Here is a 72,089-nt window from a genome sequence, read left to right as displayed (position 1 = left end):
ACATCCACGACATTGCACCACCTGCAAAGGTGAACACATAACCGGAAGTGGATCTCCTACTATCCACATGCCCTGCATAGTCCGAATCTATGTACCCAAGTACATGCATGTCTCCTCTACCAAAGCAAATGCACATCTCCTTGGTACCCTTCATGTACCTCATGATGCACTTAACTGCCTCCCAATGCCTCTTTCCTGGATTAGCCATATACCGGCTAACAACTCCCACTACAAATGCAATGTCTGGTCTAGTAGCTATCATAGCATACATAAGACTCCCAACTGCTGATGCATAAGGAACCTTAGCCATCATGGCCCTTTCCTCATCTGATTTGGGACTATCTGTATGACTCAGTTTCACATATGGAGGCAATGGAGTACTCACTGCCTTCCCCCCCTCCATATTGAAATGCTGCAATACTTTTGTAACATACTCTTTTTGTGAAAGCCAAAGGAGTTTCCTACTCCGATCACGCGTGATGCGCATACCAAGAATATGACCTGCAAATCCCAAATCCTTCATATCAAAGGCCTCATGCAACTTGGCCTTTAACGCATCTAGCTCATAAGTATTCTTGCTAGCCAATAGCATATCATCCACATATAGTGCCAGGATTATCAGGCTATTATCCTTAGCCCTTTTAGTGTAGAGGCAGTGATCAATTTCACTCCTTCTAAAACCCTGGGACCGAATGAAAGCATCAAACTTCTGATACCATTCTCTAGGTGCTTGCTTAAGACCATAGAGACTCTTCTTCAGCTTGCAAACTAAATGCTCTTTTCCCTTTTCTTCAAAGCCTTCCGGCTGCACCATGAAAATTTCCTCATGCAAATCCCCATGCAAGAAAGTTGTCTTGACATCCATTTGCATAAGCTCCATATCCTCTACTGCCACTAGTCCAAGCATGCACGGAGAGAATATCTCATCAAATTCCACACCCTTCTCTTGCTTGAACCCTTTACAACCAATCGGGCCTTGTACCTAGGCACATCATCACCTGTGACCTTCATTTTGTAGACCCATTTACATGGCAATGCTTTCTTTCCATGTGGCAAAGAAACCAAGTCCCAAGTCTTATTCTTCATAAGTGAACTCATCTCTGATTGCATAGCATACTCCCACTTGCGTTGATCCTCACACATCATAGCCTCTTTGTAGCAAGAAGGCTCCCCGCAATCAGTAAGCATCACATAGTCTACCCCTGGAACAAACCTATCAGGTGGTCTAGACACTCTAGATGATCTTATTAATGGCATTTCAGCTTGCTGTCTCACCTGCATATCAGCCACATTTGGCTCATCATTTCCACCAATAGATGATCCATCATCTACCCTTGATTGTATATTTGTGGGAGTACTTGGTGGTACCATTTCTTGCACATTTGGTGCATGGACAGCTTGCAATCTATCAACATATGCAGGTGGATTCACATCCTGGAAAGTGATTCTCCTCATTTCCACATCCCTCATGGGTGCCTTATGCATCTTCTTCTCATTGAAGACCACATCATGGCTGCATATGATCTTCTTTGCTTCTGGATCCCAGAGACGATAGCAAAGGTTTTTTACCAGAAAAGGCCTACAGTGGAGTCATCCCATTCATAGCCTTCGTGTAGCTACGATTCAGAATGTAAACTGCAGTCTTACATGCTGCAGTCCAGAAAGTCTTTGGCAAATCTTTCCCTTTCATCATACTCCTACCCATTTCGCAGATGACGTGCATCTTGTGCTCTGCTACTCCATTTTGCTGTGATGTATGTGGTGGGGGTTTCTACCTCTTGATCCCGTGACTTTTCTAGTAACTCTCGAATTCAGTTGATGTGAACTCTCCACCTCTATTTGATCTCAACATCTTCATCTTCTTCCCCGTTTCTTTTCGACCATTACATGCCATTCCTTGAGCTTACTAAAAGCCTTGTCTTTAGTCTTCAAGAAATATATCCATATCCTTCTACTGTAGTCGTCGATCAGCGTCATGAAGTAGTAGGAACCACCCAAAGCTTTTGTCTCCATCTTTCTGCAGAGGTCCGTGTGAATGAGAGCTCTAGAGGAGCCTTTGCCCAACTGGCCACTTTAGGGAAGGGATGCCAATGCTGCTTGCCCATCATGCAAGCTTCACATACATCAGGCAGATCTACAATTTCTGGTAGGTCTACAATCATTCCACTTTTACGCATCTCCTTCAAAGAACTAAGGTTTAGATGACCAAACCTCTAATGCCATAGCTTAGTGTTCTTCACATCAGCTCGAGCACTGAAAGTTGAGAGTTTGTAGATCTTGTTGCACCGTGTACCTTTACCAACGACCTTCCCTTGAAGATCCAAAATTTGTGCACCATTCTTATCAAAGTGAACTTTGAGGTCTCGATCCATGATCGCAGAAATGGACAACAAGTTCCTCTTGATATCTAGCACATAAAGAACATCGGACAACTGTTTTACAACACCATCTGACTTGAGAGCAATCGTACCTTTTCCTTTTGCTAGACATTTTGCATCATTGCCAACTGCTACCAGGATGTCATTCCCTACCGGCTGTAGAGAGGTATACCAATCGTTGCGACTGGTCATGTGGTGCAATGCACCACTGTTAATGATCCAAGGTTCATCTGCAGGTACCTGAACTGCCTCCGTGCAAATCTCCTCAATTGCTACGAATAGCTCTACTGGTACTGCCTGCATGCTATTGCTGGACTCTTTCTTCACTCCATTCTTCTCATCTGCAATCTTCTTTCGGCACTCATTCTGGTTGTGCCCTGCCTTGTTGCAATAGAAGCACTTGATCTTCTTCTTTCTCTTTTTATCATCAAAAGAAGATGGGTTACGAGAGTCCTTACCCTTACCTTTCTTTGATCCAGCGTAGAAAGCCGAATCTTCTCCAGTCCTCATCTTTTGACGCATCTCCTCCTCCAGAAGCATTATGCTAAAATCCTCAAAGTTGAGGGGTAGAATTCTGTTCTGCATATTCAGCACCGTAACAAGACCGTCATACTTTGGTAGAAGAATCCGTATGCACCTTCATGCTAGATTCTCGCTGGTGATGGTGATGTCAATTGCAGTCATGTAATCGCGCAGATTCTTCACCTTGGTGATGAACTTCTCTGCCATTTCAGACTTAGACGGTTTCTTATTCGTGAGTTGAGTCTCCAGATTTTGAATCTGCATCTAATTCGTGGTCTCGTACTGATTTTTCAAGACCTTCCATGCCTCCTCCATTGTGGTGACATGTTGAATTAATGCCATGATAGAGTCACTTACACTGCAGACAATAGAACACAGTGCATCTGCATTTCTTCTTATCCATGCGAGAATTTCATCTACAATTGGTACTATTTGTTGTGTTGCATTGGTCCGAGTCGGTCTCGGAACTGGTTTCAGGTCCACCGCAGTGGCAGTATCCCAAAGCTCATATGCGCTTAGGATGGTCTTCATCTTGAACTTCCAGAGTGGATAGTTAGTGTCGTCCAACTTTCCGCTTTCGCTGAATGGTGGGATTTGCAGTCTTGCAGGCTAGGCCATCTCTCACAATCTGCTCGCAAATAGAAACACACTACTAAATCTTCTTACTAGAGTCCAGGCTCTAATACCATGTAAGACAACAATACAACGTCTATGCTTAACAGATAACAGGATCTCGTACACAAGAGAGAAAACTAGATAGTATGGAGAATCAAAAATTTGATTACTGTAGAACTGATACAATAGATGGCGCTGCCTCCCAACCATGTGCTCCTGTGAAAGAAGTTTCAATGGTGAGCTGGAAATAGTAGAAGACGGAGGCTGGATGTTAAGGAATTAGGGTTGCTGTAGCCAGTGATGAAATGGGCTTCACGGGCTTACTCTTATATAGCCACCATAAGTAGTCGGTTAGAGCCAATTAGGTGACCCACCCAATCCACCCAAAATGGTCGAACAGTCTCGAAATAGGCCACCGACCACATGATAAGAACCGGTGCAAGTTTGGTGGCCCAGAGCCATGTGGAATTCATCTGAGGCTCCAAACGGGCCCCGCAACCTAAGAGTGGGCTACCTCAAGAAATCCTCCATCTACCCTTAGTGCGGTTAGTCATGGGATGCCTTCCCACACTTGCATGTAGCCTAATTGGCAGTGTGCCAACTCTATATGAAGCCATCCAACCATTAGGCCACACATGGCCCCCATCTGGTGTCCAAACTAGGACCTACTGGATAACCGAGCTACTTAAATGCCTTCTCCTCATATGGGGGGCTTACAAGTAGAGTTAGCTAGTTCCCGCGTAGTTACACGAGAGTGGAGCATTGATATCTAACACTTATATATTAATATTAAATTTTTGTGAAAGTTTAAGAAGCTCATTTTTTTAGTTTCACAATATTGATAGGATGTCAAAGAGGGACAAGAGGAGTTGCAAAATTGGAGGAGAGGGGAGTAGGAGGCAAGGTTGGAAAATGCTTTTGGACATCAAGTGCAAGGGAGCATGGACACTTGGAGACAATTGCAAGGAATGCCAAAGTAGAAGTCAACATAAATACCCAAAGAGTGTGGGCTTCATTCCATTATGGGGTATTTCTACAATTTGGAGAGCTTCTCTCTCTGCATGTAGGAATTGTCAGAATTTCTCTCTCTACATGTAGAATTTGTATCTAGGATGCGCATATAGAAGTTGCATGTAGGAATTGCATGTAGGAACTGCATGCAGTTATCGTATGTAGAACTTGCATGTTGCATGTTGGAATCGTATGTAGAACTTGCATGTAGAACATGTATGTTGGATTCCTAAGAGAGATTATTCCTAGTACAAGTAGAATTTACCGCTAGTCTACACACACATTCTATGCTACTTAAGTCCATGTTGACACATAGTCTTGACAGATGCACATGCGAATCAGGGAATTTCACCTTCGTGGTAGTACACCTAGCATCCTATGTAGTTGAGACTCTGCAAGGACATCAAAACCACTCAGTTTAAGACTCATGCAAAGTAATTTAGTGCTGATCAAATGGTGCTTGACAAGAACAACTTCCAAGCATGGAAGTTTAGAATGATGAATTTCCTTAAGGGAAAAGGCTATTGGGAGTTTATTACTAGAGTTGAACAAGAACCAATTATTCCTAATGTTCCCAATCAACAAGACTTGCAGGCATTTAAAAGCTGCCATGAGAGAGCCAAAAAAGTTATGTATTGGCTGTCTATCAGTATTTTAGATTCTATGATTGTGCATATTTAGGATGCAAGCATGCCGAAGGAGGCATGGGATACTTTGACAAAAATGTATAGCACAAATACGCATGTCAACAAAATGTAGCTCAAGCAGTAGTTGCATAATGTGCAGAGAGAAAATATGAGCATCAATGACTACCACATGAAGGTGAAGAAGATTGCAGATGCACTTGCTTCTATTGGGTCGCCAGTGGAAGATGATGATTTAGTTATGACCTTGAATGGTCTAGGAAAGGATTATGCACAATTCCAGACATCCATTGCTATCCGTGATAATTTTCTTGATTTTGAGGAGTTGATTGCTCTTCTAATTTCTGAAGAGCTGAGAAATGTTGGTGCATCTTCTTCAGGAGGAACTTCACAAGAAGTTGTCTTCTACTCAAATGCAGGAAGAGGTAGAGGCAGAGGTAGAGCAAGCCGATTTGGAGGCCATGGCAAAGATCAAAATATGCAACAAATTCAAGAAAACTAATCCTATGGAAGAAGACGTGGTAACTTTAGAGGCAAGGGAAGCCAAAGAGGCTATGGTGGATGGCAGAGAGGTCAAAATGCAAACAACAATGTTGAATGCTATTACTATGGTAGAATGGGTCATATGGTTAAAGACTGCTATAAAAACCAGAATGACATCATGACTGGAAAATTAAAGCAAGGCAATTCTGCATCCTCTAGTAGACAAGGTGATGAGAGAAATGAGCATATGTTTATGGTGCAGTACATGACCAATTTTGTGACAAGTGCAGAAGAAAGCAATGATGTGTGGTATGTTGACTCAAGTGCGTCAAACCACATGACAGGTCATGCAAAATGGATGCAAGATGCAAGGAAAATGGAAAGACCAGGATTTGTGGAGACTGGTGATGATACTGGACATCCTATTGTGCAGATTGGTAAAATTCCTTTGTCTATGCAGGATGGAAAAAAGAAATACGTATCTGATGTATTTCATGTCCCGAATATTACCAAGAACCTCGTTTCTATTAGTTAAATGGTTGAGCAGGGCTTGCAGGTTAGATTTAATCCTCATGGATGCTTTGTTGAGGATATGAAAAATAAAGGTCGCTTGATAGCAAAAGGGAAGAAGAAGGGCAGGATGTTTACGTTGGATGCGGACATGCCTGAATTGAGTGCAGCAATGTTTGCACATGGGACCGGTGTAGTTGAAAATATTGATATCTGGCATAAATGCATTGGTCATGTTAATGTACAGCGACTTAAATTAATGCAGGCCCAAAATATTATTGCAAGATTACCTAAGTTTAAGATTGCAAAAATGCATAAGGTATGTGAAGCGTGTCAATTTGGAAAACAGGCAAGGAAACCATTTCCTAGACATGTTCAAGAGAGTAAGAAGCCATTGGAATTAATCCACTCTGATGTGTGGACTACTAAAGCTGCATCTATTGGAGGCTGTCATTATTTTGTCACTTTTATTGATGACTAGCAAAAAAAGTGTGGGTGTATTTTATGTGTGGACTACTAAAGCTGCATCTATTGGAGGCTGTCATTATTTTGTCACTTTTATTGATGACTAGCAAAAAAAGTGAAGTGTTTGGGCATTTCAAAGCTTTTAAAGCTATGGTTGAAAAACATACTTCGCCATGGATAGGGAGATTGAGATCAAGAGGATCTCCTCAAAGCAATGCATATAGTGGTATGCAAGTATCACGAAAAGGAAAAGAGAAAGTAGATCGGCCCATGGTTGATGTGAATGTAGGTCACTCTTATGTGGATGGTGAATCCAGTGGTTCAGAACAGAGTCTTGATGATGAGTTGGGTATTCCTTCTGTTGTTACACCTAGAGTAAGGAAGACAAGGGATGTTTTGAGAGCACCTGGTAGTGAGCCTATTTTGCACAAGTCTACTAGAGCTAGGTATCTTGTGGATAGGCTGAAATATGATGGATTTACAGCCATTCACTATGCCCATATGGTCAAAGTGATACATGAACTAGAGCCCACTTCTTTTGAGCAAGCCATGGGAAAAGAAAAATGGGAGAAAGCCATGGATGAAGAAATGGATGCCTTGGAAGCAAATGCTACATGGGAATTGGTGCCTTTGCCTAAAGACAAGAATGAATTGGCTACAAGTGGGTTTATAAGGTGAAGCACAATGCAGATGGTTATGTGAATAGATACAAGGCAAGATTAGTTGTCAAGGGGTATGCACAAACACATGGCATTGATTATGAAAAAGCATTCAGTCTAGTTGCAAGGATGGCAACCATAAGAGCAGTCATTGCTATGGCTGCATCAAAGGGATGGTCTTTACATAAGATGGATGTAAAGAATGCCTTCTTGCATGGTGATTTTCAAGAAGAGGTCTATATGGAGCAGCCACTAGGTTATGTTCATGCTGTTCATCCTGGGTTTGTAGGTTAAATAAATCCTTGTATGGCTTGAAGCAAGCACCCAGAGCATGGTCTCACAAGATAGGACAGTATCTTGTCACTATTGGCTTTTCGATTTCCAAGGCAGATTTCTCACTTTATGTGAGAAAAACAGAGAAAGGCATTATGCTGCTTGTCATTTATGTTGATGATTTGATCATCACAGGTGATAGTGATGAAGATATCCTTCATGTGACAATGTTATTGAACCAGAAGTTTGAGATGAAGGATTGGGGAGAGCTGCATTACTTCTTGGGCATTGAGGTGATTAGATCCACAAGTGGGATATGGCTCTTGCAGAGGCACTATGGATTGGACATGCTGTCTAAATATGGGATGATAGGCTGTAAGCCTATTTCAGTTCCTTTGGAGTAGAATGGGAAGCTAAGCAGACATGTAGGTGAGCTTTTAAAAGACCCTATTATGTACAAACGCATAGTAGGAAGTTTGATTTATATGACTATTACCATGCCAAATTTGAGCTATGTTGTTGGGTTGGTAAGTCAGTTTATGCAGGCTCCAAGGAAACTGCATTTGGATGCAGCTAGACACATAGTGAGGTATGTGAAGTCCACATTGCAGTATGGACTATTTTATGAGACTAGGGTTCAGATACAATTGCATGGATACATTGATGCTGATTGGGCTGGTAGTATTTCTAATAGACAATCTAGCAGTGGATATGTGTTCTCTTTTTGGGAGCACTGCAGTCACTTGGAGCAGCAAGAAATGGCCTACAGTTGCCTTGTCGAGCACAGAGGCTGAGTACAGGGGTGCAGTAATGGCTGCATGTAGGCAGCTTGGTTGCATAAGCTACTTTATGATATGCATCAGTCTACAGATGGGCCAGTTGTCATTTATTGTGACAACATGAGCAGTATACACTTGGCAAATAACCCAGTCTATCATGCTAGAATAAAGCACATTGAGGTGCATTATCACTATGTGCAAGAGAAGGTTCTAGTAGGTTTTATTGATCTAGTTTATGTTAGCATAGAGAATTAGGTAGTTGACATATTCACGAAGGCATTGGGTGCAAAGAAGCTGCGGAAGTTCAGAGACCTACTTGGTGTGCAGGAATTGGGATTGAGCTCGAGGGGGAGTGTTGAGATATCAAACTCCACTCATGATATGCCAAGATGACCGTTGTGCATTTATGTCACCGTCTTGTTAATTGCAGATGCAGTTGGTACACCGCCCATGAATAATAACTAGATGACAGCTATCTTTATGTACTCTAGTTAGTGGCTCAGTTAGTATGCCACCTTAGTTAGCTGAGTTTGGTTTGAAACTCACATATAGGGTTCACCTATTCTTTTGTACTTAGAGTTCTTTTGGCTTTCACAACTAAGAAGAGGACAACTGTTTTCATCCTCCACCTTTGTGTTTATTCCCCCATTGTGTATGTGAGAAAGTCGCAAGTGAGACTCCTTCCTTCTCTCCCACTCTCTTCACAAGCCCATGCATGCATGCATCACAAAAGCATGAAATTTTTTTGGTTACAATGCCTAATGGATCTTGTGGGTTGTGACCATGAAAAACATGTAAAGAATGTGAATTGCGAGTAGCTCATAGTTCCACTTATTTTCCATGTTCACATCTCCTACCTTTATCCCCCAAAATACACGAGCACACTCCCTTTGTTTGATTGCGTAAGGCTATAATGCCCTTAGCTAAGTTTCGTCTTTCTTTAGTTGTTCATGCGTTAAAGTTCTGATAATAATAGCCCCTACTCCATCAGGCTCTCCTTAGCCATGCCCACTTGCAAAGAAGTTCCAAGCCATTTCCATGCCTGTCATTCCACCATACCTAGCAACAAATAGAAGGGCCTACAAGCCTTGAATTGGGAGGCAGCCCCATCAGACCAAACCCAATGCTATTTCAATGCAACTCCTTGTTCTTTCGACCACATCTCGTGTAACATGAAACAATGTTGTACAAATAATGTGTCATGTTGCCTATCATCTGAAATGAAGAAGTGAACTGTTTTAATAAATTTTCATGCCTTACAATAGTAAGTTATATGAACAAAAATTAAGGCATGTACTGAATGCCAGTGCATTGACTGAATCTCATTCTGTTCTTTGAAAGCATAATTTTCTGCGAAGTCTACAACTGAGACAAGCACATCATCAGGGAATTCGAGAATACATTCCTTGAATTGAAGCACCTACCATCGGGCTATGTAGTTGTGTTTGATAAAGTGCTTCATTTTACTTTTCAAGAACTACAAAAAGTTCCCAACATTGCATGTCTTTGTTCACAAGATCTTTCCTCTTCTTCTTATTTCCATGCTTGTCTATAGTATCCACATAAATACTTTTGTAGTGATGGTTTTCCCTTCCTTCATTGTCTCTTAGGGGCAGCAGGCCAACTTCTTCATGCCACAATCCTTGCATATACCCATTAAACACTTCCTACGATGGAAGGTTGCATCATTCTGTGTTGGACAAATCAATGACTCCCACAAGTGAGTGACACCTTTGTAAGTGTGCAGAGTAGATGAACATATGTTGCTTGTGTCATCACTAAACAATGCATTTGCATTTTGGTATTTCAAATGATTGCCAAACTTTTTATTGAGCATCTTTCAAAAAGGACATCTACACACGGTATTCACAGCAACAGGTGTAGCAGTCCTTTAACTTGCACACAAATAGAGGCTTTAAATATTCAAATGACCACAATTAAATCTTGCACTCTGGATTTTTTTGTTTAAATTGGTGAAAGAGCTCAACTTGCCATCAAAATAAAGTTGTGTGTAAGTAATTTTAGGTGTTGATAACCAATCGTAAGTGCTAATAAGTAGTGCAAGTGCTAACAGGTAGTGCAAGTGCTAATTAAGATAGCTAGTAGTTGCAACAACAAGCATTGTAGATGCTAACTGGAATTTCAGGTGCTAACAAGCATAGCAAGTGCTAATTAGCACAATTATTAGGTGGAATAATAGCCATTGCATGTGCTAACTAGCATCTGGCAGTGGTAGATGAAAGTGCTAACATTCATTGCAAGTGTATGTGGTAAACCCAAACAAGAAGCATCTGTTGCCAACACATGCAATTGTTATTAGCATGTCACATGCATGTTATTATATGTGCTAACAAGTACATGCAATTACAAGCATTGCATGTGCTAACTAGCATCTAGCATTGGTAGATAAAAGTGCTAATGAGGTGCTAATAAGCATTACACTTGTGCTAACAAGGATCGAAGGTGCTAACAAGCATTGTAGGTGCTAGCAACCACAAGTGGCACTGGTAGAAAGTATAGGTGCTAACCAGTATATGGAAGTGGTAGATGAGAGTGCCAATAAGCATTGCAAGTGCTGTCAAGGATTACAGAGCCTAACAAGCATGGTGCTAGCAACTACAGGTGGCACTAGCAAGAATGGCATGTGCTATAGCACATGCATAAACATTTCTTGCCAACACATGCTAACAAGCACATAAAATTCTTATTAGCACATGCCTGCTCTTGCATGTGCTAACAAGCACCTGAAAATTACAAGCATTGTATGTGCTAACTAGAATCTGGCAATGGTAGATGAAAGTGCTAATATTCAATGTGAGTGTATGTGCTAAAACCCAAACTAGAAGCGTTTGTTGCCATCACACTGGGGGGGTTCACCTAAAACAAATTTAGTGTACCACGTCCATTCAAAATGAGGGGTATTTTAATCCAAATTTTTGAAAAAATTTAGCATAATTACAATAGTAGGAGGGGTTTTTTAATTGAAGTTTTGAAAAAAATCACTTAGTTCGTAAGTAAAGAGGGGTGTTTTTATTATGGAATGAATTTTAGTTGAGGGTTTTTATTAAAATCCTCTGAACACACATGATACATACGGTTCTTAGTAGTACAACCCCCGAGACAGTACATGCTATCAAGGACATGCAATTCTTATTATAGCACATGCATGTTATTGCATGTGCTAACAAGTACATGCAATTACAAGCATTGCATGTGCTAACTAGCATTTGGCAATGGTAGATGAAAGTGCTAATAAGTGTTGCACTTGTGCTAACAAGGTATAAGATGAAGCACAATGCAGGTGGTTTTGTGAAGAGATACAAGGCAACATTAGTTGTCAAGGGGTATGCACAGACATATGGCATTGATTATGAAGAAACATTCAGTCCGATTGCAAGGATGGCAACCGTAAGAGCAGTCATTGCTATGGCTACATCAAAGGGATGGTCTTTACATTAGATGGATGTAAAGAATGCCTTCTTGCATGGTGATTTCCAAGAAGAGGTCTTTATGGAGCAACCACCAGGTTATGTTCATGCTATTCATCCTGAGTTTGTTTGCAGGTTGAAGAAAGCCTTGTATGGCTTGAAGCAAGCACCTAGAGCATGGTCTGACAAGATAGGACAGTATCTTGTCACTATTGGCTTTCAGATTTCCAAGGTAGATTCCTCACTTTATGTGAGAAAAAAAGAGAAAGGTATTATGCTACTTGTCATTTATGTTGATGATTTAATCATCACAGGTAATAGTGATCAAGATATCCTTCATGTGAAAATGCTATTGAAGCAGAAGTTTGAGATGAAGGATTTGGGAGAGCTATGTTATTTCTTGGGCATTGAGGTGATTAGATCACCAAGTGGGATACGGCTCTTGCAGAGGCAGTATGGATTGGACATGCTATCCAAATATGGGATGACAGGCTGTAAGCCTATTTCAGTTCCTTTGGAGCAGAATGTGAAGCTGAGCGCAGATGCTGGTGAGCTTCTGGAAGACCCTACTATGTACAGTTGCATGGTAGGAAGTTTGATTTATATGACTATTACCAGGCCAGATTTGAGCTGCTATGCTATTGGATTGGTTAGTCAGTTTATGCAGGCTCCAAGGAAACCGCATTTGGATGCGGCTAGACGCATACTCAGGTATGTGAAGTCCACATTGCAGTATGGACTATTTTATGAGATTGGGGTTCAGATATAGTTGCATGGATACACTGATGCTGATTGGGCTGGTAGTATTTTTGATAGACGATCTACCAGTGGATATGTGTTCTCTTTTGGGAGTGCTGCAGTCACTTGGAGCAGTAAGAAACAGCCTACAGTTGCCTTGTCGAGCACAGAGGCTGAGTACATGGGTGCAGCAATGGCTGCATGTGTGGTAGCTTGGTTGCATAAGCTACTTTATGATATGCATCAGTCTACAGATGGGCCAGTTGTCATTTATTGTGACAACATGAGCAGTATACACTTGGCAAATAACCCAGTCTATCATGCTAGAACAAAGCACATTGAGGTGCATTATCACTATGTGCAGGAGAAGGTTTTACTAGGTCTTATTGTTCTAGTTTATGTCAGCACAGAGGTTCAGGTAGCTGACATATTCACAAAGGCATTAGGCGCAGAGAAGCTGCACAAGTTCAGAGACCTGCTTGGTGTGCAAGAATTGGGATTGAGCTCGAGGGGGAGTGTTGAGATATCAAGCTCCACTCGTGATATGCCAGGGTGACTTTTGTGCATTTATGTCACCGAGCTGCAGATGCGGTTGGCACATCGCCCATGAATAATAGCTGGATGACAGTTATCCTTATGTACTCTAGTTCGTGGCTCAGTTAGTATGCCACCTTAGTTGAGTTTGGTTTGAGACCCACATATAGGGTTCTTCTATTTCTTTGTACTAGAGTTCCTTTGGTTTTCACAACTAAGAAGAGGAAAACTATTTTCAGCCTCCACCTTTGTGTGTATTCCCCCATTGTGTATGTGAGAAAGCTGCAAGTGAGACTCCTTCCTTCTCTCCCACTATCTTCACAAGTACATGGTGGAGAACTCGTCTCCCTTCTAGTTCATGGAGGCTTAGGGTTGAGGAACTAAGGGTTTAGGGGGAGTTTAGCAGTGGGAGAGGAAGAAGATGTAAGAGCCTGGGGGGAAAGGAGAGAGAGAAGAGGGAGGAAGAGGAGGGAGGAGGAGGGAGGAGGGAAGAGGAGGAGGAAGGGGGAGGAGGAGGGAGGAGGAGAAGGAGGAGGGAAGAAGAGGAGGAGGAAGAGAGGGGAGGAGGAGTTGCAAGGTTAGGAAATGCTTTTGAACATGGAGTGCGAGGAAGCATGGAAACTTGAGACAATTGCTTGGAATACCAACGTAGAACTCAACACAATGCCCCAAAGAGTGTGGGCTTCATTCCATTATGGGGTACTTATACAAGTTGGAGAGCTTCTCTCTCTACATGTAGAACTTGCATCTAGAAGCTGCATGTAGGAGTTGCAAGCTACATGTAGGAGTTGTCACTTGCATGTAGGAGTTGCATGTTGCATGTAGGAGTTGCATGTTGAACTCGCATGTAGAACATGCATGTAGGAATCATATGTAGGACTTGCATGTAGGAATCGCATGTAGGACTTGCATGTAGGAGTTGCTAGTAGAACTTGCATGTTGAGGATTCCTAAGAGAGATTACTCCTAGCCTTATGCAAGTAAAAGTGGAGCTTTGCCGCTACTCTACACATAGATTCTATACTACCTAAGTCCATGTTGGAATAGAGACAACATTCGACCATCGGGTGTATGTGTCTGATGGGAATGATACATTGTAAAGGCCTTACTATGAGTAAGATCCATGCACTTGCAAATATTTATTTGATTCATATATTATTTAGGTAGTAAGAAATGCGTATTTTTGTGTTTTTTAATCCTAAACCATGCAATTAAGTGTCAAGAAAAATATCCATCAAGTGTATGTGTCCAATGGGTATGAATCTTTACCAAGTTTGTGATTCATCTTTCATTTACATGGCAAGACATGTGTATCTCCATGTTTTTTAATCATGCACCATGTGTAAGTGTCAATAAACTATGCATCGGTGTACTTTTACTACACATGATGTACTTCTACTATCAGGCGTATGTGTTCAATGGGTATGATACTTTGCATGTACTTCTACCATCAAGCATATGTGTTCAATGGGTATGATACTTTTCATATGCCTTAATTTGAGTAATACCCATGCACTCTCAAATTTTTTTGTGATTTATATTTCATTTTCATGGAGAGACATGTGTATTTTCATGTTCTCTTCTCATCACCTTGTGTAAGTGTTAAGAAATATGCATCGGTGTGCTTCTACCATCAAGCGTATGTGTAAGTAGATAAAATATCTCGATCAAGGTACTCCATATGGTAGCCACCTAGGACACCTAGATACCTCAATCTTAGGTATTCATCATATATGGAAGCTTATGTGGCATTTGATGTGGCCCAAAAGGATATGATGATGTGGTAATTCAATACCTCAATTGAGGTATACCTTTAACATGTGTCCAATTGGCATCCTAGATGGCAATCAAGGTGGATATTAAAATTTAGGTGGCATGCACACGTGGAGCCCAATACCTAGAACGAGGTAACTAGGTTGTGATGTGGCATGCACACGTGGAGACCAAGATTGAGGTATCTAGGTGGCATGCATATTTCTTGACACTTACACATGGTGCATAATAGAAAAACATCAATATACATACATCTTGCCACACAAATGAAATGAAAATCACACCAAACTTTGTGAGTGTATGGTATTGCTCATATAAAGGCCTATGCAAAGTCTCATACCCACAGACACATGCTCTTGATGGTAAAAGCACACCAATGCATATTTCTCGACACTTACACATGGTGCATGATAACAAAACACCAAAATATGCATGCCTTGCCATGAAAATGAAAATGAAAATCACACCAAACTTTGCAAGTGCACGGATCTCACTCATATTAAGGCCTATTCAAAGTATCATACCCATCTGACACATATGCTTGATGGTACCAAACTTTGCAAGTGCATGGATCTCACTCATATCAAGGCCTACTCAAAGAATCATACCCATCTGCCACATACGCTTGATGGTAGAAGCACACCGATGCATATTTCTTAACACTTACACAAGGTGATGAGAAGAGAACATGAAAATACACATGTCTCTCCATGAAAATGAAATATAAATCACAAAAAAATTTGAGAGTGCATGGGTATAACTCAAATTAAGGCATATGAAAAGTATCATACCCATTGAACACATATGCTTGATGGTAGAAGTACATGCAAAGTATCATACCCATTGAACACATACGCCTGATAGTAGAAGTACATCATGTGATAGTAAAAGTACACCGATGCATAGTTTATTGACACTCACACATGGTGCATGATTAAAAAACATGGAGATACACATGTCTTGCCATGTAAATGAAAGATGAATCACAAACTTGGTAAAGATTCATACCCATTGGACACATACACTTGATGGATATTTTTCTTGACACTTAATTGCATGGTTTAGGATTAAAAAACACAAAAATACGCATTTCTTACTACCTAAATAATATATGAATCAAATAAATATTTGCAAGTGCATGGATCTTACTCATAGTAAGGCCTTTACAATGTATCATTCCCATCAGACACATACACCCGATGGTCGAATGTTGTCTCTATTCCAACATGGACTTAGGTAGTATAGAATCTATGTGTAGAGTAGCGGCAAAGCTCCACTTTTACTTGCATAAGGCTAGGAGTAATCTCTCTTAGGAATCCTCAACATGCAAGTTCTACTAGCAACTCCTACATGCAAGTCCTACATGCGATTCCTACATGCAAGTCCTACATGCGATTCCTACATGCATGTTCTACATGCGAGTTCAACATGCAACTCCTACATGCAAGTGACAACTCCTACATGTAGCTTGCAACTCCTACATGCAACTTCTAGATGCAAGTTCTACATGTAGAGAGAGAAGCTCTCCAACTTGTATAAATACCCCATAATGGAATGAAGCCCACACTCTTTGGGGCATTGTGTTGAGTTTTACGTTGGTATTCCAAGCAATTGTCTCAAGTGTCCATGCTTCCTTGCACTCCATGTTCAAAAGCATTTCCTAACCTTGCAACTCCTCCTCCCCTCTCTTCCTCCTCCTCTTCTTCCCTCCTCCTACTCCTCCTCCTTCTCCTCCTCCCTCCTCCTCCCCCTTCCTCCTCCTCTTCCCTCCTCCCTCCTCCTCCCTCCTCTTCCTCCCTCTTCTCTCTCTCCTTTCCCCCCAGGCTCTTACATCTTCTTCCTCTCCCACTGCTAAACTCCCCCTAAACCCTTAGTTCCTCAACCCTAAGCCTCCATGAACTACAAGGGAGACGAGTTCTCCACCATGTACTTGTGAAGATAGTGGGAGAGAAGGAAGGAGTCTCACTTGCGGCTTTCTCACATACACAATGGGGGAATACACACAAAGGTGGAGGCTGAAAATAGTTTTCCTCTTCTTAGTTGTAAAAACCAAAGGAACTCTAGTACAAAAAAATAGAAGAACCCTATATGTGGGTCTCAAACCAAACTCAACTAACTAAGGTGGCATACTAACTGAGCCACGAACTAGAGTACATAAGGATAGCTGTCATCCAGCTATTATTCATGGGCGGTGTACCCGAGCCTACAAAGAGAGACATCCAAGCCTAGAAAGAGCAACACATGTCACACCAGGATTCATTGATCCTCGCTACCGATTCTTTAGATTCCTTTGTATTTTAGTGTGCCTTTGCCCAAGACTAATGCACAAAGTGGATACCCTTAGCGTGCTACCACCCTTTCAAAAATACTCCAAGATATAAAGTTGGTACATTGTATCAAAAGGATAAGTAAATATCAAACCCATACACCATTAATCTACCTCATAATTCTAAAGAAAAACATCATGAAGCGTAAGCGTGGGATGAGGATCAAGAGAAAACGAGTATAAGTAGGAATTCATATCAACTAAACTTCAAAGGGGGTGAGATCTTATAAACTTTATTGCAAGCAGCATGATGATAAGTCTTTCAAAATTCTTGCTATTTCTCACTCTAGTCATATGGAAGCTGAGGTAATGGATGTGAGTTTAGCTCCGTAAGGTCATAAAAGTACTGCCAATTTGAGTACCAAACAAGCAAAGTTATTGTCAAAAAGGGTCCCACTCTACAAAGAACATCAACGGAAAGAGTTAAATGTTAAATTATTTCCTTATGGTTATATTGATTGGATGAAGGTGGAATTTGACGAGGTTGAGAAGAATAGACTTACAAAGACTATATCACCTCCAAAGCTTAGTCCCCCCTAAAAAAAGATTTGAAGCTTCTAGCATAAGAAACACAAAGATCGTCCTTGAGGTGGAGAGATCAAAGGTGATCAATCCCCCTACAATAAGAGTAAAAGTGCAAACAAGGTCGTGTTGAAGCTAAAATTAATGAGGACTCTACCATGTAGAGCCATGTGTATTGTATGAGCAACTTCTGGAAATCCTATAAGCCAAATTGAATACAAGCAGTGTTGGAAACCCAAATTGAATACAAGCCGTGTTGTCTCCTATCATCCATGAATTTTTCAATGCTTTTTAGCATCGATAGCAAGAAGGGATTCGTGGGGAGTAGAGAAAAGGCTCCAGGAGTCATGTTGAGGGAAGCTCTTCTTTGTTAGCAATGCTCCTTTAAAGCCACTTGCATACATGGGTATTCTACCTAACTAATTAGCAATCAATACTTATTCTCAATAAAATGAGGGTATGTGTGGGATGTTGATGCAAGGGAATGCCTGTGTTGCTAGCTTTTAGGCCACGACTTTCAACTACTTTATAAAAGATAGTCTAGTTTCCACCTTCAACCTGTGAGAGTGCATAGTGCAAAAGTGAATGGTGGAGTGAGGAACAAGAGCAACAACCACTCAAATTATGGAGGAACCTCTAATTGACATGGGTGCGATTAAAGTGAAAAACGAAAAGGCTTCGATGGACTACAGAGGCAAGTATGCCCGTTACAAGAGTAAAATGCTAAGCAAGTATATACTAACTACAAAAAACCCAGGTCTATGTCATGACAACTAACCAAAGAAAATTCAATGATAGGCATATTATAGAAGTGCACATCAAACTTTGACATGAAGGCCATCTATGTTCTTGGCATAGAAATATGGAGAGACACACAAGCTAAGTACACTTAAAAGTCTAAAATAGTTTTACATGCATGATTATTGCATCCTTGTTCACTTCCATGGAATCAAACATACAACATTCAACTCATGATAGGTCACTAGATGCTAATTCTTAATAGTAGAAACTTCTTCGTAAAACTAGAATTATTTGATGAATAGTAGGTCAACACCTCCATGCTTTATAAGAGATATTTCTAGACTTTTTGAAAATACACATTAATGGAAGCAAAATATTATAGAGAAAAGAAATGAAAAGATATGCAAGAAGTGTAAAAGGTGCAAAGAGTATAGTAATGAAAGTATATACAACTTGACTAGCACTTCCACCCCTTCAATTGTAGTTGGTTCTTGAGAATACTAAGCTATTATCAAAACTATCCTCAGGGGATGAATTGAGTGTGTAGTTCAATGTGCCTCGCTCTTCTTGGTTCTTTGCCAATTAAATACTACTCAAGTAATTGGAGTAGAATGTAGTAGGTCCACTCATAAAATCTTTTTAGAGTAACCTTTTAAACCATATCACTTCACAAGCACGATGTGATAGGTCATCTGTACCTTGACTTAGTAGATGATAAAGCAACTGTTGGATACATTGCCACGATAACTCTGCTTAGCCAAGCCTACTTGTACACCTTTATCCATCCAAACTATCAACCTAATCTTTATCAATAAAACCATAAATTTTTAAGTCTATGGATCTGTCATACTTGAATCCATAATCCCATGTACCATGAAGATAACCAAGAACTCTCTAACAAAGGGATTCCGCATATGACTTAGAACACCAAGTAACTAGAATGGTGTAAATTACACGTATTTACAGAAGATGATAGGATTCATTAAAAAAACCTTAATCCTAAGGAGTGAACATGTGTACATCCTCTTATTAGTAATCTCTTGTGATTTCCATCTTAAATAGTAGTGAATGAGCCACAAAGGACTTAATATAATGAACAAAACCTGTTAATGCTGTCCTCTATTACTCTGTAGACCAACTTTCTATTTGTTATTTATGTATGTAGACTTCTCCATCAAGAAATCAATTCATACCAAATTTTGACATCCAATTGATACATGTTCCATATGCAACTGATACCTCTCATTTGATTAAATCTAATTTTGCTATTAGGCATATCTTTCTTGATGAGCTTCTTGATATTTTTGTGAAATTCCTTTTGCAAAAAGTCTTTGTTTGTACCTTTTAGTACTACCACCTATATAATATTATACCTTGTATGCTCATTTATTTTCCATGACTTTCTTGATTGATGCTAAAATTATACATTCCCATGTATTGTTCTTATATAATGCATTCATTCTTCATCCATTATTGCTTGTCATTTTGGATTTTGTAATGTATCCTCAAAATGTAATGGTTCTTTCATTCTTCAGTAAATTGCTTAGCTTATACCATTTTTTGTCATTTGCTTCATCTCCTCCATTGTCCAGCAAGCCAGTGTCCATATTGAATACTGTTGGAGCCATGAATCTGGTTTGATCATTGATATCACATCACATTAACTTGGAAATGCAATGTCATGTTCCATTATACTTTTACATATGCAATGATGTCTCTTTGATAAACTAATGACCAGCTGGCATGTTCATCCTTGGACATGTTTGATTCCCCAACTATTTGGTTGTCAGATCGTCAAGCAGGAAGACATTTCCTCTGTAGTCAATATTTTATTTAGTAGACAGATAGTAGCTGTGTCATTCTAGGAAGATGTCAATTGTCTCCCATTGTACAAAATACATACACCCAATACTACTAACGTAGGACAATCCGACTCCACATTATTACTGCATAACAACATGACTACACACTAACATTGGGACAAAAAAGCACATATAGAGTGCTCAAAATTTGTTCAAAGCCATCCGATGTTAGGGCTATTTTTTGTTCTGAGCGCAACCCTCAATGTCTCCTATAGTAGGAATCTAGGTTCAGAATCTTCCAAGTAGTGATAAAGGCCAGAACATTTTGACAAAAAAAATCATGATAGATGCATCTTGAGATGACAAATTGGGAACTTTTAAGATGGTTAAAATCCCCCTATCAGACAGCTAAGTCTGTCAAAATGATTGATTTTTTTACAATCTCCTCACCAGACAACCGAGCATTGTTCTAATTTGAAGGCATTTTTGCCTTCGGAGATGCGCCTTTAAAGTCCATGTATCTTTAAATCAGCCTAATTTTCCAGTAAGTATTCCAACATCTTTGACTAAAAGCTCACTAGAAGCTGATGAGTTATGTTCAAATTCAATAGGACAAACTTGTCAGCAAGACATCCTAGATATATCAACCCTGAAACTGTATTCTGCAGGGTCAAACCATAAGGTAGAATATTGTTCCAATATTCCAATCCCCACTTGAAATCTTTTATGGATATTCAAGATAAATCATCCTTGATGGATTTTGAAATTGAACTGCAAAAATAATGAGTTCAATCGAAATGCCACCATTCATAGAAAGGCCTCAACTTTATTGGAATATGTAAAGAATATACTTACAATCATTTCTTTGATTATCCTAGAAAGAATCTATAAGTACCTTCGTCGCTTTTTACCATTAGGGGTTCCATGTACTTGGGCCTTGATTCCATAAGTTTTCAACTGAAAATTCTCAAACGCTTGAGATACTGCTTCAACCTGTAGAAGCATCAGAGAGGGAAGTCATTTTTTTATACAGTGAATTTTAGAAGTTTTAAAACGACTCTAAGGAACTTAAGTGGGATACCAGCTCCGGATTCTTTGAATAAACGCGAACAATTCTGTCCTCGAAGCAGTCAGGCAACAGTTGACTGACACGTTCCTTTGGTATACTAAATTTCTCGTTGCTTTCATAATCCTATAGAGTGCAGACAACAAACCTGATAAATTTAATACAATAAGCACAAAGTCTTCTAAAGTGAAGTGTAACAAGTTAATCACTCAAAAGATCTCTTTACAAGTTCAAGCCATTCGTAAGCATTCTATATACAAAGCTATTCAAGCATGTGCAGATACTAACCTGGAAGAAGTGGACCCTTCCAAACACGTCGATTATGAACACATCATCATACAAAATTTGATTAGAAGCTCCACCACAGCAATTTGTTTTAAAAAAAGGGTTACATTAATCCATCTTTCAACAATATACTTCACAACATACAGTATTTTCCCAGGGTCTAGATTTAGCTCCAGAGAGAAAAGACACCATTTCATTCTCTATATTTACAATACTACTCATAGCAGGACATCCAGTTACAACACTAACTCAAATGGATACCTGTTAACGGGATTTTCCTTTCCACGAGTCAAATCAATCTTAACATTACTGACCACAATATCATCCACACCGAGATTTAGCCCTGTTTTGACCTGCAACCACCCAACCATTCGATGCTTAACGTTGACAATACTGATCACACTTAAATAAAGTCAAAGATTGAAACTCTGTAATTTTCTTGAGTAGGTGCAGTTGTATCCACTTGTGAGCACGCAATGTCTTGAGCTGTCACATCCTTGAAGTGCTCCAGCTGATCTTTGGGAACAGCATATTCATTACAGTACTGTTCCAAAACAAAGGCAAACATGTGAGATCACAGTTTAAGTGGCCAAGTAAAAGCGAGATGCTGAATTTAACCAATGTTGGTCAGAACATGCACTTCTCAGACCTTATAAAGCTCTCTACGCCTCATCCGAATGACGATTTTCTGGGCTTCCTTCAATTCTTCTTCTTCGGAAGTCTCGATCGCCTTTAAGACTGTGTCATCCAGCTGCAATTCCAGCAGATCCAACATTTGAAAAACTAATACCATGGAATTTAAGGTCTCTATAAAATGTGAATATATCAGGTCATAAGTTGAAAGACTAAAACGAAGTTAATAAATACCTTCCAAAAAAATTCAGGATCAAACACTTGTTCAGAAATTTGGAGAAAGTTGTTTGCAAGTAATAGGCAATCCACGAGCATGAACTCCAGTGCCTGGTGAACAAAGGGAAAACCTTCAACTTCCAGGAAAAAAAACAGAAATATCCAACAAAAACCCAACGAAGATCCATCTCATGCCATAATCGAGCAGGGGAAAATCTGAGTGCAATCTCTATAACCGATGAGTTCCCTAAGCACATAGCCAATTGACTGCATAGAGATTGACAAAACTCACTCTCCAATAATCTGTCACACAGATCCTGCCATCACTGCATCCAATTCTTGCGAGTATGATGCTGGTGATAATCCCCATACAGAGCCGTCTGGAGATGTGATACAGAGGTCAATGTTGCAATCAGAAGATGGAAAATGTTGCTGATCAGTGGCGGAGTGCAGTTTAGCAAGGATAAAAAGGTCAAAACAGCTGCTGCAACCTTGTACAACCCTGACACACCACAGGGATCCCTTGACGTTACACTGAAGGATCCTCTACAATCATTCACGTGGGTCCACAAACCCATCTCCAAACAAGTCTGGGCTGCATACAACACTATAAACAACTTTCACACTCTCTGCCTCAGAAAGACGGAGCTGACAAAGAGGAGCCTTGCAAACCAAGTGATCACTCCAATGCCTCTATGCAGGAGAATAAAATGACAGACTTGGACCAATGGTGCTGCAAGTATGTGTATAATAGGATATGGGAATCCCTGATCAGTCAGTGCACCCGCCCAGACTGTGTGCGCTGGCATGATAGGATATGGGAGTCCCTGATCACCCAGTGCATCTTCCCAGACCATGTGTGCTGGCATGATCTGTATTTCATTAAGTATCTGATCCTCATGGGTGTACACAGATCTGTCAGGAAAATGGGCCTCACTCCACAGGTCTGAAACAATGCTCACCATGAAATAAGCATACCTTGTAATGAAAGAAATGTGAAGAGGTATGTATCAGTTGGAATACATGGTCCAAGCTACCACAACGTCCAATAAGTCAGTGTTTTGTGACTGACAAAATACCCACCGCAACAGACTTGTAGAAGTGTCTTTGGCCTCTATCAGTGCTATGGGACCAAAGCTTATCCTAGCCGCACCATTGAATAAGCTGGGGTACCTTTGAATGAAACCTTACCAAAGTATCTCCTGTCTCTCACCAATCCTGTGGGACAGCTCGCTACATAAGGAGTCTAAGAGTACAGTCTTACTAATCCAGCGGACCTTCACCCGAAACCAGCATCATGCCTCTCACCAATCCTCTGGAATAGATTGCTGTATGAGGAGTCTATGAGCTGAAACCATCTAGTAACAGGTCTACTTGCAAGGATGTACTCAAGATCCATCCCAAAAAGAAACACTTCTCTACTAAAGGAGCTCCTATGCCACCATGGGTCTCAGCACGTGCCCAATCACATGCATATGAAGCTAAATGAAGGAGTCCCAAAAGAGGACATGTCTGGCAATCTCTGATCAAGCAAATCTATCACAAAATTGTATTTATCCCAAGAAATAAAGAGAAATCTTTTATTATTGACTCTGGTCAAAGAACATTGACTTAACACAGTTCAAGATGAGGACAAACATTCAGCAAAGGAGGCTAGGATAAACTACTGCAAAAACCCTCAATCTAGAGCATTGCCTATAAGGAGAGTCTTTAGTTTTGAACAGATTAATGTGAGGGGGGAAGGGGGGTTTATGTATGGGGTCGAGTGAGGTGTTCCATCTACTCCCATGTGAGTGCCTTTGTGAATACATCTGATAGATTGTTAGCGGTCTCAGCTCCATGATGTTATCAATGATGAGCTTCGGTATGAAGTGGTAATGGAATTCATTCATGCATGAAACATAGGGGTTCTTTGCGATGGAAATGCAACTCTAGTTGTCACACAAGACCACCCTTGCCTTGTTCTAAGTCATGATTCACTTGCACCACAACATGTCACATGCTGTAGTGCAAGCAGCTCGGTACTCTACTTGAGTAGAAGAAAGGGCAACTGAGGCTTGCTTCTTACTAAGCCATGAGGCTAGAGCAAGTTTTCTCACTTTCGTTTTACATTGGTTAGTGTGCATCGTGGGGACTAGGATTAGTCCAAGAACTAGAATGTATGCATTAGCTAGTCTCTAATGGTTAAAGTGTCTTGAATATTGTTTTATTTGTGGTGGCAGGACCTTGGAGAGTGCAGGGGAAAGTGTGCCAAGGTGGACGACCAACTCTTAGGAAGGGCCCACATGGAGCAAATCGCAATTTCAGCTTTTTGGGCACCCTTCCTTGAGAAAAACGAATTTCAGCCAGTTGGTCCAGGCTGAAAGCTCTGCTTTTAAGAGAAAAGCCAGAAAGCATGAGAGACTTCGAGTTGTATCAAATGTTTGTATCAAATGTTGGAGGTCAACATCTCCTGATATCACCTAGTCAAAGAGAGACATTGTTTGTGGGTGTGCCCGCCCAGTGTGAGGCTAGGGTAGGTAGAGAGAGGGCTTTTGTTGTGGGTGTTCCCGCACTCCTGAGGGTAGATTTACATAGGCTGGCAGGAGTTTGGGGCAGGAGACTAGGCCCCAGCAGCCCCTGTTATTGGGTGCTGGGTCGGTCCACTCTCCAGGCCAGGTCGGCCATAGGCAGCCCCCTTTGTATGCTGGAGGGGGTGAGCCCCTTATATAGGGGAGCACCAGCCTGGTCAGCCCATGTGCTGAGTCGGCCCCCCTATGCATAGAGGGATGCACCCTCATATAGGGTAGTGTGCACCCTTCATATAGGGCTGTGGGCAGCCCTAGAGGTGGGTCGGCCAACCTAAAAGGTAGTCAACCCCCTAGTAGGAGCATTCGGCCCTTGTAGGGCAGTGGGTCAGCCGACACATGCCAACTGACCAGGAGGGGGTGGGAGCCTATTTATAGCCCACCTCCCTCACTTGTTTTGCATCTCATTTGTGGGGCAGTTCTCCCATTGAGCAGAAGAAGTTTTCCCCAGCAGGCTGTGGGGTTTTGGCCTGAGATCACTTGCAGTTTGTCTCATCTCTCTCCCCTTTCTTGTTTTGTGAGTTGAGTTTGGCTCTCTCTCTCTCTCTCTCTCTCTCTCTCTCTCTTTTGACATGTCCGCGATATGAGCATCTAAGAGAAGATTTCAGCAATGTCACGCAGCATCACAACAGTTTGGAGAGCTTGCTTTCCCATCCTCACCTCGCAGCCTTGGGCAATTACATTACCAAGGTCCTTGCATACCGTGACCAATGTATTACACAGGTAGCAACATGCTAGCTGTCCACTCCACCCTTCTTCGAAGAAGGAGACTTTTTGTAACATTCCATTGGGTCCCATGGGTCGATTTCAGGCCCCCAGAGGACGATAATAATAGTTTCTTTCTTTCTTTCTTTCTCTCACTTCCTTCATTTCCGTTGCACTTCTCACATGGCTCCAAGGTCTTTGAGGAGGAGTATGTGCGAGGAATGGACTGTTCGGGTGCCCAGCAAGGGGTGACTTTGAAGGGTGTTTTTAGATCAGAAAGGAGGTGTTCTCGAGGGACGGATAGCAAGGAGTGAAGGTACATTGGGCTGTCACCCCCTTCATCCTCTTCTCCAGCCCTCTCCTTTCTGCAACCTTATGTTCCCTTCTATCCCATCCACCTTCTCTTTCAGTTCAGCTTCCTCTACACTCCAACATGGTGACTTTGTCTAAGATGGCAAAGAACAAGACAAAAATCCCAGTTTTTGCCCACATTCCTGATGGACCGTCAGTTGAATGGGCTCAACTACGGAGTCTGTTGGGTGATGATGGAGTCTGTGCCACAGTCATATGATTTCGCAGATTTCATCTTGATAGTGTTGCCATGCCAGACCAAATCCCCTTGCGAAGGACCTTGGCATCCTCGCAGAGAAGGAGGCCGAGACCCTATCACAAGGTAAGATCGTTCCTTTTTCATAGTTATACTCCTCAAGTGATTAATCATATGAAGCGCATGACAGTGGCCAAGAGTATACGGGAGCATTTCGCCTCCATGTATAATCAAATCTCTCCCATGAAGAGGGTTTCCCTAGAAGTCCAGATGCGGTTGTTGGATCCCAAGAAACCTTCCTCGATGAAGGAACACATCAACAAGTTGCAGGAACTTCAGCAGGAGATCCTCTAGGGAAGGAAGTAGATATCATCTGAGGACGTAAGGAATGCGAAGCACTCAAGGCATCCCATACATGTAACCAATGTAGTGAGAAAGGTCATTATTGGCGGTAGTGTCCCCAAAGGAATGGTGAGGGGCCCAGTCACCAGTTGGCCAATAGCGTTACCGCCGTAACGACGTATACTCCAACCTTCTAGTAGCACGAGGCAGGATGCACTGCCACCCAGTTTTCCGGGTCCAGATGGGGAATTGCTTGCTTGTTTGTGGTAGCAGGGCTTGCCGATGAGGTACAAGGGGAAGGGAGTCATTCATTGAGGCAGGATTTCAAGCAAGACCTCGAGCTACGAGGAGTTGTTCCCACTAACTCAGGTGGTAGCATGTTACCTATATGTTATTTGTTGGACGTTATGACCTGGCAGATCCACAAAGCCTCCTAGTGTTCTATTGCAGCTATTGTCTGATGCTACTCGAGATCCGGATTCCGGATAGGTCAGTAGATTGCCAATGCGGGAATCCTGAGACAACTGATTGATCCTTGTGAGTTGTTATATGCCCGTTGTCATTGGAGCACTAAAGTTCATCGATCTAGCGACCGTGTACCAGTTTGGACTTAAGAGGGGGCTTCAGAGGGGGCTACCTAGCTCTGCAATACAGGTGCCCATGCAGGAAAGTAGACCTTGCACCAGTGGCAGTGTCAGTTGCACTATTGTTTGAGTACCTTTTGTTGGAGTGACGTACTAGTACCAACACTTGGATTGATGTACTAGATGATGTATAGTACCAGTACTAGACCAGAGTAGTGTACCTAGCGCCTATGACCCGGGAGCAACAGTTCTAAATTTCTAGTGATTGTGCTGAGGCAGTTCACGCCAAGAGGGGGCTTTTTCGATAGTACCTGCGGCGGTCTTCAGCGATGGGAGTATCAAACGAAGGATCCTTCACTTGTTCCAACAGCACACCCAACTCCCTCGCGTTTTTGTTCCATCTAGGAGCTGAGAGGGGATGTTGGAAGTCAACATCTTCTGGTGTTATCTAGTTAGAGAGGGCCATTGTTTGTGGGTGTGCCTTCTCGCCTTCAGTTCGATTTCAATCCCCTTCCCAATTGGTGGTTTCTATTCCTGAGTCAAGGTGTCCTGCAGTCTTCTACAGTCTGTTCTGAAGTGCGAATTTACCAGGTTTGCTGTGTTTTCATCTGGACAGCTACGAATTTATGTGTTAGTGAGGTTCCAGTAATATCAAAGCCTACACCATCACTTTCTTTGGTGAAGACCCTCCAAACACCCAATGATTGAGAAGGACTGCTGCAATTCAGAGAAAGAAAGAAAGAACGATATATTAACGTCTTCAAAAGCCCTCACGGGACTATGAGACAAAGCGCACACATCAAAAAGGGTACACACCAAAACATCAATTATAGACTGAGAGTCTCTTGGAAGTGCATATACTACTCCCAAAGTTATTATAGATTAGCTACATTGTACTAGGTAATCAGCCTATGTTTCATCATTTTAAGACAAAAGTCCTTGGGTTTGGATTTAAAGTCTTTGATAATTGCTTTTCCATCTCGATAGAGAGCCCATTTCCCTTCTTTGCGAGCGTCCTTTACTTTGTTCAACTCTGTGGACTTCATCTTGAGCTGAGTTGGGGTGAGCTCCTCTGATATCCATACCTTGGTACCTCTCAACTTATTTGTTTGCATGAGAATCTTGAATCTTGCTTTCATGTCATTGAGCACCACTTTGGCTTGTGTCCCAATAGGAGCCACAATGGTTATGTCCTTTAAGTCCCACTCAATCTAAGGGGTTGCTGCTATGATATTATCAATTTTTTATGCCAAGCTCCCTTCATGCCAATCTTCAGGTAGTCCTCCAATGTGTAGACATCGAGCATTAGCAGCCCTTTTTTCCTGCTCTTGTACCTCTCACATATACTTCACTTTTGTTGATTTTGATGTCCATTGTGGCTGACATTTCCTTGGATCGATTTGACCTCATTTGTGACCAAGTCCTGGACTTTGGTTACCAACTATGGTGCAGGTGCTGCTTCCTTGTGTATCTGTAGTACTTCCTGTATGATGTCTTGCTTGCCTTTGTTCTCCATCTCCTTCACTTTCTTCCCGAGAGCTGCAACCATAAGTCTGAGCTCCTTTACTTCCTGCTGTAAAAAATATATCTGATCTTGTGGGTCTGAGCTAACCCTCCACTTGTAGTGCAATGTGTATGGGCTGGGTGTTGCTGCAATGTCGGAGTAGGAGGGTTTACTGATAGGGGTTGCAACAAAGGTCTTCACTTTTGGGAACTCCATGGTCGCCTGTGAATAGCTGGGGGCCCTCTTGCTGTCTCTAACACCCCAGACTGAGCCCAGGGGCTCAGCTCAGTGGCTGAAGATAGGTTGGTCTTGTGCCTCTCTGAGGCTGGTGACCTGCGAAAAGAGGGCTGCCCCCTCCTGTGCGACCTAGATTTGAGACGGCCTGCTGCTGCTGATGCTGCCGCCGCTACCTAGTCCTGGGCTCCGCCCCTTGCCCGTGTACTGCTGTTGTACTGTGCTGTTGTTGCTACAACAGACGGTAGGAGACAGGAGTGGGAGAGGTTAGAGTATCTGCCAGAAACAATGCAAGAAAAGAGGCGACTGCAACTGCAAACGATCCGGATCAGGATCTGCCAAACGCACCTTGTTCAGCCTAGTCAGTCCACCCCAGTCCACAAGAAACAGCCAGCATATTAGGCGAATTTTGAGCTGCAAGCAATCCAATACCTTGCAATTTTTGGCCTGGAGAATTCTGCCCTATTTGCTGTTCCAAAACAGCAAATCGTTTTGCTGATTTGCTGCAAGAATGATTGATTTCTGTTCAAGTTTTTGGAGGAAAGCCTGCCCATATGCTAAAGCTAAGAGCCAACTAGGATGTCTCTGGCCTTACGCTGTCAACTCAGATTCGAAACCAAAAACAGTCTTCCGAGCGCACCAGATACGCTACGTGAATACCGTAGACTGGTACGAAGGAAGAAACTAGACTTCGTTCGTCGAAACGAGGAGGAGCTACTGAACATTTTGTTTAGTAACAACTCTAAGGTCTTCTGGCGGAGATTTCTAGAAGGACGGTCCCCTCCGCCACTCACTGACACCCAGATCTGGTTTGATTATGCACGCACACTTTATGACATCTCAAATCAGCCAGTCCCTAGCCTCTCACACATGCCTCGTCCCACATCCTGCACCCTCTTCACTAGAGGAGGGGTAAAGGATGCTGTAATGAAACTTCATAATGGCCGAGCGAAGGATCATGAGGGACTATGCACTGAGTTCATTGCATATGGGATTAACCTCCTAGCCCCGATCTTAGCAAAGCTTTTTAATGAAGCGGTTTGTTTGGGATTTCCACACACTTGGACCATTAACACTATCTCACCCATCCACAAGGCAGGGGATCCCATGAGCCAGTCCAGATTGTGATCCAATGCTTGGTTGATTTCCTGCAAATAATTCAGTTTTAGTTGAGTTCTGGACAACGGTTCAGTGCTTTTTGCATCAGCAAAAGTTTTGAAATAGTGCTGCCCTGATTTATTGTTAGTATCCAACCTTAGCACAGTCCTTCAGAACACGGAAGTTTAGGTATCAGACGACCCAGAAAAAAAAAATTTGAGGAGCCAAATGATGTTCTTGACAAAGAGTTCGTAAAAGCAAAGATCCCTGAACTATAAGCACTTGAAAAAGAACCCCCCAATTTCAGCATCTTTTTGAATCTGACCATATGGAGAAAATATCTAAACATGTGTCCATCACTTCTCCCAAGAAAGTGAGTCAGAGCGCTCCCATAGCCCATCCCGGTCCCTTCAAAAGAATCTTCTGAGAGTACCATAGCTGGAGGCAGAGGGGAAGGTGTTGAAAGCCACACAGCAGCAGCAGATCGCCCAGTTCCCAGAGTAGAAAGTGCAAAAGAAAGACTCATTGATTCTATCCCTCTTCTTCTAGTATGAGCTCACCTTCCTCTTTCTCCTCTTCTTCACGTAGAGGACATCGAGGAGAGCACTCAAAGACAAGGAGAAAAAGTTCAAAGGAGAAAATTGTTGAGACTTGGACTCATCTCCCGAGATGTCTGCATTTATCGGATCCTCAACCGCCCATTTCTCATCTAGGATTCTAGTCCGTCTGTTCATCATAGAGCCCATGGACAAACGCAGAAAGCTATGCAGTTTATATGCGAGCTCGGAGTGGCCTTTGCCACAGAAAAGTTTCAAGAATCATCCAAGCTTCATATGGTGAGTTTGTACCTTAGAAGTATGGCTAGACCCTGTTGAAGTGCAAATTTGGTTGATGGGCCCACTCCCAAGACTTGGAAGAAATTCATGAAATATTTCTACCAGTAGTTTCCTACTACCAGAGGCTTTGGGATGCTAATGGGGCTGATCATACATACCTTTTCTTTCGCATCTCCACCTCCCTTCGCACAGCACCTTCCACCCCACTCAGTGCTTACTCCACCTACCACGATATACGCTTCGATCGGGATCATTCACCTTCTTACTCTAGCCGTCTGTACATACTTCTCGCTTATAGTGACTTCATACCCCTTTTAGAGGATCGTGTTGCCCTTGTCACCCGCTCACTACACAAGGCTGCCATTCACGCTTTTCCCCACACCACTCGCTCCACCCGCCCACCATCTCGAACTGTACCCTGTAATAGTTGCTACGATGATGAGTGTAAAGCCTTACGTCGTCAACTCAGATTCGAAACAAAAAACAGTCTTCCAAGCGCACCAGATACGCTATGTGAATACTGTAGATTGGTACGGAGGAAGAAACTAGACTTCATTCATCAGAACGAGGAGGAGCTACTGAACATTTTGTTTAGTAACAACTCTAAGGACTTTTGGCGGAGATTTCTAGAAGGACGGTCCCCTCCGCCACTCACTGACACCCAGATCTGGTTTGATTATGCACGCACACTTTATGACATCCCAAATCAGCCAGTCCCTAACCTCTCACACATGCCTCGTTCCACATCCTGCACCCTCTTCACTAGAGAAGGGATAAAGGATGCCGTAATGAAACTTCATAATGGCCGAGCAAAGGATCATGAGGGGCTATGCACTGAGTTCATTGCATATGGGATTAACCTCCTAGCCCCGATCTTAGCAAAGCTTGTTAATAAAGCGGTTTGTTTGGGATTTCCACACACTTGGACCATTAATACTATCTCACCAATCCATAAGGCAGGGGATCCCATGAACCCAGAGAACTACAGGACCATTATGATTAGACATGTCATGTCCAAGATTTATGCATCAGTACTTGACTCTGAGGTTAGCAGACTTGCAGAGTGTCGAGGACTTACAGCAGCAGGACAAGCCGGATTCCGGCGTGATCATGAAACCATGGACCACATTCTCACGCTCAGATGTAACATCTAGGAGGCGAGGTCACGGAAGCAAAGGGTTTATTGTTGCTTTGTGAATTTCCGCAAGGCATTTGACATGGTCCCGAGAGCCCGCCTCATACGGCGCCTACAGGACTTGGGTTATGACCAGGAGATCATTGGGGCTGTCATGGCACTTTACGAGATTTTCTGGCAGAGTTCGAGCAAGATCCAAGTGGACAGAGGAGATCATGAGTACCATCGGGGTCAAACAAGGGTGTCCTTTGTCGCCTACCCTGTTTGGCCTCTACATTGACGAGCTTGAGATAGTGATGCATACACAGGGGGGTGTAGTTTGCTCTCTTGCGGGCACGCTGATCCAGATTTTGCTCTATGCAGATGACATGGCTCTCTTGTGTTCCTCAACAGAGGAGCTTCAGAGACACCTAGACGCACTATAGTTCTTTTGTGAGTCTCATGATTTGAAGGTCAACCTGGGTAAAACCAAGGTCATGATCTTCAATACATCTCGAGCCATCATGTGTCAGGAGCAGTTCACATTTGTGGGGTCATTTGTTGAGATAGTTTCATCATACACTTATCTTGGGGTTATCTTCTCCGGATCGAGCTTCACTATGAGACTCGTGATGCAGGCATGCTTGAGTAGAGGGTATGCCTCATTGGCTAGACTAGAGAGGCAGTGCTTCCGCTGGCACTTTCAGGATCCACGCACCAAGGGGTTGCTTTTTGACTCCTTGGCTCGCCCAACGGGGATGTACGGCAACCCTTGTTGGGGGCCAAACTTGTCGGATACAGAGTGGGCCTGTGTGGAGCGGCTACAGGTTCTCATGTTATCACGGATGATTCGTGGTAAGTCATCCGTTCCTCACCAGATCATTCAGGTTGAGTTTGGGTCACCCCCTTTACAGCCAGATGCTCCATTTCAGATCATCACATATCTGTACCGAGTTAGGGAATATGGGGATTATACCTCGGGGCGTAGCAGGCTACCATGGATAGCTCTATCCTCTTCTATGGCACTTGCAGCAAGAGGAGATCAGAGATGCTAGTATGCATGCACAGAGAGATGGTTTGAGCGACTGGGGCTCCACATGGATAGACTACCTCCCTTCCAGCATAGAATCGATGCTCCGTTTTCTCCCCTCTTATCACATGAGGTCAAGCAGGTTATCCGTGAGGATCTACTACAGCTACACACTTTTCACACCTGGTTGGGACCGAGTGAACTCCCAGTGAAGCTTAGCTTCTACAGAGATCACTTCTTACATATCACAGCAGAGGGTTTCGTTGACCCACCAGGATACACGCAGATTCACCTTCCCCACTCGCTGAGGATCTCTCTTGGGCAGTTCCGGGTCTCTTCACACAAACTTCGCATCGAGAGCGGCAAAGTAAAGCGACTACCGAGGGAGCGGCGCATATGCACACTGTGTAACATATAGGAGGTTGAGACAGAGGAGCATTTCATCTTCAAGTGTCCTGTGTACTGAGATCCGAGGACGTTTCCACTGCCTCTTCAGGGATACTTATGGGATTTTAGCCCGTTTTCTCTCCTGTCCAGACCAGCGGTGTTTGGCAGGTTTCATTCACGAGGCACTTAGACACCGCGAGAGGATACTCCGAGCACGGAGACAGGAGCAGACTTCTTCCTCAGTTGATCCCTCTCAGAGCTCTATCACGGAGTTCTTTCAGCTAGATCACATGGACCCCAACGAGACGAGGCCTCGACATGACCGTGACCTAGAGCCCATGAACCGACAGCTCAAACAGAGGGTAGACACAGAGATCACACTTGGAGACATCCCCTCCTTGTTTAGAGTCGGAGCCCGACTGGCGGGGGTTACAGTAGCCTTGGTTAGACGCAGAGCTACGACCTGAAGACGTGCCAGGACCGCACCTCTGAGTGGCCGACAGCACTCTATTGCCGACTTCATGCCTCCACTGCCTCATCCATCCTGATATCTTGTTGTTGCTGAGGATGATGATGATATTGATGATGATGCGGAGATTGATATATAGTTAACGATCGACATGACTATGTTGTAATTAGGACTTAGTATTGCCATTCTGCATTTTTACATTTTTTGCATTTTGCATTGGTATGGATGAGGTGCTACAATGAAGTCAGTAATGCGAGATGTGAAGACAAGGGATCCCATGATGTAATCAATAACACTGGAGCCCCCCCCATGTGGAAAGCATGTGAAACCACCTGAAGCGGGCCATCTGTCAAGACCATTATAGATAATGAGATCATGTATCCTGCCTAGGTCTAATAGGGCCTGCCCATAAAATGAGAATGGACCTCGCCTGTCAGCCGAAACCCGTAGCATACCTGCCTCCTCAAGGTCAACATCTCACACACACACACACACACACACACACACACAGAGAGAGCAAAAATAGAAAGAATCCATGGCTGCCTGGGAGGCAGTGCTAAAAAGAACGCTTATATTCTCATAGATACCCCAAAAGCATGGCTGCCCACTAGGTTTATAAAGCGTTGAGCTTCTAAGCTTTTTGACTGTTGGACATGTGACACGTGGCCTTGAGCTGAATAAGGACCACTAATGGTGGAATCCTCTAGAGTGATACCTTATATACACCATTGACATGCCAAGCATAATTTAGCAGTTGGCAACATATACCAACATGAACTCCACACCATGGTCTTTGTCTGAAATGCATAGAAAAAAGGGGTTCACATCTTGATATGGTTCTTTTTATTTCCAACATTTTAAGATCCATAGTCAAAGCAAATAATATAGCCTCTACACCGCAGGAATTGTGCAGGCCAAAACTCTCCCTATACACTGACCGAAAATAATTATCGTTGCACAAGGCGAAATACCACGTGTGTATGTTTTGACAGCTGTCCCGAGTTTTGTTCAAGGTATAAATGCAACATGTATAAATGAACATGGGTCTCAATGCAACCATAAGCAGGTCCGAATCAAATCAACTTTGCATTTATTGCACAACAACCAAAATGAGGGTCCAACCGCAAGAGCATATTAGAAACACCTTCACTTTAGCATGAGTGTAGACCGTTCTGAACAGATCAGCTCGTGTTTGAAATAACCGGTACACATTTACACCTGTCCAACAAAAGCACAAAAAGAATCAACTAAAACCAGTGCTTGACAAACCAGTATTTACGAAAAAAACTCCCTGTTCCATAAGTAGTACACGTACATTCTTTAGCTCGGTAACAGATTTCATCATCAACCACCCTCATGTTTTCCATCAATCTGCATTAAGCAATCACCCATATCAGTACAATAATTTGTGATGACAAATTTCACGGACTGTTACATTAGAAATCAGGCACATCATCATTGCACACAAAAATCCAGGCATGATGCCTATGCTGTCTGCATATGAAAGAGAACAAAGATAACAATGGGATGCAACTAAATTCTCATATCACAAGGGTAAAACTCCGGGCAATCACCTGGTCAATATGCAAAAGAAGAGCAATAATATGACCCTTTTTACCTCCCCATTTAGAGTTTCAACTTGGTATTAAGCAATAAACAACCTATAATTTTCCTAATATTTAAATGTGGCTCCATCCATACCTACTGAAACAAAAGCTGCTAGTGATGCCACAAGCACGGCAATCTCGATCAATATAATCAAATCTGGTTGAAAGGAAACAAAAACAAGGATTAGCTCAGCATCACTCTAACAACAAGCTCAGAAAGAAAAGTTCCAAAACAAAGTTGTTCCCTTTAATACTTGCAGAGAACAAGACATAATTGTTGAGGGGCATTTCACCTTCAATAAAAAGATTCTCATACATCCAAAGTCATAGGGCCTTAAGAAAAATAAGAAAGGAGACAAAAGCAGCTTACACACATAACTTTTAGGGCTGTTCATATCTTTCTTTGGATTATCCAATATTATGTATACAGTTCGCAATGTAACAAGTTAGGCATGATAACAAGAGCTTAACCCTAGGATGTATAGGATGGTTACAAAACAATCATCTTAGGAATGAGACATGCAGGTCACGCTCAAAATATCATTTACCATCCAATGCATGCATGCAAAACTACAGCAAATGGAGAAGTATGGTGCACATCTCAGAGTGCAAATCTGAAACAATCTATCATAGACTTACTAAGTCCCACACCTCTTCGTTAGCCCTCCTAATTCTGAAATTGATCCATTGTCTTCCTCTTTGAAGTCATAAATTGTTCCAAAATAGCCCAGTGACCACACTGATTTCTCCAAGACATCAGTCTGGTGACCAGTTTGTGTTCTGGAATATTGCAATGGGTGCAATGGGTGCCAAAGGGAATGAGGACCCATGGACAAGCTAGGGAATGAGGACACATTTGACACTTTAAAAATGAGATTATTCAAATCAAAAAGCTTATGCTGGTCTTCAGTCCACCTTTTAATTTCGGTGTTGGGTGACTGTAGGGGGCTCAAGGTCCTAAGCTACAACTCAAAAACTGAAATTATTCAAGTTGAAAGTCTTATGTGGTCTTGGGTCCACCTTTTATTCTAGATGTTAAGTGACTGGGGTTAGGTCAAAGTCCATTGGGCTGCAGTGCTTCTGGGGGGTTCTTGACCTGTATGGTTCTTTACTGTGCTAATGCAGGCCTCTACATCTAGCTTGCCAATAGGGAGGGGGTGAAGGCACTAAGGCGCAACTTCTGACACAAGTCATACCCATAACAAACAATCCTTGGGACAGAAAATTTCAATGATGGAAGAACCTCATCTCATCTCTGGTATTGCCATTTACTTGTCAAAGATGATTTACTTACTTGTCAACATCTATCCCATTGCGCCCATTAGCCACAATATCAAAGAGAAAACGCTTTTCACTGCAACCCTAGCAGACGAAGGAGGGATAACATTATGATAACATATAACCAAGATTCTGCATGCAATAAAAGGGCCTTAAAACACTGATGAGCTTGAAACTTTTCCCTATGGCACTTGAAGTGTGACCAATAAATATTCACAATCTACCATCGTTACCAGAATACGAGACTCACTTGTGTGACTGCATGGTGAGAACTTATGATCATATCCTGAAAGAAATAGATGTCAAAGAAGGATGGCCATCATCCTGTCATTAAAGATATATTACACGTATTTGCTACCACTAGTTGGCAACATGCAATTTGCAGACATAATGTGGGAATTTGCAAATTGCAAATCTAAAACTTCATTGACTTAAAATAGGTTACCATTTGCATAAGGCAACAAACTTACCTTGACTCTTTTAAGATCTCCAGGCTTAATGTCAATATTATGCGTATCAACGATGTAGTCAACCATTTTTCCAGACATTTCCTCATGAGCCCTGACTCCACAATCACATTTCAGAGTGCAAGTGGAAAAACAGTGGCAGTAATAGAATGCAACAGCCAAGATAGAGATATATTTAGCTTTTTTCAGTGGTTGATAATGAGCATGTAAATAAGTATTGTGTAATCCATCAGCATGCATACAATCACCACATTTATTGGTCAGATAGATCACAGATTGGTATCCACAAGATGGTATACCTTTCAAACGCCTATCATGGATCAAATTTATAACCATGAAAATATATCTAGCAAGTCACTCTACATCACCAAAACTTTTCCGCTTCTAAATCATGTAACTCCATTTAATAAGCCCACCTTATGCTATGCACTGTTACTGTTGAATGGACCATTATGAAAAGATGATAAGAGAAAATAAAACTAACCACTTTAACCCATCAGGTAAAACTTGTGGGAGGAACTCATTTTCAAAAACATGACTGAATGGACCATGTCCCACATCGTGTAGAAGTCCTACACCCAAAAGCCTTACCTGGACGTTAGAAGCCAAGCATATTTATGGAAGTCGTGTGTTAATGAGATAACTAAAAGTTAAATAATCATAGAACTCCCAAGCTCCCATAGATGTGAAAACAGTCAGAGATCAATCTACTTATGCGACTATAAAGGGGGAGTTTCTTTTTTTTAAAGAAGCTTAAGTATAAGAAGTAAATTTGCCAGCTTGACTGTAAACCGACTATAAAGGGGGGGTTTCTTTTTTTAAAAGAAGCCTAAGTATAAGAAGTAAACCTGCCAGCTTGACTGTAAAGATATCTGAACGCTCAATCCCAAGTTCTTCTCCCTGTTCAAAATTACAAGCACAAAAGCATGACAGACTGCCTTCAGGTTTCAACCAACACAACCAAGGGATATCAATAATACAAGGAAACACATCATAATATCTTCAGCCATCCTTCTCTGGCAGCTTCATACATACAAGTCATCCTCTCATCTGAATGCAAAGCAGGAGCTTAGCGCAGCAATTGACACCTATGTGGTGCAGAACAGACCTATTTCCTTGGTATGGGTTCTGTCCTTTGTGAAATTATTACCTGATACTGAGCAAGACGTTGTGCAGCATCACCAGCAAGCCAGTATACACCAAGTGAATGCTCAAATCTTGAATGAACGGCACCTGGAAATACCATATGGCACAAACCTACCCAACAAGAGACAAAAATATGCTCAAGCATGGATCTGGCAGACAATTTTCATACTTCACACATCAAAGAAATGTGGGCCTAAGTACTAACTTATTACGATGTATGGGAGACTTACCAAGCTGTTTCACATCCCGTAACCTGCTCCACAAATAACAACATTGTCAGTCTAAAGAGCTAGCAAAGGAAACGATATGCCTAACATATTGAGAAAACAAACACTAATAACTTTGTTAAATAGTCAATAAAAATCCATGGTTAGCATTCTTAAGATGATTATTGACCCAACGATTTTTCTAGTTTACTCCCAATATCTGCCTAAAAAGAAATGGCATGCCACCATGTCAGCAAATGTTGACCCATCCTCATTTGCCATGTAGGTGGATGCATGGGATATGTTCGCAACTCTCTATAAGTCTAAGAACACTTCTAGGATTCTCACACTAAGAAACCAAATAAACTAGAGTTTTTGCAACATCAATGAAACCGGTCATGCTTACATACTCAAGATCAAGGAGATCAAGGAATACAACAATCAACTCATAGTAGTAGCAAGAGAGACCATGAATCTCATAGAAATGGATCAAGTCATCTTGAATGGACTAGGAGAGGGATATGAGAATCTAGTCTAGAGTATTGCCATTCAATGGAAAATTTTGACACTGGAAGAGCTCCAATCAATTATACTTGGTGAAGAACTCAGGATGCAAGCCATTCACACACCCAAAGGTCATTCCAATGATCAAGCATTCAGAGCTTCAGATAGAAGTAGAGGCAGAGGAAAAGGCTGAGGTAGATCATTCAGCAAAGTGGTGATCATCAGCAACAAGTCAGCATTAAAGTAAGAATCAGCATCAACATCATCCTCAGCAACATTAGCATTAGCAAAGAGGGTATAAGCAATCGAGAAATCAAGAGGGCACAAAGGAGAGATACTGCATGGATAAAAGGCTCCCCTGAATCTCACCTTGTGGGTAGTCACCAAGGAGGCGAGATCGGGATCCCTAAAAGTCTGTGCTTGCTTTGTAGACTTTCAAAAGGCCTTCAACATAGTCCCACGACCTCACATGATCAAGCGACTTAAGGAGATGCACATCCCAAGAGTCATGATTTGGGGGTAATGACTCTATACAAGCCAATCAGAGGGAGAGTGTGTGCCCCTAGAGGCCTGTCAGATTGGATCAAGAGCACGATAGGAGTGAATCAAGGATGCCCCCTCTAACCGACACTACTTGGGCTCTATATTGATGAGATCGTGACTTTCATTGACCGCCTAGAGATGAGGGATTGTTGCTGGCCGATCTGATGATACAGATACATGCAGATGACATAGTTCTTCTATCCACTTCAGCAACATGCTTAAAGAGACACCTAGAGGCCCAAGAGGCGTTTTGCAGAGAAAGAAACGTCAAAACCAAGGTTATAATTTTCAACACTTCACGACCTGGTAGTACTTCATTGGCATGGCTTCACTTATCGAGGGGAGCCAGTGGAGATTGTACAGTCATACACCTACTTAGGGGCAGTTTTTGTTCACTATGGCAGCCAAGGCACGACTTAACGAGGACAAGGAGCTCTAGCTCAGCTAGAGAAGGTATGCTTTCAAACACATTTCCAGAACCCCTATGACGGAATGGCTATTTGACAAACTGGTAAGACCAACAGCCATGTACGTGGAACCCTTCTAGGGGAGTGACCTATTAGCGACTGAGTGGCGGCATTTGAGAGGATGCAAGGGATTATGGGATCAAGGATAATCAAGAGCAAGCCCTCAGTCCCCCACCAGATCATACAGATAGAGTTTGCCATGACACCACTCCAAATCGATGCCATCTTCCAAACCATCTCTTATCTTTGCAAGGTCTAGGCCTTAGGCTACCGAGGTTGGCACGAGTCATCTATGCGACTGGCTAAGAGTGGGGTTAGCGTGGCCTGGTATGCACGCATATCTAGCAGCCAAGGTATGCAAATGGACCGTCTCCCCCTCTTTCAATACAACTTGGATGCCCCTGATCCCTTGCTCCCACAGGATGAGATCAATCGTATTATACGATTGGACCTACTCCAACTCTGTAAGTCATAGACTTGGGGCAGATCAAGAGTTCCCCACCAAGGTCCAGTTCTACCGTGATCACTTCTTGAGAGTACCAAAGGATGGAAAGATTATAAAACCCCAGTATATGGAGGACATGCAAGTCTCACATCTTTCAATACAACTTGGATGCCCCTGATCCCTTGCTCCCACAGGATGAGATCAATCGTATTATACGATTGGACCTACTCCAACTCTGTAAGTCATAGACTTGGGGCAGATCAAGAGTTCCCCACCAAGGTCCAGTTCTACCGTGATCACTTCTTGAGAGTACCAAAGGATGGAAAGATTATAAAACCCCAGTATATGGAGGACATGCAAGTCTCACATGCATTAAGGATTGCCATCGAATAGATGCAGGCCTCATCCCATCAGTTGAGGATTGAGGCAAGGAGAGCCACAGGTACGCCTAGAGAGCAACGGATCTGTAGACTATGCACGCTAGGAGAGGTGGAAACACAGGAGCATTTCTTGTATATTTGCCAAGTCTACTATAAGATCGGAGGACGATACCACTCTCTCTTTCAGGAGGGGCACAGTTTTGGGCCTCTCTCCCAGTTGATTGGCCTACATATGTTGGAGATGCGACAACATATAGAGACCTTATTGCATCATATCAAATGGCGAGAGGGGACAATACCATGGGAGATAGATATGATTGGCCTCCATGACACATAGCAGATTTCTACGCATTTGAGTCTGCCCCTAGACATGGTGGAGTAGAGGAGGAGGAGGTAGATAATACGAGGGCATGGGTCAGTGGGATGAGACGACGATGAGGAGGGATGCAGCTAGAGACGCAAGGACTACATACGATGAAAAGACGGACCAAGCCATATACGATGGAGGTTCAACTCATCACAGTCGATGGGGAATGCCCGAGTAAAGGTGTCACTCTCGATATGACCCTCTGATACAGTCATCACGGAGACCACACCCCTCACCAAAGAGAAACAAGATTTTCACATCTCACCCTTCTGGCCACATCGATAATACGTACGGGGTGCCTTGAGAGCTTCTCGTTCCTCAACTGTCAACTGCTTTCTTCCTTTCTAATCAGCTGTCAAAGCCTCACGCTGACTGTCGTATGTACGATCGACAAAGCACTCCTCCTGGTCAAGAACCATGGGGACCAATTCCTCCCAGGTCAATTCATTCACCCTACCACTGGTGATCAAGGATGAATAGAAGGCCCCGTACTAAGAGGATAACTAAGACAAAAGAGTTATGGACATGTCCTTTGATGAAATCTACTTCCCCGCCTGGAGGATCTCTTGCTGAAGTTCATGTAACTTGTTGATGTGGTCCCGCATCAATGAAGACTTCTTGAGATCCAACCACCTCATTTGGACCTCCAGTGAAACCCTCTTCATGGGAGAGCTCAGTTATATATGGATGCCAAATGCTGCCATATACTTTTGGCCACTATCGTGTGCTTCACATGGTTAATCACCTGAGGAGTACAATTAAGAAATATTAATGATCTTACCCTGGCATTGACACGGTCCCAGAGCTGAGACAGGGTCTCGGCCTCCTTCTACTCCAAGATGCCAAGGTCCTTCGCCAAGGGATCTGGTCGGGAAACACCTATCAAGATGAAATCCATCATTACCTGCCAGACACTGTAATTGAGTCCATCCAATTGCCGATCAACCGGGAACACGGGCAACACTGGGATTCTAGTCTTGTTCTCGGCCATCTCAATCAAAGTCGCCATGTCGGAGTGAGGAGGATGATGAACTGAAAGAGAAGGTGGATGGGATAGGGGAAATTGAGGGTTGAAGAAAGGAGAATGCTGAAAACAAGGATGAAAGGGCTGACAGCCCAATGTACATTCACACCTTGCTTTCCGTCCCTTGGGAGCACCTCCTCTCTGATCTGAAAACACCCTTCAAAGTCATCCTTCACTGGTCACCCGAACAGTCCACTCCTCGCACACACTCCTCCTCAAAGACACCTCCGAACAGCACCCTAATCCTCCTCTCTGTGTGGTGGCTCAACACTCCCTCCACTCCTCAGGTCTAGATCCAACCGTGGCATGAGAGAAAGGAGAGAGAAAGGCATAGGAGAACTACAAGTGATCTTTGGAGAAAGCCCCACTACAACTAGGGGAAAACCTCGGAGCCAACGGGCTGCTCAAGAGCTCAGACAAACAGCTCAACAACCAAGAGAACGGGAGCACGAGGGAGAGGATGAACTGCTCCACTACCCGACTCCTCAAGTGCAAATGTGGACTGGCTCTGCACCTCTTCCAGGCTCCACACTGAAAGTGATGAAATGAAGGGAGGGGGGAGGCATATATATAGCCCAGCCTCCCCTAGTCGGCCAGCCTCCTAGGGCACCAACCAGATCATGAAAGGGGCCGATCCCATACAGCCTGTGGGCCGACCCACCTATAGGGCTGTCTGCTGCCCTATAAAGAGGGCTCAAGCCCCCAGCCCAGGGCCAGCAAGGTGGCCGACCTGCACCCTCTGCCCCACAGCCTTATGCATAAGAAGGGCTCTAAGAGGCACCTAAAGGGCAGCCCCACAGGGCATACCTGCCCACGCACCTCCGTACCCTGCCTGGGAACCACCATAGCCTCCGTGGCAACACATGACACTGGACAGCCACACTAACCTACTCTCATGGGGGGTCGGCACACCCACAATACAGGCCCTCACTCTCTACACTATCCTCCCTCACTAGGTGGGCACACGGACAAGCAAGGCCCTCTCTCTAGGTGACATCAGGAGAGGCTTGTGTGAATTTTCCTTTTCTGTGCACTTTGTCCGGGAGGCCTCCCGCGGACGTTAATACATCTCTCTCTCTCTCTCTCTCTCTCTCTCTCTCTCTCTCACACACACACATTTATAAACATTCAAGACCTAGTTGGCACCCCGCAAGCTTCCTGGGAAGCTCAGCTCTTACAGAGACCATTGCTTACGGATTTCAGCAAAGGGCTTCATTGATCCACCTCACTAGTCCTTGAGGATATCTATCGAGCAGTTCCGTGTTTCACCACACCAATTTCGCATTGGGAGTGGGCAGGTAGAGGGCATTCCTAGAGAGGGCAGTCATCAGGCGATCGAATCGGAGGAGCATTTTGCTTGCAAATGCCCTGTGTACTATGAGATCAGAGGTCGCTATCACTCTTGCAGGGCCATAGCTAGGAGACCACAACAGACCGTACATACTGACGGGCATCAACAATCCATCACAGGTTTTATGCTGCCACCGTAGCCTCACACATCTTTGACCCCCTCTTAGGCTTGACGTCTCCAACAGCTTCCAAAAAACCACCACAATGCCCATGAGCTCAAGATTTCTCTCTATGTATCGGTATTGTTATGATTATAACTTTTTTTGTACTGGTCATCGGTGTCGATGCCTGCTTAGAGGCTCCATCCCTTCAGCTCTTTGTATTAGGCTCTTTTAGTCTCAGAGACCCTTCGGTCTTTCGAAGGATTTTAATATGCAAGCCCGCCTCACATGGAAACGAGCTTTGGGTCAGTTGACGTCATCTAAGATGCAGCGGATCTTCCGACGGCTGACATGCCGCAAAAGGCGAGCCTTCCTCACACACAAGATGGATGAGATCATCAGATCATTTCGAGAAGGAGACCCGACCACTGGATGGGGACTTCTTTCGGAGGGGTGTTAGAAATGACCCAACAGAGGGTACGCACAGCGGAAGACTATAGAATTGCCCAAGAGCTCACATAGTGTGGTGTGGGGTGTGGAATCACAAACTTCTTAACTTGATGTGCATAGAATAGATGTGCAAGCCATTAAACAGACAATGCTCAGAGACGAATATAGAAGCAACACTTTATATTTCCATCTGTCCACAAAGTAGGACAGGATACAATACCAAAAGGTTCTCCTACTAAATGTCAAGCACTTCTAGATCTCTGAGCCCGCGTGCTCCACCTCGAGCATATGTAGACTCTCTGTCCAGAGTGTTCTTCTCCACCTTACTGCCCCTGAATCAGCCTAGGTGGGCAGCACCTTGCTGAGCTAGGTCTGGAGCCTTCCAACTCCCTTGGTCCTCCAGGATAGGCTCCAAGTGTGCTGGTGTCTGCTGCTCCTACTGCTCCTGCTTTTCTACTCCAGAAGATGAGAAATGAGGGCCTGGAGGCCCTCCTTTTATAGCGCCCAAGGGCTGCTGCAAAAACTGACCAGTCTAGCCGACTTTAGGGTCTGTTTGGGCCGACCCTGGTCTGTAGGAATACATGCTGTAGGCAGCCCTTTTTTGGGCTCTCTTTTCCAGCCCACACTCCAAGGGCTTTAGCCCTCCTTCCAAGGCAGGGTCCCAGCCCCTTCTGTCTGCCTATCTAAAGCTTGGTTGGCTGGCCCCAACCAGCCCAACCAGCCCCTCCCAGATGGCTGACTCTCCTGCTGGTACATCCGCCTCTGCTGCGCCCCTTTCCAGCACCCTGTCCTTCCCACACATGTGTGCCTTTCCTGTGCCACATGCCGCCTCCTATGCGCCTCTGTTAGGGGCCTGTTCCAGCCCGTACAGACAGTCCTTGAAGCACCTCTGCCAGGCTGCTGTGCTGCCCACATGGCAGCTCATGTGCTGCCCATGTGCAGCCCCTTTTGGCTGTCCTTTCCCTGTGAGGTGCTGCCCATGTGGCAGCCCGTGGCAGCCCCCTCCCTTACCTTTTCTTTTGGGAACATACCCTAGGTCCCCTCCCCCATGCTCTCCTCATATGGGGGCTTACAGATAGGGAGGTGACCTTTCCAACAAGGAAGCCACCCATTCCCATTACTGAACCGGGGGTATGGAACACCTATGCATGCTCCTTACCAATGTCCCGAGGCAGGCACCACCGGATATGTCCTTTGTGCCCTGGCCCACTACCTATCACTTGTTTACCACACAGAATGTCAGCACTTAGCCGGCTCCACAACCAGAAAGAACAGGATCATGAGGGCCAACGGATAGAGCATTCCGCACATGGGCAGGTCTTAGCCCCGATTCTTGCACAGATGTTCAATCATGCAGTATGCCACGGCTTCCCACCATCCTGGAGCACCAATCCACTATTGTACCGATACACAAAGCAGGAGACCCCATGGACACTGGGAACTATTGCACCCTCATGATTGGCCACACATTGGCCAAAATCTATGGATCGGTACTAGAGAGAGAGATCAGCAATCATACAGAGGCATGGGGCCAGCGAGCACTAGGGCAAGCAGGATTCAAGAGGTAGCACTCTTCTCTAGATCACATTTTCACTTTGAGGGCCATCATTGAGGAGCCGAGGTCCAGACACTAGAAAGTCTACACATGTTTCGTGGACTTTCAGAAGGCCTTCAACACTGTCCCACAATCCACTATCGTACCGATACACAAAGCAGGAAATCCCATGGACACTGGGAACTATCGCACCCTCATGATTGGCCACACATTGGCCAAAATCTATGGATCAGTACTAGAGAGAGAGATCAGCAATCATACAGAGGCACGGGGCCAGCGAGCACTAGGGCAGGCAGGATTCAGGAGGCAGCACTCTACTCTAGATCACATTTTCACTTTGAGGGCCATCATTGAGGAGCCGAGGTCCAGACACTAGAAAGTCTACACATGTTTCGTGGACTTTCAGAAGGCCTTCAACACTGTCCCACAATCCCGTATGATCAGGAGACTATAGGAGATGCAAATACCAGAGACGCTGATCTGGGGTGTGATGAGCCTATACGAGTCAATCAGAGGCAAAGTCCGTGCCCTAGGTGGTCTATCGGACTGGGTCGAGAGTACGATTGGGGTGACGCAGGGCTGCCCCCTCTTGTCAACTCTCTTCAGACTTTATATTCATGAGATCACTTCCTTCATAGATCACCTAGGTGGAGAGGGATCATTACTGGGCGACCTCCTGATATAGATACAATTGTACGTTGACGATATAGTCCTTATATCATCTTCAGCAGAGGGGTTGCATAGACATCTGGAGGCCTTATAGGTGTTCTGTAGAGAGAGAAACATGGTTGTCAACCTGGGGAAGACCAAGCTTATGGTCTATAACACCTCACGAGCAGTACTTTGCCGACTTAGCTTCACTTATTGTGGTGGGCTAGTGGAGATAGTGCAGTCCTACACATATTTGGGAGCAGTCTTCACAGGACCCATTTTCATGATGATCCATGCAGTCCAGGACGGCTCACACGGTGACGTAGTGCTTTGGCCCAACTAGAGCGACGATGATGCAAGCGCACTTCCAGGCACACTAGTACGACCGACTGCTATGTATGTAGCACCCTTCTGGGGATGCGATCTTCCGAGGACATATTGGAGGAGTTTTGAGCGGCTAGAGGTGATGATGGAGTCCTGGATGATATGTTGTAAGCCCTCGGTCCCCCATGAGATAGTGCAGGCAGAGTTCGCCAAGAGACCTCTCTAGGTTGATGCCATCTTTCAAACAGGGACTTTCATCCACAGAGTCTGGGACTTACCTCACTAGAGACTTCTAAGGCTGGCCCTCGAGTCATCCAGACGACTAGCAGAGAGCGGAGCTAACACATGGTATGCACGCATATCTGCATGGGTTGCCATGCATGGTATCCAGATCGATAGGCTTCCCCCTTTTCAATACAACATGCACGCACCTCCTGAGTCGGTCGAGATGAGAGATCAACCGTATCATATGGTTAGACCTCCTCCAGTTTCATACATCTCGGACTGGGGGGGGAACTAGGAGCTCCCCACCAAGACCCTATTCTACCGCGACCACTTCTTAAGAGTATCGGTGGAGGGATTCATCATCAGACCCACACTGAGGATTGTCATTGGTCTGATGCGGGTTTTGTCCCATCAGTTGAGGATTGAGTCAGGGAGAGCTGCAGGTATACCCAGAGACCAGCAAGCCACACGCTATGTACGCTGGGAGCAGTTGAGACAGAGGAGCATTTTCTTTGTGTTTGCCCAGCCTACTATGAGATCCTGGGGCGTTACCATTGTCTCTACCTAGAGGGGAGTGGCTTCGGTCCTCTCTCACAACTGATCCATTTCCAAGACCAGGTTTGCATTGGGCTCTATCTAATGGAGATGCGTCGGCACAGGGAGACACTACTGTGATAGAGCAGAGAGCAGCACGGGATGGCCAAACCATAGGACATACAGGCTGACCGAGCACAGTGACACGTCGCAGACTTCTATACATTTGAGTCAGCTCAAGGACACAGTGGAGTTGAGGAGGAGGAGCTAGCCCACATGAGAGCAGCCTGGATTAGCAGCCAACACAGTACCACCAAAAGAGGGACATAGAGACCTCACGTGAGACAGAGAGTGCCTAGAGTACATTATATTCACGTCCGACCTATCACAACATTCCTCAGGGATGACCGACAGAGACGACGGGTCACTCTGGACATAGCCCAGAGAGTTCAGAGATCGAAGAGACCGCGTCCCCCGCCACCGCAGCGCGAGACAGGACGCGAGACAGGACGACAGACGTAGATACAAGATATCTTCACATCTCATCAGAGAGCCATCACTGTACCCGGCTACGGTTTCTAAGTTCTACCTCTGAGAATGACTTGTCTCAATTTGTATTTGGATAGACTGATTATGATTATGATTTTGCTAGCATAGATTAGTACTCAGCAAGGGCCCTAGCGCGCCCTTTGCTTCAACCCACTGAGGCTTGTATGAGTTCACTTTTTCTGTGCACTTTGTCCCATAGTCCCGCAAGGCCTCTCGTAGATGTTAATACATCTCTCTCTCTCTCTCTCTCTCTCTCTCTCTCTCTCTCCCCCCCCCCCGCAAGGCATTTGACACAATCCCGAGAGCTCGCCTCATACAGCGCCTTCAGGACTAGGGTTATGACCAGGAGATCATTTGGGCTGTCATGGCACTTTACGAGAGAGTTTCAGCCAGAGTTCAAGCAGGATCCGAGTGGACAGACGAGATCATGAGTACTATCGGGGTCAAACAAGGGTGTCCTTTATCGCCTACCTTGTTTGGCCCCTACATTGACGAGCTTGAGACAGTGATGCAAACACACGGAGGTAGGTTGCTCTCTTGCGGGCACGCTCATCCAAATATTGCTCTACGCAGATGACATGGCTCTCTTATCTTCCTCAGTAGAGGGGCTCCAGAGACACCAAGACATACTACAATCCTTTTGTGAGTCATGATTTGAAGGTCAACCTGGGTAAAACCAAGGTCATGATCTTCAATACATCTTGAGCCATCATGCCCCAAGAGCAATTCACATTTGAGGGGTCACCTGTTGAGATAGTTTCATCATACACTTATCTTGGGGTTATCTTTTCCGGACCCAGCTTCACTATGAGACTCGCGATGCAGGCACACTTGAGCAGAGGGTATGCCTCATTGGCCAGACTAGAGAGGCAATGCTTCTGCTCGTACTTTCATGATCCACGCACCAAGGGGTTGCTCTTTGACTCCTTGATTCGCCCAACGAGGATCTACAACAGCCCATGTTGGGGGCGAGACTTGTCGGACATAAAGTGGGCCCATGTGGAGCGGCTACAGGTTCTCATGTTATCACGGATGATTTGTGGTAAGCCATCTATTCCTCACCAGATCATTCAGGCTAAGTTTGGGTCACCCCCTTTACAGCTAGATGCTGCGTTTCAAGTCAACACATATCTGTACCGAGTCAGGGAATATGAGGATTACACCTTTGGGCGTAGCAGGCTACCATAGATAGCTCTATCCTCTTCTATGGCACTTGCAGCAGGAGGGGACCAGAGGTGTCGATATGCGCGTACAGAGAGATGGTTTGAGCGATTGGGGCTCCACATGGATAGACTACCTCCCTTCCAGTACAGCATGGATGCTCCGTTTTCTCCCCTCCTATCACACAAGGTCAACCAGCTTATCCGTGAGGATCTACTATAGCTACACACATTTCAAGTGAACTCCCAGTGAAGCTTAGCTTCTACAAAGATCACTTCTTACATATCACAGCGGAGGGTTTCATTGACCCACCAGGATACACGTAGATTCACCTACCCCACTCGCTGAGGGTCTCTCTTGGGCAGTTCCAGGTCTCTTCACACAGACTTCGCATCGAGAGCAGTAGTCTGCAGAGCAGAGCGACTACCCAAGGAGAGGCGCATATGCACACTGTGTGACATGCACGAGGTTGAGACACAAGAGCATTTCATCTTCAAGTGTCCTGTTTACTATAAGATCTGAGGGCGTTCTACTGCCTCTTCAGAGATAGCTATAGGATTTTGGCCCGTTTCCTCTCCTACCCAGACCAGCAGTGTTTGGCAAGTTTCATTCATGAGGTACTTAGACACCGCGAGAGGATACTCCGAACACGAAGACAGGAGCAAACTTCTTCCTCAGCTGATCTCTCTCAGAGCTCTATCACGGAGTTCTTTCAGCCAGACCACATGGACCCCCACGAGACGAGGCCTCAACATGACCGTGACCCGGATCCTGTGATCCGACAACTCAGACAGAGGGTTGACACACAAATCACATTTGGGGACATCCCCTCCTTGTTTAGAGTCGGAGCCCGATTGACGGGAGTCACAGTAGCCCTGGTTAGACACAGAGCTACGACCAAGAGACATGCCAGGGCTGCACCTTTGAGTGGCCGACAGCACTCTATTACTGACTTCATGCCTCCACTGCCTCATCCATCCTGATGTCCTACTGCTGATGATGATGATGATGTTGATGATGATGATGATGATGAGATTGATATATAGTCGACCATCAACATGACTATGTTGTACTTAGGACTTAGTACTGCCATTCTGCATTTTGCATTGGTATGGATGCTCATTTAGTAGCTCCACTACCATAGCTCGTTGTATTTGGATTTTCACAATCTCATAGACCCATCGCTCTTCCGAAGACTTTAATAAACTCTCCCTCCCTCCCTCCCTCCCTTCCTCCCTCCCTGTCTCTCTCTCTCTCTCTCTCTCTCTCTCTCTCTCTCTCTCTCTCTCTATATATATATATATATATATATATTACCAAGCTTATGAACACGGCCCTAGAGAAAGGATTCCCATCAGATTAGCAGCTTAGTAGGATTGTACCGATCCATAAAGGGAGAGATAGCAAAAGATGGCAAAGAATTATGAAACAATCAAGGTGAGTGGCCTAATGGCAAAGCTATATGGCACTATTCTTGAGCAAAGAATCAACAAATGGGCGGAGAAACAAGGAGTCAGGGCACCATCCCAAGCAAGGCTTCTTCACAAACACTCAGCAGTCGATCATTTGGTTACCATAAGGGCTGCAACTAAAGGAGGCAACCATAAGAAAGAGGCTATCTACTATTGCTTTGTAGACTTCAAGAAATCTTTCGATAGAGTCCCACATGAAAGTTATGGGAAAACCTGGTAAAGCTTAAAGTTCCTCAAGAACTCAAGGAAGCCATGTACCGACTCTAATAAGAGAGTTCTAGCGCCGCTAGTAGATCATGCTCCACAAGAAAAGATGTAATAAGCAGTGACATAGAGATTTTAAGCAAGGACCTCTCACCAACGCTTTTTGGTCTTTAAATTGATGCTTTGGAGAGGTGGATAAGAATAAATAGCAAGGAAGGTGTTCAGATTGCAGGGTATGCTTTCCTAACGCTTATCTACGCAAACGATGTAATATTCTTTGTGAAGAACAATAAGATTTGCAAGCACATTCAGATGCATCAAATACTCAAGAATGCAAGTCAACATAGATAAAGACAAAGGTCATGGTTCATCACCCATGCTGAACCCTAAGTCTGATCATACATAATCAAATACATCTGGATGTAACAATGAAAAGAAAAGAAAAGGACTGGAGCGGAGCGGAATCCTCCGTATGTCATGTCGCCCTGGCTGGTGCATAGCCGGTGATGGGACGCTGGCACCCATCAAGGTGTGCCGTGCGTCTCGATCTCCTGAACGAGGCTCGACACAAGACCAGAGCCACCGTGACTCCCATGGGATGTATCCCGGGTCAAAACAATGACGGGAGGTCCCCTAGAGTGGTCTGTGTCCCCCCTCGATGTCTCGTGTGTTGTGTCGGGTTGGGGTCTCTGTCACGTCTACGGCTAAAGACCAGACGATCAATGTCACTCGATGGGAAGAACTATGTGATCCTGCTCTGAGAGGTGTCTGATGATGTGGCCAAGCCTTGTCGCCTGAGTAAGTACTCTCTGTGTCGGACCCCCTCGCGAATGAAGGCCGCAAGGCATCTCGATACCCTGAACGAGGCTCGACACAAGACCAGAGCCACTGTGACTCCCATGGGACGTATCCCGGGTCTAAACAATGATGGGAGGTCCCCCAAAGTGATCTGTGTCCCCCCTCGATGTCTCGTGTGTTGTGCTACGGTCGTCGGGTCGAGGTCTCTGTCACGTCTGCGGCTAGAGACTGGACGATCAATGTCACTCGATGGGAAGAACTATGTGATCCTGCTCTGAGAGGTGTCTGATGATGTGGCCAAGCCTCGTTGCCTGAGTAAGTACTCTCTGTGTCGGACCCCCTCGTGAATGAAGGCCGCGAGGCATCTCTGATCTGGGTAGGCGAGGAATCTAGAAAGTAGCCCGGAGCCGTCTCTGAAGAGGCAATGGTAGCGAGGTCGGATCTCGTAGTACACTGGGCACCTGAAAATAAAATGCTCCTCCGACTCAACCTCCTAACAGTCGCACAATATGCATAAGCGAGAGTGTGATGTAGAAAATGCTACAGAAGCTATGGCAAAACCTGGGGACAAAATGCAGCTCTACAAATAAAAATTAACTCAATGGACAGTTATGGAATGCAGAAATATCTCGGAGAAGACATATCAATATTCAAAAGAAAGCTAATCTGCAAAACTAGAACTACTTCACATGATCTCAAGGTGGAGAGGGGTAGGTGGACAAGACCCAAGATCCCCAAAGAGGAATGGACCTACAAAATCTATCCCAATGGAGAGGTAGGAAATGAGCAGCATGTACTCCTCAGATGTAGAGCCTACGCTCACATTAAAGTAGGATGTAAGGGCAACATAGAACAATTTGAAAATCTGCTAGAGCAGCCAGCCGAAAGCTAGGGAGCTACCTGAAGGAGGTTTTGGAACATTGTAACAAGTTAATAGGACTAGCACACGAGCTAGCCCAACGAGTAATCACTACATAAAAGGTTGTAATATTTTTCTTTCACTCTCTCTCTCTCTCTCTCTCTCTCTCTCTCTCTCTCATCAGATAGTACAGCTAGAGTTCACCATGACAACACTGCAGACTGATCCGTCTTTCAGACATTTGCCATTCCTCCACAAAGTTTGGGCCTTACCCAACTAGAGACTGCCTAGAGTCATCCAGACGGCTAGCAGACAGCGAGGTCAGCACAGCATGGTATGCGCACGTATCCACATGGTTTGCCGGTCAAGGTATTCATATGGACCCGTTTCCCCCCTTTTCAATACAGCATGGATGCACCACCTGAGTTGATCCCATGAGATGAAATTAACTTGGTGATGTGTCAACTCAAAACCCCAGCACCCTTCAAGAGGCCATGAGACTTGTAGAGCTCTATTAACCCATGCATAATGTGAAGGAGAAAGGTATTAGGATTGGTCACTTGGACATCAGACCTAATGTGAAGGAGAAAGGTATTGGGATTGGTCACTTGGACATCATACCTAATGTGGTCACGAGGGCAGCCATCCCATAAGCATAGAGGTATTTTGTCCAGGTGTATACCTATAAATGGTGTCCCTGTTATACCTTGTACTCATCTCATTCTTGAAATGCAATCTAATGAACATTCATTTACAGCTGAGTCCTGTTTTGCTCAAGGCTGACTAGGATCTCCACTCCAAGACTAAGATTCTTCCTCCTAGCCCATTGCTTGTGCAGCCCCTTGCAAGCCATGGATACCCTCAAGGTTTCCAGGTACTTTCCTAATGATTTGCTAATGGACTCTCATAATTACATGATGTGCTGTCCTTTCACTACTAGTTGCTACCTCTAGGGCTAGTCTAGCTAAGGATTAGGGCTTAATTAGCTAGACTATGAGCTGGCTTAGCTACAAAAGAAGAATTTTGGTAGGTCTGAAAGCTTTGTACAGCTTCCAAAATAAATGTAGGAAGTCATATATATGGAATTGGGAAATGAGAAAGTTTCTATGCAATATGCTCGTACAAACAGTGATCCTTTATGAATGTCCAACATGGGCTCCAGGGCTCTCTAGGACCTACTGGAAAAAAATAGAAACTTTACATAAAAGATTTCTCATATGGGAATTCGGTTAAGGCGCAAATGCCCTACCCCATCCTACTGGCTGAGATGGATATGATACCTCTTGAAGGGAAGGCACTATGCCAATTCATAGTTTACCTCAAGAAATTTGAGAAAATGGATGCCAACAAGATCCTCACAAGGCATTTTGAAGCTACACAAACCACGGGATGGCACCGAGATGGGATAAATGGATGGAATTATGGGGTATAACAGCTGCTGATATACCAAAGGATGCATGTGAGATCAGGAAATTAGTGACAAAAAGATGCTACAAAAATTATGGCAGCACCCAGGGTTAAAAATGTAGTTGCACAAACAGGAAATTAATCCAATGGACAGCTATGGGATGACAAAATACCTTGAAAAGGACATATCAATGTTTAAAAGGCATCAAATATGCAAAATGAGAAACAGATCAAATGATTTAGAGCTGGAGAAGGGAAGGTGGGCAAGACCTAGGGTGCCAAGAGAAGAAGAATATGAAAAATCTGCCCCACACAAGGAAGGTGGAAAATGAGCAGCATGTGCTCCTAAGATGCCGGGCCTATGCTCACATTAGAGAAAGATATGATGACAACAGAGGCAACCTGAAAGTTCTATTAGAGCAGCCAGCTACAAAAGAAGTTTTGGAACACCGCAACAAGATAATTGGGCTAGCATATCAAGTACTAACTACCTAGTAAGTCTATAGTATTTTTATTTCGCCGGATGTAAAAGATCACTAATTGTTGATAGTGATCACCAGTCCCATAGACCGATCCTAAAGGGTCTCAAGAGGACTTTAATACAACCACATCATTGTTGGAATGGTCACCTCCCCATCTATAAGCCCCCATATGAGGAGAGCATGGGGGAGGTAGACCTGGTGATGTTGGGGCTGTCACATGGGCAGCACATGAGCTGCCATGTGGGCAGCTGTCAAAGCAAAGGACAGGCGTACGGCCTGCAACAAGGCCCTGTGAAGGGCACGCTGACATCAGCAGGGTACTGCCCCACTGTACGGGGGACGGAGAAGTGTCAACAAGCTTTTGATACTATAAAAGACAAAGTGGCTGAAAATTGTATTCTCAAGATACCCGAGATGGGTAAGCCTGCATGGCAGGGCCTTTGGGCCTTGTATGGAGCCTGCAACAAGGCCGGAACAGGGCCAGCAGAAGGGCAGAGGCCTGCGCCTATGGCAGGCTGCCACATGGCCAGGCGGGTCTGTGGAACAGCCCCCAAACCAAGTCGGTTTACAGACTGGGAGGGGGCAGACTGGTCGGCCCAAACAGACCTAGGGGTCGACCCTACCAGGTCGGTCCATTTCAGGGCCCCTTGGGCCTATAAAAGGAGAGGCATTTGGCCTCATTCAATATCACTAGGAGCAGCCCTCAGGACAGCAGACAGGAACAGCAAAGGGGGAGCCTTAGGCCTACATTTAGGAGGACAAGGTGACCTGGGGGAACCTGCAGACTGAGCTAGAGTGGCTGCCCACCTAGGCTGGCTTCTGGACAGCAAGGTGGAAGGGATCTAGACAGAGAGTCTACATATGCTCGAGGAGGAGCACGTGGGCTCAGAGATCTAGAAGTGCCAGGCTTGTAGTAGAAGGACCTTTTGGTATTGTATCCTGTCCTAGTTTCTGGACGGACAGAAATATAAAGTGTTGCTTCTATATTTGTCTCTGAGCATTGTCTATTTACTGGCTTGCACATCTATGCACATAAGTTAAAAAGTTTCTGATTCCACACCCCACACCACACTGTGTGAGCTCCTAGGCAAATACTATCATTCTTCCGCTGCGCGTACCCTCTGTTGGGTCATTTCTAACAATCATCTCTCTCTCTCTCTCTCTCTCTCTCTCTCTCTCAGGTAAGCTCAGATAAGCTCAGCCAAGAAAGAAATGGCCACTATGGCCAACAGCAAACTCAATAAAGCAGATCTCTATGCAGAAGTAAAAGAGCAGGAAGCCATAGTACATAATAAGAAAATATTGTGCATTGGAGGACTACCAAAGGATAGTCTTGGGTGTTTATGTTGGAAATAGAGGATAGAATCACTCACACCTCACTCCCGATCTAGCTCATACAACACTCAGAGAGTCGGAGAAAGAGATGGTCAAAACTCAGATATATTCTTCCACAATCGTGGGCAGACAAAAGCTCAAAGGATGAGCGTGTACAAACAGCTGCAGCAGCCTGCTGCTGCATATAAATGGGCATTCTTTGCTGTCCAACATCATCATAAATAACCCTCCTGTATTCCACAGGTTGCACGGGTTCCTTGTGTACACTATCCTCTTTAAAGATGACATCATTGCTGCGTATAATCTTCCATTTAACGGGATCCCATAACCTGTACCCCATTTCACCTTCGTCACCATAACCCATGAAGATGCATCTGAAAGACTTTGGCTCCAGTTTGGTGCGCAGTTCTTTGTGTATATAAGCAAAGCACTCGCAGCCAAACACATGTAAGTCCTTATATGAAGGTGGCTTGCCAGACCACACCTCCTCGGGCACTTTCAACTCCAAAGCCTTGTTTGGCGACCTGTTAATAATGTGAACTGCTGTTTGCACGGCTTCTGCCCAAAAGCCATGGGGTAATGCAGCATAAGACAACATACATCGAACCTTCTCCTGAATAGTTCGATTCATCCGCTCACTTACACCATTTTAAGATGCCTTATGAGGGACTGTGAGTTCCTGTTTAATGCCCTTATGTGACACATACTCACCCCCATTATCGGATCTGAGGCATTTCAGCCTACAACCTGTCCGATTCTCAACCTGAGCGACAAACTTCTTGAAAGCATCTAAGGCATCGCTCTTATGCTTCAAGAAATTGACCCACACTTTGCGTGTGGCATCATCAATAAAAGTAATAAAATACTTTGCACCCCCTAGTGATAACTGTGGCATCTCACACAAATCAGTGTGCACTAGATCAAGCGGTGCTCTATTCTGGGGAGTTCTCCTCTTATGAGGAGTCACAGAATGCTTGCCAAATATGCAATGATCACAAGTAGGCAAATCTGAAAAAGAAAGAGACGGCAGATAACCCAAACGTGACAGTTCTTGCATTCCTTTAACAGACATGTGTCCCAACCGGCTATGCCACAATGAAACCTTTGGCAGCTCGGTTATGGCAACAACATGATTACCCACACTGGAAACATAAAGAGGGTACAAGGTATCACTCTTATAACCCTCAGCCACTACAACCTGGCCATCAGTAATCACCCATTTGGAATCCCCAAATGTGGTGTGGTAACCACTGTCATCCAACAAGCCAGTGCTAATCAGATTTTTCTTGATTTGCGGCACATGGCGGACACCATCAAGCATAAATATGCGTCCATCAGGGAATACTATCTGTATACTGCCAATCCCTGCAATCTGACATGCATAGTTGTTCCCAAGATGAACAACTCCATGAGTACCTGTGTAGGAAGTAAACCACTCCCTATGAGGAGTAACATGAAAAGCAGCACCTGAATCCAAGAGCCACGTGTGCATGTCATGGCCATCAATAACCAAAGTATGTGCAAATAGCATAAAACATCATGTATGTCACTGTCACTATCCTCTGCTGCAACATTCACTGCATCCAAGTCATCTGCCTTGGCCTTGCCTTTGCCTTTGCTTCCACTGCCTGCATCCTTTGTTTCAGCCTTCTTGGCTTTCTGATCCCGTATGAACTTGAAGCACTTAGACTTCACATGTCCCTTCTTACCACAATAAAAGCATTCAATATCCTTTTTGCCACGGGAATGACTGCGGGATTTGGACTTACTAGCAGATCTCCCCTTCTGCTGAGTCCTGCCTCTATCCTGTACCTGCAAAGCATTTGAAGACTTGCTGCCCATATTATTTTTCCTGCTCATCTCCTCCATAAGGAGAGAGCTCTCCACATCAGCATACATAAGAATGACATTTGAATTTGACAGGGTGGTCTTGAAAGTGTCCCAACTCTCAGGGAGGGTACACAACAAGAAGGTAGCCTTGAACTCCTCATCAAGATTCAAACCCTGTGCAATCAGCTGTGTAAAGATGGCATTGAAAACTCAAGTGTGAGGTCATAGTTGTACCTTCCTTCATGCGAAGATCAACCAGCTTCTTCAACCAATAAACCTTACTGGCTGAACTCTTTTGGGCATACAACTCTGCTAGCCTCTGCCATAGGCCATAAGAGGTCTTTTCAGCCTGAACATTGAACACAAGAGTATCAGAAATAGTAAGCATGATAGCTGCCCTTGCGGACAAATCAAGCTCTTCCCATTCATCATCTGCCATGTCAGATGGCTTGACACCCTTCACCCTTATGGGCTTAAAAATCTTCTTTAGCAGAAGTACATTCAAACACTGTTCTGCCCATAATGCATAATTATGTGCTCCTTCCAATTTCTTTATGTTCAGAATTGAAGATTCACTTCCCCCTGATGCCATATCAGATAAGGAAAGTTCCTGACTCCCTATAAAGTCAAAAAAAGACTGAATAAAGTTCTGATTTCTCAGAAAAAAAAACTTGCTCTATCAAGAGCCAGAAGCACTCACAATAGTGCTGTTTTTTACTGTCAAAAGAATCTGCAGCAAAACAGTAAATTTCCCTCCAGTTACTGTACCTTCTGACACACTGTACCGTGCTCAAATAGGCATAAAACAGTAATTTCAGAATGCTGCAGCTGTTCCACAGGTGCTTTAACAGTGCATCATCATCTGATGAAGCATAAAACACTGCTGTCCTGATCACTTCTCCCACCTCAGATGAGGTATTGCACTGATTTTATATGCATAAACCACTTGTCATACACTGTTTTGTTCACTGTAAAAGAGGCTCCAGACACTTCAGCCTGTCACAAACCTGCAACAGAAAATGGGACAAATCCCAAGCAATCACCCTTCTGCCAAAGGGATAAAAGGCATCTGAAGGTCTCAAACAGTAACCCAAGTGCTCTCAAGCAAAATCTGGGCAAAAGCCCCTTGATTTGACACCTGTACCAAGTGAAAAACACCTCAAAAACTGAGGTAGCATACAAAAAAGTAGCGCTCTCCTGGCACTTTCACCTGACAATACAATGCATAAACAGCCCTGTGTACACAATAACAACACAGATCCCAACGTACAGACACTGAAGAGAAAATCTTTTGAGCACTGTCAACGATGGACAGTTAGGGACCGAGTAAACTCGATGCGCCCTGGCCAAGCGTGGCTCAACTGAGATTTTCCAAGGTGTCGTACACAAAATGTGACCTGCAAGAAATGTCACTGAATACACTGCGGAAACAAGACCAATGTGGGCTCCCTGGCTCCACACTGCCTCAAGGCATACACTGCATAGACTTCCAGGCAAAAGCCCTTTGAAAATGTCACCCAAAAGCTGAGATTTGCACTCAGCAAAAGCATAAAAATCCTCTGCAAAATCAAGGCATTACCTTCCCGAAACAAGATAACTGTGCAATCAACCACACACTGTGGTACTAGTCACCTCAAGCACGATGGACACGAAGGTACTTGCTGTACTTTCAAAACACAGTTTTGAGAACTGAAAATGATCTTGAATGAAGAGCAGAGTGCTCTCTCTCCTTTTCCTTCTTCTCCCAGAAACAAAAAAATGCTGTTCCTGCTGTACTTTCTGTACCGGTGTACTTGTGCAGAGTACCACTGTACCTGCTGTACCTCTGCAGGGGACAGATAAAAAAAAGTTTCGAAAAATGTACTTTTCTGTTGCAGATCCCTATCGCAGTTTCCTGACGCAGCTCCCTGTTTGTACAGCGGCGTCCGTACAGTACGGACGCCTGTACGGAGTCCGTACAGCGGTACGGACGACCGTACGGCCGTACACGCGTGCGCCTGCGCGCCGCCCTGTACGAAGCCCGAAGCTTGCAACAGCTAACTGCTACTGTGCAGCTGCTGGCGCTGCTCGACGCCGCCCTGCGCTGCCGCTGCAGCTGTCCCGCGCCGCCCTGCCCTGCTCACCCGCGTGGGCTGCCGGTGCGCTGCCCCGATCTGCTGCCCCGCACTGCCTTGCACTGCTGCCCGAGCTGCTGAGGGCTCGAGGCCCGAGGGGAGAGGTAGAGGTAGAGGGAGTAGGTAGGCAGGGGTAGAGGGGGAAGAGAGGCTGGCTCTGATACCAGTTGAGAGGGAAGAAAATGAGGGAGAAGTACAACAGAGAGAGAGTGAGAGAGAGTGGTGACACAAAAGATGCAGGTGTGAAGTGATGAGCCACACCACAAACTCTTAAGTTTTATTAGGATTAGGTTTTCCACCCTATGACTGTCTTAAGACAGTCATAGGTGTCATATCTTTAATAAAGGGGTGGCAATGTGCCTTTACCCCAACAAATGCTCCACTCTCGTGTAACTACACGGGAACCAGCTAACTCTACTTGTAAGCCCCCCATATGAGGAGAAGGCATTTGAGTAGCCCGGTTATCCGCTAGGTCTTGGTTTGGACACCAGATGGGGGCCATGTGTGGCCTGATGGGTGGACGGCTTCAGATAGAGTTGGCACACCGCCAACTAGGCTACATGCAAGTGCAGGAAGGCATCCCATGATTGACCGCACTGAGGGTAGACGGAGCATTTCTCGGGGCAGCCGACTCTTGGGTTGTGGGGCCCGTTTGGAGCCCCAGATGATCCCGGATGGCTCTGGGCCGAACGGAGACCGTAGGCTAGTTGCTCTATTTTGCACACCGGTTCTATCGTGTGGCCGGTGGCCTATTTTGGGACCGACCCCCAGTCGGCCGTTTTGGGCGGACTGGGTCGGCACAATTGGCTCTAACCGACTACTTGTGGTGGCTATATAAGAGCAAGCTCGTGAAGCCCATTTCATCACTGGCTACAGCAACCCTGATTCCTTAGCATCTAGCCTCCGTCTTCTACTGTTTCTAGCTCGCCATCGAAGCTTCTTTCACAGGAGCGCACGGCTGGGAGGCAACGCCATCTATTGTATCAATTCTATAGTAATCAAATTTTTTATTCTCCATACTATCTGGTTTTCTCTCTTGCGTACGAGATCCTGTTATCTGTTGAGCACAGACGTTGTATTGTTTTCTTACACAAACAGCCCGTGTGCTGTCAATGATGCTGAGCCTCTTCCTCTCCCTGTGCGCTTGCCTATGTGCAAGGCTATAAGTGCAGGTGATGAGGAATGAGGGGGGAAGGGGGGGCTTTTTATAGGAGGGGCTAGGCCCCCTCATTTTGGCCGACCAGGGAGTCGGCTCCCTACCCAAGGCACCGACCTGCTAGCCCACCAACCGACCTGATTGGTCCTTTGCTGGCTGGTCAGGCCGGCTTAGGCCAGCCCTATTGAAGGGCCGATAAGCCCTGCTTTGGGCTGCTGTTGCAGCTGCCAACTCCACCCATGTGCGGATCCGGGAGCGCCTAGGATGTCGCACCATCTTCACGCTGCATCGCGGGTTCCGTGACAAGTAGCTCTTCTGCCTTTTCACCTCCCCTACCCCCTATGGTCTCCTACCCCCTTGTCCCCTCAAATCGGGGGCTCACAGGTGGGGCAGTGACCTTCTAACAAGAGGCTCATGGACAGGGAGCACAAGGGCAAGCAGGATTTCGAACACAGCAATCCACTTTGGACCATATCTTCACCCTAAGAGCTATCATTGAGGAGGCGAGGTTGAGATGCCAAAAAGTCTATGCTTGCTTTGTAGACTTTCCGAAGGCCTTCGATCAGTTCCACGATCCCACCTGATCTGGAGGGTACAAGAGATCTAGATTCCAGAGATAATGATTTGGGGAGCGATGAGCCTATACGAGTCTATCAGAGGGAGAGTCTGCGCCCCAAGAGGTCTATCGGATTGGGTTGCAGGGTGAAACAGGGATGTCCCCTCTCACTGACTCTCTTCGGCCTCTACATTGATGAGATCACATCTTTCATAAACCACCTCAGAGGCGAGGGATCACTGTTAGCTGACCTGACGATACAGATACTACTCTATGCAAATGACATAGTCCTCATATCATCTTCAACGGAGGGGTTGCAAAGACACTTGGAGGCCCTAGAGGTGTTCTACCGCGAGAGAGACCTGGCAGTCAACCTTGGGAAAACCGAAGTTATGATCTTCTATACCTCACTTGCAGTGCTACACCAACATAGTTTCATTTGCCGAGCTGACCCAATGGAGATACCTGGGGGCAGTCCTACACATACCTAGGGCACTATTCACAAGGCTTGTTTTCACGATGACACATGCAGCTAGAGCACGACTCAGGGGTCTTGTCCCGCCTAGAGAGGCAGTGCTTCTAGGCACAATTCCAAGACCTGCTGGCGAAGAGTTGACTCTTCGACACACTAGTGAGACTAACATGGGCAGTATTCACAAGGCCAGTTTTCACAATGACCCATGCAACTAGAGCACAACTCCGGGGCCTTGTCCCGCCTAGAGAGTCAGTGCTTCCAGGCACACTTCCAAGACCCGCCGCCGAAGAGTTGACTCTTCGACACCCTAGTGCCATGTACGCTGCACTTTTTTGGGAGGGTGATCTTCCAGTGACGGAGTGGAGGAGTTTTGGAGCGGATACAGGTGACTATGGGATCTAGGATGATTCGGAGTAAGCCCTCAGTCCCTCATCAGATAGTACAGGTGGAGTTTGCCATGACACCCCTCCATTTTTTTTATCTTTCAGACAGTGACATTCCTCAGTCATTTGACATGTGGCATGCTTCCATACCATGTTAGCATCATCACATCAACCTTACCATGTCATCAAGGTCACATTAGCATTGACACCTAGATAGTGCCACATCATCACCTATGCCACATCAGTCTCATCACATCACTGAGCCACATCAGCTACCATGTCAGCAAGCCACATCATACTACCACATCACCTTACTACATGTCATCTACCATGCTATTTATACCATGTGGCACATGGCTTTCCAAGCACAGTTTCTCTTTGCATGTGCACCCACTTGCCACATCACAGTCCCACATCATTGTTTTCACCCTTTTTTGGCCCTCCACCTAAATCAAGTCATATCTCCTGATCCAAGAAGGATTTGAGGGTGCTCCAAAAAGAAAAATCGCTCGGTTTTTCATGCTCTACAATCTTGTCACATCATGCGCACATTTAGACACTAGTATCACACCCTTTTTAAGTTGGAAAGAAGGATTCTTTGGTGGGAAGAATTTGGGAAGACTTGGTTTTTAAGGGTTGGTGTCAAGGGAGACCGCACCTCTGAGTGGCCGACAACACTCTATTGCCGACTTCATGCCTCCATTGCCTCATCCATCCTAATATCTTGCTACTGCCGATGATGATGATGATATTGATGACGATGCTGAGATTGATATATAGTCAACCATCGACATGACTATGTTGTACTTAGGACTTAGTACTGCCATTCTGCATTTTTGCATTTTGCATTGGTATGGACGCTCGTTTAGTAGAGCTCCACTACCACAGCTTGTTGTATCAGGATTTTCACAGTCTCATAGACCCATTGGTCTTCCGAAGACTTTAATAAACTTTCTTTCTTTCTTTCTTTCTTTCTCTCTCTCTCTTCGTGTCAATTGTTTGCTTCTACCTACTTTCCATTCTGCAACTTTGAAGCACAGAACTGCCATGAAGCATTTAAATGCTTCCAATTCTTTAGCAGCACTCCCCAATGCTCTATGCGTTTGCCTTATCTTCACCTTCCTTTGATGCAACACTCTATGGTTTGTGGGTGCATGCGCAACACTGTATAATTTCCTCTGATTCAAGGCCCATAAAAATGCCGCATTAACCTTTCAACATTATGAAGGCCTTCATCCTATTTAATATGTGAATATCTGCCTCAAAAAAGAGCCTCAAGCTCTTTTCATTCTGATTTTTTGGAATTTGCATAGGAATATGTTGCTCTAACCAATAGCATTGCATGTGAAATTTTATCTAACCCTCCAATGCCTTTAAACTCTCCCATAATCAATGTTGATTTAATAAATGCGATTTCTGCCAGGCAAATACAATGCGTGACTTAGCACAAGATATTCTTGTAGCACCTTGTTTTTAGGATAGCTAGAGAGGAGCAATCTACATGATATACATGGGAACAAAACACGATACACAAAGTTGTTTTCGACAACATTTTCAAATCTGCATTACAATAAGACTGATTAAGCTGGAGTAAAAAAATATATAACTATTGCATACAGTTAGGAGAACAATGGCCACACTGTATTCCTACTGCCTTTATAATCCAATCAAGCTATAATACATCCACTGACCCAAGCATAGCAAAAATGTCACCTCTGAAATTGTTCCGTGTCAACGAACTGCAAAGTCAGCTGCATACATTTAAGTGATCAATGGAAGCAATAAGTACAAACATAGCAGCTTGACATTACATAAGCATGTACAAACTCGCCATTGATGACAATAGAAACATTCTCCTTATTCCAATCAATATCCATTTTACAAATTTTAACTTCAAAGCATAAATAACAAATCCACTGAAAAGGAGAAAAAAGTGCGACACATTTAAACTTATCGAAGTAGAGATAAATTATAACCAAAAACATATGGGAATAGCGGTATGGCATATTAAAAACCAGTATAAAACCATATCCCTTCATAATCCACTCTGAAGCTGCATCATGCCCTGCTGGTTGTTGAAATAACAAGCTCTTTGTACTAATCTTAGCTATTACAACTCAATAGCATTATAGAGGCATGTGTATCAGCAGCATTACGGTCACATGGGACACATGCCCATCTGTTTACACTCCAGTGCTGTGTACAATAGTTTACAGCACAAACCGTAAACCTGGATCTAAGGGAGGAAAGTATTGCATCAAAAGCTGAACATGGCTAGCTTGTACCTAGCTTGGGGTGACATTCATGTGCACAAAAAGGACCGTGTAGACTATCATCTAAGGGGAAGTCTAGGGCTAATTTGTAAGCCCCTTGTAATTGTAGCCGGGGCGCTGGGGCTATAAAAGAGATTCGGCCCTTAGTATTTCTATATCAATCATTGTGGACCCTCGGTTCCTCACTGTTAACCTCTGCAGTAGGACCCAACACATTGCTATGTTTCGGCAAATCTTCCACTGTGTTCTATAGGTAGCTAGGGCAAAGACTAATGGACAAAAGGACAAAAGACATAGTTTGCATTCAAATTACAATCAATCTATGTACATGTGTCTACATGCGTCTCTCTCTCTATATATATAGATAGACTTCAGATTTGTCCCATAGATTCTGGAGGGTCTCCAACGGAGCTGGGTTATGATCAAGAGATCATTTGGGGGCTGTCATGGCACTTTATGAGAGAATCTCAGGCTGATGAGTCCAGACAGAGCTGGATGGACAATGGAAATCAGGAGTACTATTGGGATCAAACAAGGGTGTCCTCTCTCACCAACCCTGTTTGGCCTCTACATAGATGAGCTCGAGACATTTATGCGGACATCAGGAGGGGCTGGATGCCCTCTTGCTGGTACTTTGATTCAGATCTTGCTGTACACATATGCTTTTATCCTCCTTTGCAGAGGGCCTCCAAAGACACTTAGATGCATTATAGTCCTTCTCCGAGTCACACAATTTGAAGATCAAACTTGGTAAGACCAAGGTTATGATCTTCACTACATCCCGAGCAGCTATGCATACAGAGCAGTTTACCTTTGATGGATCACCAGTTGAGATTGCTTCATCTTACACATCTCTTTTCTGGCCCTATTTTTACAATGAGACCGGCGATGTAGGCCCGTCTGAGTAGAGGGTATGCCTCGTTAGCCAAGCTGGAGAGGCAATGCTTCCATTCACATGTTCAGGACCCCCGAACCAGGCTCGCGTAGAACGTCTCTAGGTTCTCATGTTATCACGGATGATTCGCAATAAGCTGTCAATTCCCCACCAGATCATTCAGGCCGAGTTTGGATCATCTCCACTACAGCTTGCATCATTCCAGGTCATCACATATCTCTATCATATCAGGGGGTACCGAGACTGCACTTCAGGACATCACAGACTACCATGACTAGCATTGTCCTCTTCTATGGTTCTAGGAGCTGCAAGTGACCGGTATGCACACATAGGCAGGTGGTTTGAGAGATTGGGACTCCACATGGATAGACTTCCCCCCTCCCAATACAGCATTGGCGGGCCATTTCTCCCAGGTCATATGCAAGGACCACAAAAATGATACCTCTCAAATGGGAACCACTACCCCAATACATGGTCTATATCAACAAGCTTGAGAATGGATGCATGCAAGATACCACACAAAGCAACAAAGGACACAGGATGGCACAAAGGAGAGAATGGATGGAGTTATGGGGCATAAAGGCTGCTGATATATAGGTGAAATCAGAAATTTGGTACTGCAATAAAAGCTACAGAAACTATGGCAAGACCCGGGGTCGAAAATGCAGATTTACGAACAGAAAATTAATTCGATGCAATGCAAAAATACCTCGGAGAGGATATATAAATGTTAAACAAGCATTTAGTCTGTGAAATAAGTATTAAGAACGAGCATGCGCTCCTACAGTGTCGAGCCTATGCATACATTAGAGAAAAACCCTGTTAAAACAACCAGCCAAAAAGCTGGGGAGCTACCTAAAGGGAGTCTTGGAGCATACCAAGTAACAAAACGTTAACTACAACACCAGTAAAGAAGAGACTTGCCAACCGAGAGAAATGGTCCTTGAACTCCAGCAAGAAACTGTGAACCTGAAAGGGCAGAATAGGGAGCTCGAAACGGAGGTCACAGGTTTAAGAGGTGTCATGGAGGAGCTATATCAAAGAATGCATCCACTAAAAGGAGAGTCCACAACACAAGGAAAATCAACAAACACCAGGAGACAATACAGAGAAAAAGGGGACATAACACTGGGAAAAAGTGTCTTAACTGAAGGCTCTTTAGCTTTGAAAAAATATGTGCACGTGGCAAACAATCTTCTGGCATGACCGCAATACATATGAAATGGGAAAATGGTATTAATAGACAATCGATCTCCAAAGGGCCAAGATAATTTAGGATACCTGGCAGAGTAAATGTTCCCTATAAATAAAATCCCCCACCCCAGCCCTTCCCAAAAATCCAATTTCAATCCCTCATTCCTCTTCAACTCCCTGGGCCTAACGCCTCAGCTTTGTTTGACATTTCCTGGTTTAAAAGTATCTACAACGCCTAGCATCTTCCCAGCAAATAATAAGATCACACGAACATCTATTTTGAAGCAAGGAAATCTGATTTTTCCCGCAGACAAGATGCACTAACAAGCCTAGCATCTACCACATAATCAGCGAATGATGATTTATGTGTTGTCGATTCCTTTCTTCCGTGCATTCCAAACTTCCTCTTTCAATCCAAAGATTGCTAAGGTTTGTTGAGATCATGTATCGATGTCAAAGTCCTTAGTACTCTAAGGATGAACCGGACGCCAATAAAGTGAGATGGAAAGACATTCCACTGCCATAAGTCGTCAAAAACGCTTTCTCAATATAGCTCTTATGCCGTCTTTGTTACAATCGATTGAAACCAGTGCGGCGCAACCAAGTCCGGGGAAGCTAGATCATATGTTGTGAGGCCAACTACATACAAGGAAAAGCAAGCGATTGTGACGTCCAAAGTATCCTTTACAGCAACTGAACACAGGAAAAATTACAAAGAAGGCAAAGGAGGATTCTTTATTGAACGCAACGTTCTATAGTGAAAATAACGTTGAGAGAAGTTCTACTTTTCACAACTGATTCCATAGGCAGCTACGGCGCCGCGATACGACTGATTCATAATCCGGTGTGCTTCAAATTAGTCGAGCTAAAAGCTCTACTTTTCACACGACTTAGGCCACTAAAGCGTCATAATTGGAATCACGCTAGTTCGAGCAAGCAAGCATCAAGAAAGAAAAAATGATGAAGAAGACGCAGGCACGAGGCATTGGAATAAGTGGAGAGACAAACCGGATCAACATAGATGGTCTTGTGGACGTTATCATGGATGGTCTTGGTGTGGACGCGGTCGTGAAAGACGGGAGCCGTAGCGCGCTGGGACAAGGGAAAAGCATCGTCGTAGGAGGCTCCCATGGCAATGAAGGAAGGCAAGCGGAAATTCAAGGGGAGGAGGGGAGGGAGGGGGGGGGAGGTGTGAAGAAGCAAGGAAGGGAAAGGGAGTGCATGCTTGGATGAGTGGATACTAAAAAGGCGATGAAGAAAGAAAAGCTTTCATTGGCGATGGCGATGGCGATGGCGATGGAGGTTGGCGTTGTAATGGTGCTGGCGGCTGCTGCTGCTCCTCCTCTTCTGAATTCACGACTTCAATAAGCACCCGCCGTTTTCTTCAAGTATATCCCCTCACTCTTTTGGCCTCCCACCCTCTTGGCTATTCCATACTATCCCATTGAGACTTCAACAAAATTGCACTATCGCTCACACCAGCTTTACACTAGTACATAGCCTTCCGTTTCATTTCCGATTGCAAGGGTCAAGCAAGGTTTGGCCTTCCGGTGGCCTTCCTTTTGCCACCTCAGCTACAACCTGCCAAAGGGCTCACAATCGGAGGAATTCCTCCTCATGTGCCCAAGGTGAGAGCCAATTTGGTTTGGCATTGCAATGCCATGGCTTTACAAATCCCCATGGGGCATCGTATACTCAATGCTAGTAGCACTGATCCACAGCACTAGCAACCAACGTGAGGAACCCCTAATAGCTATTATTCTTAAGAGGTTGTGCTTTAATAGAGAACAAGGTTGCAAACTCTTATGTGGCCACTACGAGCATGCATGTGTATGTGTGTGGTAGTCCAAGAGCTAGTGGTAGCTCATGAGTCCGTAGAGTCCAAGAGTCGTAATCCAAGAGGTAATGATAGTCCAAGGTCCAAGGGTGGTACGTGACATAGTCCAAGAATCCGTGGTAGTCTAAGAGTCCAAGAGCCCATGGTAGTCTAAGAGTCCAAGGATGGTAGTCCAAGGTCTAAGGGTGGAACATGTGATTTTCTTTACATTAAGGGAGGTCAACACTTCTCCAATGAAGATTTGAATATCTCTTCTTATCTCTAAACATAAAATCCATGAAATGAGAGATTGAGGGAGCATATTTTTGTTTCTCTATAATATTTCCTTTTCCTTTTGCTAAGGAGCTCATGTTTAAAAAAGGGATGGATGTTTGGCTACATGTAATGGTAAAAGGAATATTTTCTTTAACAAGTACATAAGGAGCAAAAAGAAGATTTTAAGATCTTGGAAGAAATATCTCTTGTGCCTTTTGCATAGTGAGGTTCCCTTTATTTATTGTCATCTAGAACTTGTTATTCATTGTCTCTCATACTTTTTTGAGGTGTGAGGCTCCCTTTTTTCATTGTCATCCAAACCCATGTGGGTTTGCACCCCAGTATTTGCTTTCTCTTCACGTCAAGGTTATCCACGTGATTTGAAGCAATAAACAAGGTATTTACAAGTTCCAAGAATCTTACAATGCGCTTTCTCTTGAGGGCATGAGCTAAAAGCTTGATAGGGGCACTGAGGGTTATTTTTTAATAGGGGGACTTACATGTTGTTTATATGCATGAGGGGACTTATTAAATGGCAACCTAATGCATTAAGGAGGGGTGTTTAAATATTAAGATTGAAAAATGTATACATGCAAGAGGGGGTCGATCAATTAGATGAGAAAATGTAAAATTGAAAGAATAGGATTATTTCCAATATGTACTCGCTAGCAGTGCTATATGGGATTTATGAAGAGTGACCCCCTTGGGGTTGGAAACCAAAACAGAAATAAATAAATAACATCGAAAAAAGGAGGGGAAAGCCAAAAGTCCTTAAGTGAATAGATTTCAGTTAGGGAACCATCACATACATGAGGAAACCATCGTATACCTGAACGTCAAAATCATCCAAGTCATAATCCATCTCTGACTCTTCCACCCAATCATCTTGCTCTACTTCCAAAGAGAGCTGCGAAGGTTGAAGTCCCAAATCCTCATCCCCTCACCCTCCACTCTAGTAGCTAAAGATAAAGTAAGGAGAGATTGCTAAGCCACATAGGATGAGATATTGGGAGGCTCATCCTTTGCCAAACAAAAAGGGTTGACTTAGTATACCAACAACCAAAGTGATCATTATTCCTATGACTTGTATGTATATACATCTTTGGGCTAAGCAAAGAAGTGGGATCTATTGAGCTACAATCAAATATCCAAAAGCCAGAGGCAACCTTGCTGATGTAGCGCTGTCACACTGGCAAGCTATGTGCCAAAACCCTGAAGGACCTGGGTAGCCAGCTTCTTGGGCTCAAAAAGACGTGTGAAGGATGGTGAGATGATAGCTGCACCCCCTATGGAATCCAAGCCGACATTGTAATAGGCCATGGCAGCTAGTATGTCTCTTTCTAGCTGTACAAATTTGTATAGAAGTCTGCTAGGAGAGTCATTTGTTAGTTTTCTTGGGTGACTGTACAATCCTGCAATGGAGCACAATGCAGTGCTTTGTGCTAGCTCAACGATTGCAATATGATTGAAATTCTCTGGCTCACCGTCTTTAGACACCGTCGTAGTCCATCACGCGCCCTACCTCAGGACTATGGAAGTTATGTCTTTGTGCTCTTAGAAGGACATCTACATCGACGAAGTTTGGGACGAGATTTGGCCTCATGTGGTTACCATGCAAGCCTGATATGCTACAAAGCTCGGCAACCTTTTCCAAGCTAGCTTTGGGGGTGTAAGGAAGCAACTTATTGGTAATGGGGGGCAAGATTGCTACCCCATGCAGCTTCTCATAAAATAGCGAGAAACTTTTCTTGGTGGACCTCTCTGTGGTCCTTGAGAGTGATAATTGTAGGTCTTTTACCCGTTCATCAAACCTTTCTACCTATTGATCAAGCTGTTCGTGAAGCCTTTTCTTGAGGAAATTGAACATTTGAATGAGCATTTCTTGAAAGCCATCAAATCTATTGTGACGTGGCTAGTCTAGTCAGAGCCGCACGCCACGTGTTCCAGTCGAGATGGTAGTCTTTGCCATGTTGTCGCTGGGAGTTGGCCACGTGCCACTCTTACAATTGTAACTACCATGCAAATTCCTTCTTAACGATTTTGTGCAACTTGATTGGGGACGCGGTTTGGAACTGCAATGAGGAGCATTTCACATCTAGTGGAGACGTCAGGTAGCGATGGATCACGAAACACCTGAACACTACATGACGAAACAAGAGACGCACTATTAGTTGTCGCAAGTCACAACTGAACATCTCATCCTGTTGATGAACCAACTTTCGCACACCAATCAAGCTTTGATGGCGATGCTCAATTCCTATCATACTCTGTCTACTTCCATCTTGCGAATAGACCACTAGAACGTCCCAGGTCCTTCAATGGATTATCGACCGAAGATGTAATGGTTTGGATGTATCATTTCAAGAATAGTGCAGCAGACGACAAAAAAGCACTAGAATCATGCATGGTGCTTGAAGGAATTGCGGGGGCTACTTGGTTTATACAACAAAATGAAGCCATCAAGCAACATTGCCCGAGTCTGCGGCACCAATTGATGCAAAACTTTGCACATGCAAATATGACACAAACGGCTCTACAATAACTTCAAGACCTAAAGCAAACAAAAAACGAACCAGTGGCACAATTTGTGGTCAAACTAAATCAATTATTGCTGAGAGCAGACTCATCCATGTCCGAAAAAATGAAATTCTTTTTTCTATGGCCACGACTTTAACACGACATATTGAGAAGGGTGAGAGATCAAGGTCCAAAAACGTTCCATGAGGCAGTCCAAATAGCTCAATGAATTGAGTCCTATGAATAAGGAAAGGCAACACAAGTGGCAGAAACCAGTTACAAAAGGAAAGCAATGAATGAAACGGTGGTGCCAATGGACGTGGATGTCCAAAATGTAGCCCAACAGTTCTAGCCACTGAAATTTAACAAAGAAAGACTACTAGATCGTGACGAAAAAGGGTGACCTAGATGCTTCAATTGCAACAAATACAGCCACGTAGCCAAATATTATTGTAGTCCAAGGGATACAACTCGTTCAGTAGTACCAAACGTAGAAATCATAGATGCAGGGACTTTGGCAGAGCTCCCAGGAAATGGTTGAGCAATTGGTTGTTTGAGGCAAATCAATCACATTGGCAGGCCTCTACATCTCATACACAGTAGGTATATGCATCATCTCAGTTTTAGTCACAACGGAATCATTTAAGGCATTGATCAACACAGGCAGTACCATTTCTTCTATCTGTCCAGAATTGTTAACAAAGCTAAACCTACAAACACATTGATGCAAAGAGATTCAAGTGTTATTTGGTGATCTCAAATACAGTTCTAGTGTGTTGGCAAACAATTCAATCATATGGTTACTAAGCAGTTGTTCCCGTTAACATTGGGGGTGCGATTGGTTAGAAAAAAACCAAGTCGTCCTAGATTTCACACGACATGCATTAATTGTAA

The 72,089-nt window shown here is 44.2% G+C and overlaps 1 protein-coding gene across 1 annotated transcript; it reads right to left on the bottom strand.

Moving 5' to 3' along the window:
* Positions 1–20,439: 20,439 nt before the first annotated feature.
* On the bottom strand, positions 20,440–67,939 carry LOC147886043 (uncharacterized). The gene is made up of 20 exons (XM_087396538.1): positions 67,595–67,939; positions 63,938–63,975; positions 38,548–38,570; positions 38,322–38,428; positions 38,020–38,071; positions 37,656–37,743; positions 37,175–37,265; positions 36,955–36,990; positions 36,721–36,788; positions 35,521–35,583; positions 35,135–35,190; positions 34,964–35,037; positions 22,421–22,513; positions 22,203–22,304; positions 22,017–22,097; positions 21,815–21,906; positions 21,557–21,572; positions 21,284–21,394; positions 21,098–21,195; positions 20,440–20,973 (listed from the first exon to the last, which is right to left on the bottom strand). Exons 1-20 carry the CDS (start codon positions 67,715–67,717, stop codon positions 20,937–20,939), a joined length of 1,449 nt encoding a protein of 482 aa, XP_087252664.1. The 5' UTR covers positions 67,718–67,939; the 3' UTR covers positions 20,440–20,936.
* Positions 67,940–72,089: the final 4,150 nt, after the last annotated feature.

Source organism: Dipteris shenzhenensis, chromosome 25 (assembly GCF_047967505.1).
Source record: "Dipteris shenzhenensis isolate YYH24624 ecotype China chromosome 25, Dip_SZ_1.0, whole genome shotgun sequence".
Classification (NCBI taxonomy): domain Eukaryota; kingdom Viridiplantae; phylum Streptophyta; class Polypodiopsida; order Gleicheniales; family Dipteridaceae; genus Dipteris; species Dipteris shenzhenensis.
This window is presented reverse-complemented; position numbering and strand designations above follow the sequence as displayed.

Bases quoted from the DNA above. Each gene is read 5' to 3' on its own strand.
- LOC147886043 (XM_087396538.1), bottom strand. From the start codon at position 67,717: ATGGGAGCCTCCTACGACGATGCTTTTCCCTTGTCCCAGCGCGCTACG. The intron at 37,266-37,655 runs GTTAGTTTTATT...TTGTGGAGTCAG, and splicing joins TTACCTGATGGGTTAAAGTG to GGCTCATGAGGAAATGTCTG. The intron at 35,584-36,720 runs GTAAGTAAATCA...CCTTTCAACCAG, and splicing joins AATGGGATAGATGTTGACAA to ATTTGATTATATTGATCGAG.